General features: G+C 42.1%; 1 protein-coding gene across 1 annotated transcript; it reads right to left on the reverse strand.

Moving 5' to 3' along the window:
- Positions 1 to 7,260: 7,260 nt before the first annotated feature.
- Positions 7,261 to 14,342, reverse strand: SOX11 (SRY-box transcription factor 11). The gene is made up of 2 exons (XM_007053187.4): positions 12,138 to 14,342; positions 7,261 to 9,978 (listed from the first exon to the last, which is right to left on the reverse strand). Exon 1 carries the CDS (start codon positions 14,041 to 14,043, stop codon positions 12,841 to 12,843), a length of 1,203 nt encoding a protein of 400 aa, XP_007053249.2. The 5' UTR covers positions 14,044 to 14,342; the 3' UTR covers positions 7,261 to 9,978; positions 12,138 to 12,840.
- Between the last annotated feature and the right edge of the window lie 57,747 nt (positions 14,343 to 72,089).

Raw genomic sequence — 72,089 nt, forward strand, 5'->3', positions numbered from 1 at the left:
AGAACATTTAAGGCTGCAAAATCAAACTCTTGAAAGTTAGGGGATGTCAGAATTGGGGCTGAATGTGTGTTTGCATTATGATAGTGTTTCATTACATGATCACGTACTATTTTTTCCCACAGGACCCCTGCCTCATTCAAGATGGACCTGCTCTGGGGATGAATCAGGGCTGTGTACCTATTGTTGGTACCAGGAGACAGTGGGCCTAAGCCTGCCAATAGTTAAAGGCCCTCCCCCTTAGCCGGCAGAGAGGGGACCGGTAAATTCAGGTCATAACTGAATGTTGAGGTCCGGGGACAACAGGAACAGGAGTGAGAGTCATAGGGAAAAATCATGGGATTGAAAAGAGCTGCCAAGAAGAGAACCCACAACAGGACCCACTGCTCCTCAAAGGCATCCAAGGAGGCAGTGGACACTGCCCAATCACTTGTGTGTAGTAAAGGAAACTGTGGTCTGTAGGACCGTGCTTCACTTGTTGTAGAAGTGGAAGGTGTTCTGTGAATGAGGCAAGGAAGAGAAAGGTTAAGGCAGTTGAATTTTGCCCTGGAGTACTGGATTATATTCCTGTCTCTGCCACAGAGTTCCTGTGTGATATTAGTCAGGTCACTTAAACTTTTCACAGGTGGTGACTTATGGTGTGTTCTTAATTTTGAGTCCGTAACTTGAGATCCTGGAGTCTGATTTGCAGAAGTGCTGAATTCTTACCAATGCAACTGAAGTCAATGGGAGCTGTGCTTTGAACTGTACATAATGCTATACACTCTAAAGTGTCTCAAATGGGGAACCCAAAATTCGTGGATACTTTTGACCGTAATGTCTCTGTGCCTCAGTTCCCCATCCATAAAATAGGGATAATATCCACTCACGTCACAGGTGAGGTGTTGCTCAAATAAATTATTGTTTTCAAAGCCCTCAGATACCGTAGTGATGAAAACCACTAAAAAGTCCATAAGGAAATTAATTCTGTCTTCAATGCAGGGTTTTAATACTGTACAATAAATAAGGCGTGGGGCCACATATTGAACACTGAGGAGAAATCCAAAATATTGAAGTCAAAATATTGAAGCCATTAAGGGAGGACCATCCATTCTGTGCACTGAATTAGGTCCTGTAGAAAAAATATTATGTGATCATGGAATTAAAGACTATATCATAATGCATATGCACAAGGGGGAAAAATTAAGGTTACGTAAGCAATCTTAGTTTTGGTATGTCCTGACTTTTGAGTGCTTGACTTCACAACTTTAATAATCTTCTATTGATGTAGGGTTTTTGTGTGTAATATATATTAAGAGCTACCTTCCCACAGCCTCAGGGAATGGCTGGAAAGAGAGTCTGTGGAGCAAGGAAGTTAAGGGCTGTTAACTTTGAGGCCACAGCCTTCTTATATGACTTTATCATATGCTTTCAGCATCATTTTATTGTAAATACTTTGTATATTTTATGTAAATGATATATAAAATCACAGGTTGCAGTCTTCGATGTGTCTGAGGGTAATATACACACTTTTTTTGCACCCAAATACCATCTCTACTGTATTTTCCTAACCACTGTTGTGGTATGTGGGAATGTCCTGAATTACCGAATGCTACATAACTTAATTACCCACCTAGCCTGTAAGTGTGATTATTTCTGGCTTACATATGGCAAAACTGAGGCACAGGGAAATTAGGTGTCTTGCCCAAAATCACACTACAAATCAATTAGATTTGAATTAGAATTGCAAATAGAGCTCAAGACTCCTGGTTTACAGTTCCCTACTCTATCCAGCAGACAATGTTGTTTTCAATGTAAAAAACACTGCAATACAAAGTATGTTGTATTTTACTCAATTATCTAAGGAGAAAATTAACAAAAGTATTAGGAGGGATATTTTTAAAGGCATGAATGGGAGTTAGCTGTCCAACTCTCATTGACTTTCAGTAGAAGCTAGGTGCCTATATACCCTTTGTACCCTTGAAAATCTCTCTGTAGGGGACTTTCAAGTGAGGAGATTTGCACTGTAGTAATATCATCACATCAGCAACTTTGTTCTGACCTCTAAAAAGTTTGCGTACTAAAACTCAATGAGCAACCAAAGTGACAGTCAAATATGAAGGTTACACTATTTGTTTTGCAGAACATTTTGATGTGTTTTTATTACACTTGCATGCAGACCAAAACTGTCAAAATAGTGGGAGCGAGTATATGTAAAGCTGATTTACAGATAACTAGCCCAAAAGCAGTCCGTCTTATTTTATATCAATGACTTAAAAATGTATCTGCGGTGCACAGAGGGATGTTACAGAGGGTTAATGGCATGTACACTTAGTGTCACAGAGAAAATAAATATTTATGAGTTTGAAATATATGGATGCTGCATTATTGTGAAACTTAAGGGCACAATTGTGCTAGTATGACTAAGAGTCACACCTTTTATTCATTTTGCATTTTTGCCAGTTGTAGCAGCTTACAAAGGAGTTCTGTCTCATTCCTTATGCGCCCTCTGAAGTGCATTATATTATAATAACTGAAAAGACTGATGTTTTCTAGTTTACACACATCTCGGTAGATTTTCAAATAACTCTCATTTTCCAAGTAACTTCTGAATCACTGGAAAACACTGACTACATGTTAAATCTTATAGAGATATCAAATCTCATCTGAAAGGGGTAAGGTACTTTATCCTACCTATGGAAAATAAAAACACTGCCATTTTTAAAAATGGAGAAACTGTTGGGGATTTTTTTTTTCTTTAACTCAGAAATGGCTATAGGAATGATGCTCAAACTTTCGTAAAAAGATCACGTTGAGATAGACTCCTAACCGGAAAGCTTTCAGTCCAAAAGGTGAAACCTTCCACAAGTTATAAATAACTGAATTTGGGAGAAGAAAAGGAGTACTTGTGGCACCATAGAGACTAACAAATTTATTTGAGCATAAGCTTTCGTGAGCTACAGCTCACTTCATTGGATGCTTATGCTCAAATAAATTTGTTAGTCTCTAAGGTGCCACAAGTACTCCTTTTCTTTTTGCGAATACAGACTAACACGGCTGCTACTCTGAAAGCTGAATTTGGGAGGTTATAATGGATACTTTTTTGTGCATCAGGATGGTTACTAGAAGTAATCACTTTCATATGTACACACATACATGCGTGTGAATAATTCTCTAAGTGGTGGTGTTATCTATGTGATAAACGGCATGTATTATTGACATGTACCTTTGACTGTGTCTACCTACTGTGACTGTGTCTGCATATGCATCCATCTCTGTTGAGATAACTTCCGACATTCCAAATTTCAAAACAACATCAGTCAGTCACCAAAACCAATTTGCTGGAAGAATCTTTCTTTCTTTCCTCCCAAACCCTCTTCCATCAAGTAACACTGACCCAAGGCTCTAATCAGACAATACCTCCAAAACTGACAGTTTTAAGGTCTGATGTCTTATGACCCATCAACTCTAGAAACAAATGTATACAACTGGCTAGGAGAGACTCCTAACTTTCCAGTGGGGCACACACCACATTTGCTTCTAGCACTAGTAGGATCTCATATAAATCTTAAACTCGTAAGATTATGTATAAAAACCCTATTTTAGTAATTCTAGTGGTTTCTAAAATGCATAGAATTTTCTCACTCACAGGCCTGGACAGATGGAATCGGGTTAAGAGTTTTCAAAAGCACTCAGGGTCAGCTTATTTCTCCCATGGGAGACAAAGGAAGATTTACCACTGACATCAATGGAAACAGAGTGTGAAAATCCCATCAATGGTGATTAAAAACCTGGTCTTTACAGGCAGAGGAATATGAAAAATAGTACCAATAACCTCCCAGATTAATGTTTCCTCCCCCCCTCCTCCCCACTATGGAAATTCCCTCCCAAAGGTACCATTGGTCTGAGACCCAAGATAGGCAATATTCAGTCCTGGCCCAGAGGTAGATTTTAAGGTCTGATATCCTGTAGACCCACAAGCTAGAAAATTGCAACTTGACCACTGGAACATGGATATTTCTAGCTTTTTAATGAGATACAGGACATTGGTTTCTAGCTCTGGAAGATCCTAACATACTGGACCATAAAATTGTGACACTTTAAAATATATATAAGCTATTTTATGCTATTTTTAGAGATTTCTATGTTTGCCTTGCTTCTTGGTGCTGTACAGTGGGATTTAGAGTAACTAAGGCTTTATAGGCATAAGGATTCAAAAATTAGTCCTACGCTATCCTACAGATAGCAAGTGTGAAAAAATCGGGATGGGGATGGGAGGTTATGGGGGTCTCAATAAGACAAAGCCTCAAATATTGGGACTCTCCCTGTGAAATTGGGACATCTGGTCACTCTACCCAAAACATTGTTTTAAAACTCTGTAAAACAATTATAAAATAGCTTTTGTGTAACGTTTGTAGTATATACAGAATAAATGATGGTGTGGTGCTGTATAAAGGCTGTATTGGCACGGGTCTGGAATGACCAACATGTGCCCATGAATGCCCCTATGTCTATCCCAAATGCATACAGATGAAACCTTTATACTACACCACACTGTCTGATAACCACATGCAGATAATAAACAGCTTATTCATGGGAAGCGTGCTTTTTTTTAAAGGAATCATATCTTAAAATGCTCTCCATACTCTTGGAAAGCTAGGTAGGCATTATTATTTCTTCAGTAAGCAGCCTTAGGAAATAAGACAGCTAACCACAGTGATTTTTTTTTTTTTTCTGCTCAAGATGTCCTAATGCTCCAGAATATCTAAGGAACTCTTTTACTTGATGAATCAATTGTACAGGTAAGAGTCTGTTCTCAGGTTTGGAGGCCTTAACCTGCTCCCATTGGCTTTTCTACTGTTGACTTTATTAATTATTATTTGCATTATCATAGCTACTAGGAGTTCCAGTCATGGAACAGGACCCCATTGTTCTAGGTGTTATACAAAGAGAGAACAACAACAACAAAATAGGCACTGATCAAAGAGCTTATGATCCTTTCCTACATGCAGGAAGCTACAACCCCACCATACATCAAGATGTGAATACAACAAAGTTTTCAGGTTTATATTTACATATCCAAGTCAATCTTTGAAGATATACATATTAAACAAAAGTTAACCCGGTACAAGTCTTGTTTGTCCTTTGGTGAATGATGAAATGTGTACATGTAAGACCTTTGGAGGTTGAATTTTAGCAACAGATGGGTTGTGCTATTGTGCATTTTGAATGTTACAATATAACACAATCATTTCTATAAAACCATATTTAATATACAACAAACTCTCACCACATAAACACATTAAAACACCTTATTATAGTTCCAAGAATCAATTACAGGTTTTCATAAAAACATTTTCATATCTAGAATCTTAATACAGAATGATTTATTTCTATGCCAAAATACATTTAGACTGTAAACTGTTTGTAGAAAAAGACAAGAGAATTGGGGTTTGCTGGTATTTAATCTATCTTATTTCTTTCTTTCATGTTCTACTTTGAAACATATCTGAAATGTTTACATAAAACACTTTGTTTTTTATCCGAAGTTCTAACCAAAAAAAAAAAGAAAAAAAGAAAAAAGAGAGAGAAAGAGAGAGAGGAAGAAGAAAATTGTCTCTTCACTTCACTGTCTTTTGGATGTGCACAGAACAGCATTCACTGTCTGCACATGCTACCCTGGTCAGGACTGTGTGCCATGTTGGTTTTGAAAGAAAGACACAACATTCCCTTTTAATACAAGTATTGGGTGCTCACAGAATGAAGAATGGAGCCCCACTAATAATTGAATTGCATTTAGCAAATAAAAACTGGGGGAAAAAATCCACATAAAAACACATATGAAGATTGATCACACAATTTTATTAGAGTCTTTTGAACAATTGTATTATGTTGTTCCTTTATTTAAAAACTCTTGCAAAAAAAGACATTGGAGTGGACTGTTTTCAACCCTGAGCATTAACACTGCATATCAAGTACTGTAGTAAAGAAGCTGGTTAAGATTGTAGCACTAGCACAAAGTCACTGATATTAATCCTCTAAATGATCAGGTTTTTACAAAAAAAATACATAGTTTTCAATAAATAATGCTTAATTTTACAACTTTGATACAGCAATGTCATACACTGTTTTGACACATACTAAACTCTGCATGCTATATAGTCTACTAGAAGACAAAACTTTGCCATGCATTTTCTTTTACTAGTGCTAGAAAACACTTTGTCCTCCAGTGCATTGCCTCAAGCAGCCTTATCCTCTTCTTTCTATCTCATAGCAATAGGCCGTGCACTGGCATGCAAAACCTTAAGAAAAGGTTCCCCCCCACCATCACTCAGACTTCTAAACAAAAGTACTTTTCAGCTTTCCCCCCCAGACCTGGAGTGTCTATGAAAATGAATTTCATGTGGCCTTTGAAAAGGCTTTGAAATTACATATTTTAAAAGTGTCATGCTGAAAAACGGCTCTAAAACATTCAGTTTTCCCCACTGTGGCCATCATGCAACATCTTTGAAATGTTGTAACCATCAAATGTCCCACATTGGAAAAATAGGCCTCCATTTTAAAACAGCCCCCCCCCCCCCGAAAAAAGTATCACAGCATTTATTTAGAGACTCCAAAACTCCAACATATGTACAAGAGCAAAACCAGATAGAAATTGCAAATGAGCTAACAATGGCATATAACTCTTCTCCCTGGTATACCCAGGAGTTGAGGCAAGTTGGCTTTGGAGATACGCAGGAAGATGGAAACAAAATCAAATTGTGATAATAGAAGTTCCTGGAATAGTATTTATTATTTGATCAAATTTCTTCAGATGGTAAATCACTGTTGTTTTGATTTTCTGTGAGGTGAATGTTACTATAATGTGATACCATGATAATCAAACCAGTCTTAATTTCTGGAGGTTCACAAATCTTAGTAGCTTGATTTCCTCATGTTCATTCACCCTGCAAGATTTCACTTCACAGAAAATCCAGATATAATAGCTAAGCACAAAAAAGTTTGATTAAATAATAAGCACTGGAACCTCCATTCTCACACTTCCAGGTTGTTTGTTCATCATTGAAAACCACTCACCCCTTCTTGACCATATTGCTTTAGGGGTTTACTTTCATATAGAGAAGTCATTGCTTTGAAACTGCTGTCAATCACAATCTTCTAAGACTTTTTAAAATATTCCTATCTTTGCACTGGCATAAGTATTGGGTTTCCTAAGAGAAACTCTACCCAATGAAGGTATTACTTTTTATACATGAAACAATACAAGTTTTGTTTCCCTTTTTCGTAAGTCATTCTACACTTTCTGCACATTTGTGCTTTATATTGAATATAAAAATAGGTCTTTAAAACTCTATTTACTTTAAACTCACTAAAAAACTACTTGCTTGTGAAATTCTCTTACAAATTCACTGCATCCATGTAGAGAAGATAAAACTAATTAGGCAGTTAATTGATACAGGTAGTGTGTAAAAAAATAATAAATTTTAAAAATCACAGCCTGAAATTTGGGAAAAAAGAGAAATTGAAGGAATAAAATTGTATAGTTGAAATGTAAGGCATCTCAGTATAGGGAGTTTCTTTCTGGTCATTATCATAAGTGAAGATTAAGGGCAATTTAGAAAGAGAACTACGTTTTTCAAAAAAACAGGAAGAATTGGGACCCAATTCCGCACATCTTTCTTGAAGCAAAAAACTCTCATTAAGCTCAATGAGAATTTTTGTTAAGAAATGCAGGTATAAGCGCATACCAGGGCATCAATATGAAGATGTGGCAAGGTTAGAGAGAAAATGAATGAACTATAACAGAGTATCAAATAGCTGAAAACTACATGGCCCTGATTCTTACCTCACAGGAGTTTCACACTAGAATAACTATAGAGTTGCACTTGATTTATACTTGTGTAAGTGAAGAAGCAGGACACACAGATGCAAACCACATTCAGTAGATTCTACCTTTGGGGAAGTTTACCCTGGGTGGATGTGGATGCCTACACTTTAGACCACGAGACATTTAAAAGACATTTTAAATATGTCTTCCTGTTAAATTTGAAAAATATTGTCCTTTTAAAGGAATTAAACAATTTACTGTGAGTTAGTACTTTTACAGTTGAGAGAATAAACAGAAGACAGCAACCAAAAGGGAAAATGTCAATTGAAGTTAACTTTCCAAAAACGTTCATTTTCAAAAATCTAAAAAATACCACCACCTTTTTCTAGGTCTGATATTTAAGTGAGATCCTAAGTTGTTTTTTCCAATTGGAAAAAGCTGAGTTTCTTCTTTTGTGCCCATAAGTCTGCTTACACAAAGAAAAGTACTTTACGGAGACCAAATGAAAACAGGGGCAGCAATAAGAAAGTAAATGGGAGACACTAAGCCTGGAACATAAAGATTTCTCCAAGAGGGTAGTCAACAAGAATTCATATGCATACTTAAAAGGAAAAACTGGGAATAGGATTATTCAATTTGACCAGAAACACCCCACACATAAAATATGAGGATAACCTAGCTGATGTGATCTTTAGTGACTGTAAGACTGCTCTTACTCTCACTAAAATGAGTGGGAGTTCAGGCTTTGATTTCAACAAGGAGCAAGTTCTAGCCCTAAAAGTCTCGTGGCTTAATTAGAATACTCATTCATTTTCCTTGGGCAATATGCAAAGTTAAGCTCTCAAATGAATGAAATGTCAAACTTTTTGGGGAAAAAAAATATGTACTGTCCCCCTGTACATTGCATCGTCACTCAAAATATTAATTTTACATGTTCCCTTCCAAAAGCCAAGACTCTTTTGGCAGGGTGTTTATTTCCTTTGACTAAAGTAGACCTGTTGCTCTTTAAAATCTGCCTGACTGCTCTATACTTGGATATTTCAAATTAGTTATTCTTGATCAATATTTTGTAATGATAATTGTAAAAATTTCCTCCAAAAATTTTTGTGAGCTGAAACATAGACCTTATTACAAACTGAATCCAGCTTAGATTTGACCATCATTAATACATAACTCACTGAACATTTGCAAAACACAAATGTTCAATTACACTGCCTATCATTTTAATAAACAAGGATGCATATCAGAAAGAAGGGAGTGGAAGAAATTGTCCACACCCTCTCATGATAGCTTGAAGAATTGCTAAGAGAATTTTGGCTCAGTTTTAAAGGATTGGAATATGATCATCTAATGCTATCACCCTAGCCCATGAACATGAACTGGTTTTCAACAGTAGGACAGCTAATAGCTAGGCTGTAGAGCACTTTAGTTCTTTTTCTTTCTTTTTTTTTTTCTTTTTGCCTTAGAAGAGATAAATGTCATTTGTTTTCAGTCTAATTGCTAAGTAATTATATAGAGAACATACTAATCATTTGAGACCAAAAAAACTTAAAATTCAAGAAATTCTGTTTTATTGAGGACTATCCATTGCCAAGGGTATTTTGTGTGTTGTACTTGTTTGTTTTAAAACAGTTTTTTTTCATAAAGAATTATCACAATGCAAGACATAAATTTAGATTCCCAGATACTCTACATCTCTTTTCTGATAGCAAGGATTTAGGCCAAAAAGCTTTTATTTAGACTCATGAGTAAGTTTTTTAAATTATTATTATTATGAGAAAGAGATCAGATTATATGAATCATTTAACTACCAGATTATTTAACTAACCTAAAGTAGCTATCTCACCACTTAAATGCCTAAGAGTTGTCTTTGATTAAACATAACATGCATGCAGGTTTAAATGTTGTGTTTTATTATGCCTTACAAATATGTATGCAGGATTTTCATTTTCAGCAAGTCTGAAAGCCTGTAGCAGTGGTTGCCACCAAAATTACCAGCACAGTGAATTGTCCTTGTAAACAGCTGGATCATTTATTAGTGGATAAAAAGATAAAAGGATCGACCAATGCCTATCAGATAAAAAGTAAACTTCTTGAGAAACACACTTCCACCTTGAGTCTGTTTATTGCCATCAGCAGTTCTTTCAAAGTGTAAAACTGAAATCTGACGGCTCCTAAGGGGGAAAAAAATGCACATTTACAAAGTCTGTTCATCTGCAGCAGCCGCTCACATCCGCCCTTCCCACGCCCCAGCTCTCAGACAGGCAAAGGCAACTGCAAAGAAGAGGGAATTGGAGCAGATCCCCTGGGTTCTCCAGCTGCCGGCGGGGCGGAGGTTAGCGCCGTGGCACGGCCGAGGAGGGCGGCAGCACGCTCTGGGCAGGGCATCGGTAGCTACAGGCCCGCCCAGGCCGCTCAAAGAGAAGGGCGGCAGAGGCAGAGCTGGCTGGGGGCAGATCGCTCCGGCTCCGCGAGCTCGGGGCCAGCAGCGCCTGTGCGCGCCCGGCTCGGGCGAGGAGGGAAGCCCTGCACAGAAGGGACAGGGCAGAGATCAAAGCTGGCTGCACCTCCGCCCCTGCGGCAAACTGGAGGCCTCTGCCCGCCCCCTCTTGAACAGAGTCCCCCGGCTGCGGCCGGCCTCCCCGGCTTGGAAGCCCCGCACCCGGCCGCTGCTGCCTCCCTGCGACCCGCCTCGCCTGCCCCTGCGGAAGGGATGCACGGGGAGGCGGGAAGCAGCCGCCAGCCCAGCACCGTGATGCCCCGGCCGGCGTGGGGGGCGGAAAAAGGCGGGGAGGCTCGCGCGCCCCGCCCAGGGGGAGCCAGCCGCTCTCCGGTCCCTCCCCGCCGCTGCACCCCGACTCCTTCGCCCGGTTCCCCAGTTTAAGACTGGCGGGGCGGGGGGGGGGAGTGGGGGGTAGGAGAGAAGCTGCTAAAAATAACCAGCGCGCCCGCCTTCGCTAGCCGCACATGGCCGGACACACCCCCTCCGCGCACAGCCAGCCTGGCCCGCCGCACAGCCCAGCCCACGTGGAAGGGACCCCGGGAGCCAGCGCAGCCCCCTCCCCGAGAGCCTGAGGGAGACTCCCCCAGGCCGAGCAGGGAGCGAGCTAGCACCGGCCCCCGAGGCTGCCCTCCGGAGAGCCGAGCCCTGCCACTCGGGGGAGCGAAGCCAGCGCCATCCCCGCCTCCTACGCGCACAGATCGCAGCCTGAAAGGTGTCCTTACCCGCCCGCCCCGGAGATGGGGAGAGGGCTAGAATCCCCCCTCGGCAAAGGGCCCCTCCGCTAGCCACACTCAGCTGGGATGCCCCCCGCCCTTCGCCGAGGGGAGATGCAGCAACGACAGAAGGCAGGTAAACGGGCAGAGAAGCTAACACTCAAGCGTGCCTGGAATCACGTTCTCCGAGATGCTCCCCGCCATCTTTCTATGGGCTCCTGAGGGCCAGCCACCCCCGGGGTCCCCCCTTCTAGGGTAGCTGGCCGCGGAAAGCTGGATGGGGGAGCGGGGAGGGGGGTAAAATCAGCGATTTCACACGTTTGTGGAATAAAAAGCTGTCTTAACGCTCTCCCCCCTGGCTACATGCAGACACAGCCGCCTACAGCTCCGCGGGTGGGGCGTGGGCACAGGGCATCGCCAGCGTTACTTCTACAGACACTAATAGCGATTCGAGTTTCTATCAGTTCCAGCTGATTTATTAAAATTGTCAAGATACAGACTTTCAGCATAAAAAAAAGGCAATGATGTTGACAGTGCACAAGTCTGCTTTTGCCATCATTTGCTACAAAATATGCAGATGGTCTGTACTTTAGATTATATTGCACAAAATGAGAAACTTTTTTTAACTATGTGCCTTTTTTTGCTAAAAATCGAGAATCCAGTTTCATACCTTCCATCTGGGGCCCCATCCACATATCACAGCGTATGAGATACATAAAGTCCTACTATAGTACAGTACATATACAATCTTTTAAACTAAGATAACAGCTCTGAGGTCTATATCACCATTTTCAATAAATCTTTACCTACAAATATTGAACAAATCTGAACTATAGCTGTACAAAAAAGTTTCTTTTTTTGTTTTAAACCACAAGGCCTTTAGATGCAAGGATTATTTTTAAAATGTTAATCCTTTTAAAACCAGGACGTAACGTACCAACAAACTTGCATGCTAAAAACAGAAAAGAAAAAAAATAAAAGGGAAGAAGTGCCTGAAAAGTCTTACTGAAAAAACACAGCAAGAATGTTCCCTTTTCACTGTACAAAAATACGCCTGAAAATATATTAATTTTTAAAAAAGACTGAGGTCTGTTATGTATCAAAAATGTTTCAATACCTTTTTGTACTGAGGTCTAGGCTGTCTGGTATTCAATCAAGGAGGTATAAGGGAACAAGTTACAAAAAAAAAGTTGGCAAGTAGAAATCACATTTGTAAAACCATAGACAATTTGATCTGAAAAGTAAACTCTGATCTTAAGTCAGTTCACAGTTTTTTTTTCTTTTTGTAAGCGTTTGTACAGTCTGCATTTTTTCAAGCTCCCTGCAGCTTTGTTAAGAATCGGATGCATAGAAGACATCAGTTTTCTCCCTCCAAAAAAAGTTGCAATGGTCCCTTTCAGAAAAAAAAAATCAAATCAGAACAGTTCTTTTAAGATCTCTCGCGGGAAAAAAAAAATCCACAACCCCCTTGAGTAACAGTTGTGCTGCCAAAAGACTTCTTTGCAGACCATCTTCCAGACTTCAATCACAGACCGACAAGCTTCGAACATCGACTTCTGAATCATTTTTCCCCCAGTCCCCCATGCCTTTTTGTTGTTGTTGCGATCACCAAATTAAAAAAAAAATCATAACTCCGGGCTCGGTTTGGAACTAACTTTGAGACTTAAAAAAAAAAAAAATAGAAAAAAAGAAAAAGAAAAGAAGACATTTTATTATTTCATTTTTTACTCCCCCACTTCCATCACATCATCACCAGCATCATCTTTCCTCTCCGATTTCTCTGCTCGGTTGTTCTCACCAGCGACACGCCTTCCCGCGGCTCAGTAAGTGAAGACCAAGTCGGAAAAGTTCGCTTCCAGCCAGTCCCCTGCAATCATTTCGCTCAGCTCCGGGGTGCAGTAATCGGGGAACTCGAAGTGAGAGCCCAAGCTGCCCTCGCTGAACGAATCCAAATCTTTATCCACCAGGGACAGAGACAGGTTCCCCGAAGCGGAGCTCACCCCCAGCTCCGAGGCGGCGTGAGGGTGCTGGGAGAAATTCAAGCTCAGGTCGAACATCAGGTCGTCCGCCTCTTCGCTGCTGGAGGAGGAGGTGGAGATGGACCTGGAAGACGCCGGGGACAGGCTGGGCTGCTGCTGGGTGTTCTGCTTGGTGATGTTCTTGAAGTTGTAGTACAGTCTGTTGCTGCCGCTGCTGCCGTGCGAGGCGGCGCCGCCCCTCACCTCTTCGTACAGGCTGGCCCCCTCGGTGGACTCTGCCGAGGAGCTCAAGGTGGGACTGGCCGGGACTTTGGCTACATTATATCGCCGCTGCTGCTGCTGCTCGTCTTCCTCGTCCTCCTCCTCCTCCGCCTCTTGCTTGATCCTGAGCTGCAGCTCGTCCTCCTCCTCCTCCTCCTCCTCCTCCTCGTCCATGAAGACGCACTTGACGGTTTTGCTGCTCACTTTCAGGGTGCCGTAGACATAGTCCTCCCCCGCGTAGTCCCCGGGGTGGGTGGCTTTAGCCCCGGGCTTGGCGGGAGAGGAGGAGGAGGAGGACTTCAGCTTGCTACATTTCTTACTGGAGCTCTTGGCGCTTTTGCTGCTGCTGCTGGTGGGTGCGTTTTTCTCCGGGCTCTGGCTGGCACTGGGCTTGGCTGATGGGTCCATTTTGGGCTTTTTCCTGGGTCTGTATTTGTAGTCGGGGTAATCGGCCATGTGTTTGAGCCTCAGTCTCTCCGCCTCCCGGATGAAGGGGATCTTCTCGCTGTCCTTCAGCATTTTCCACCGCTTGCCCAGGCGCTTGGAGATCTCCGCGTTGTGCATGTCCGGAGACTGCTCCATGATTTTTCTCCTCTCGATTTTAGACCACACCATGAACGCATTCATCGGTCTCTTAATGTGCCCTGAAGCCGTTTTGCACCAGTCCGGGTCGCTCTCATCCAAAGCGACCGGGCTGCATGCCATAAACTCGCCCTCTTCGGTGTCCATCGCCTCCCTGGGCAGATTGCTTTCAGTCTCTGTACTTTCTGCTTGCTGCACCATGCCGGGCTTGGAGCGATTTCTTTGTGTGTGCCAGCCCTTTCTCTGCCCCGCCACACGAGCCCTCGGGAGTCACAAGGCGAAGCCCCGCGTGCGAGTTGCAAGGTCTCTCCTGCGCCTTTCCTTCCCCGCTCGCACACTGCCGTCTCTGCTCCCCTTGCACCAGGCACCCGCAGGACTGGGACTCTCTGCGGCTCGGCTCTTTCCCCTCCCCCCGGCGGCGGCGGCAGCAGCACCGGCAGCCGCCCGGACCCCGAGCTCTCACTAGATCACACGCCCCCTTCTGCAAAAGTTGCGGCCGGGTCCCCTCCGAACTAGTTATCAGGGTTTCATATGAGTGACATCACTCCCCCAGCCAGCCAATGGTGTAACTCGGGCTCCTCCCACTGGCTCCTCCCCTCTGCCTTTATTGAAGTCCCCCACATGCGCCACCCGCCTATCGCACCGTTTTAGTGGGGGAGGTGTGGAATTGGAAGAGGCTGGGCTGGGAGCTTAATCTTAATATACATATATTAAAAATGACTTGCATGGGTCATTTAAGATGGGTTGTATTAATGCTTTCACCATCTCCTCCTGGGCTGGCTATTAGAAAGCATAGCAATTTGTTTTGCTAGAGAATGTGGGATAGTGGATGTGAATCTGGTGCGATTATTTCCCATTGCCTAGTGCAGTCAGGCTGGGTGAGCTCATGTCCTAGGGACTGAGGTGCATCCTCCGGGCATCTGCTCTCTGTGCTTCCAAGTAACTGAAGGTGGCGCTTTAACACTACAAGCTTTTCAAAGGCATGCAGCTAGTTACTTTTTTGCAAGGCAAAGAAATCAATTTAAAGATAAAGTGCTGATTTCTCATTCTCGTGTTTGCATAGTGTCTATTTTATCCCTTCTTTCTCTTATTCTCTTCCTCCGAACCTCCCCCACAGCCAAGGCATCACCTCTTTACTCATGGTTCTCTATCTGCCTTTCTTAAACCAATAGCAGGAGAAACAGTCAACGGTTTTGCTTTTGATCAGTTAAGATCAATGACACCTATTTGAGATGTGTGGATGTTTCGGACTTCAAAATCTGGTGGCTGTGACATTTACAGGCACAAATTGACCCATGGCCACCTCTGGCATTACTCACACCTGTGATCATTTTTTTTAAATCATGAAAAATATAGCATACGTTAAACAATCTAATTGCATAAAAACAGTACTTTGCCTGTCATGAATCATTTATTTTCACTTCCTAATTTCGACTAGACCATAATGCCAATAATTAGCCTTTTTTCCCCCGGGCTGGTAGTAAACCAGAGTAAATAGGGCACTGTGTCACATGGTGATTTAAATCCACCCTTAACAAATCAGGGTGCGTAGATGGTACTTAAAACATGTTTAAGAGGAGCAAGTTTCTCCCCACCCCCCCACCCCCCGCCACCTTTCAATTTCATGGTGCTGTAAGGCTATCTACGTGTTAGCTCCAGATGCTGGGGAGATAGGAAGGTCTAAGCACCAGATACTCCCTGTAGGGAAAGAGTAGGAAGGGTGGGAAAGAGGCAGAAACATAGCTCTCCATCCTATACCTCCCCAAGCACTGTCCAGATGCAGAGAATGGAGGGAAGAGAGAGTATAGGATGGGAAAAGTAGTTTTGCAAATTACTGCCCCCATAACAAAAAGGGGCCATGTGAGAAATGTTGTCTCTGAGGCACAATGCTTCCCAGTCCTCCCCATGACGGTGCCTAATGACCCACTCTAACCCATAATAATGGTTATTGTTTATCATCTGGGTTGTATGAGGTAAAAAGGAAAATGTGAATGGTATGAGTCAGCCTATCATAAAATATTATGACTTATAGTATATATATAAAAATAGATCTTCCTAACAAGGGGGAGCAGACTCTTTAAAGCCTGGCCTACCTGAGGGATTGCCTATTTCCCTGTGTAATACTGCCACCACTGTGGTCATCAGAGGAGCCTGAGTAGAATTCCCTTCATTATAAAAGAGGGAGAGAGGGTTGCTGGGCATTCTCTGTGAAGGCTTCACGACTCTGGTTTCTCCCCACCTAGTCTGAAGTAGATTGAATTCCGTGCCCATATGGACACACTGCAAATGCCATCTGTTTGATAGGGGTTTTGGAGAGGGTGAGGGTATGCGTCCCACAATGATGAAGGGGTGGAAAGGAGTCTCTGTAGATGTCTGGCTGGCTGAGTTCCTGTGAAATGACTCCTGGCTGCTGGGATTTTATTATTAGTGATGTCACGGTGCCTAGAACCTTGGAGAAGTGTCAAAAAGGCTAACAGAATGTTAGAAACTATCAGGAAAGGGACAGAAACTAAGACAGAAAATACCAAAATGCGACTGTATAAATGCATGTGCTCCCATACCTTGAATACGGTGTCCAATTTTGGTCACCCCATCTCAAAAAAAGATGGAACTGGAAAGTTGCAAGAAGGGCAACAAAGATGATCAAGAGAGACTACAAAGATTGGGGCTGTTAAGCTTAGAAAAGAGACGAGTAAGGGGGATTATGATAGAAGGTTATAAAATCATGAATAGTGTGGAAAAAATGATTAGTGATGTGTTATTTAACTTTTCCCACAATATAAAAATGAGGGGCCACATGATGCAATTAAGAGGCAGCAGATTTAATACAAACAAAGAAATACGTTTTCATGCAGCACACAATTAACCTTTGGAACTCATTGCTGTGGGATATTGTGAAGTCCAAAAGTATAACTGGGTTCCGAAAAAGAACTGGATAAGTTCATGGAGGATAGGACCATCAATGGCTGTTAGCCAAGATCAGGGATGTAACCTCTTGCTTGGGTTGATACTAAATCTCTAACTACCAGAAGACAGAGGTGGATCACTCCAACTGCCCTGTTCTGTACACTCCCTGTGAAACTCTGGTACTGGCCACTATTGGAGACAGGATCCTGGGCTAGATGGACCATAGGTCTGACACAATATGGCCATTCTTACGTCTGTTCTTATGTTCTTTTTGTTATTTTAAATTTAAATAAATAACGTGAGTAGAGATGGTCGAAAAATGGAATTTCCATTCTGTGGGAAATTCTGAGATTTGGTCATGTTCTGAATCAGAGTGAAAAGTTTAAATCTCAGAAATTTTGTGAAATATTTTTTTGACCTTATCAAAACATCTCATTTTGCTAAGGTTCAACTTTTTCATTTCAACTTTATTATTTTGACTTTTATGCTATACCATATAATTATAACATGTATTGTAATTTATAAGAACATAAAAGTTGAAACGATAAAGTCAAAACAGAACATTTTGACCTTATCAAAATGAAATAAAGTTTTGATGAAATTGGCATGTTCCTATGAAAGTTTTTGATTTAATTCTGATGGAAATCTGTTTCAATGGAAAATTTCCAATCAGTTCTAAATGTGATTAAGAAGCCAAACAAAAATATAGGGCCTTTCATGACTGGGGTGCCATCTAGAAAACATCGCAGGATCAGGCCTTTAACTACCAGAACTTTTAATGTAGTCAAATAGCAATAACACTCCAAAATCAGAGAAGAAAAAACTTTACTGCTATCACTAGTGGAGGGGAAAAATAGGCCAGATTACTTCCTTCTTTTTACCACTGTCATTGCAACGTAAAGAAGATTATTCTGGTTGAAACATTTTTCTTGTCTGAGTTTGTCTCCTTTGTAAAGATGAATATAAATACTATAAAGGCTTCTACATAACCCCTCCTCTCTTTTTTTAAAATTTTTTTTGAGTGCCTTTGGTGTATTTTGACAACATTTAAAAATCTTTCAAACTGGTCTTTTAATTCTAAGCAGATATACTGCTCTTGCGGGCTTCTTAATGTTGATCTTCTGTCTGATTATTTTTTTTGGAGGGTGGTGCTGGAGAGATGATGAAGTTTGAAAAACAGGGCTGACGACTAATCGCGACAGGCAAGAAAGTGAGTGTCTTGCAGATTTCAGAGATCTGCTGCTGCGCAGGAAAAGGTCTCTGTAGAATGAATAAGGGGCTGGGTCTGCCCTCAGGAGTGCACCTGAGACTAAAAAACCACTACCGTAGTGATCTATGTGGAGAAGCAGACTCCCCTATGCAGGGCCGGATTAAGGCAGGGACTTTAGGGGCTGCAGCCCAGGGCATCTGCTCAAGGGGGCCCCCACAAAAATAAATCACAGGCAGTGATCTCTAACTCTGGGCCGCTAATAGTCCCGCAGTGCAGAGAGGCGCTCGGGCAGGCTGCCTGCATGCCGTGGCCCCACGCTGCTCCCGGAAGTGGCCAGCTGCTATCACATCTCTGTGGCCCCTGGTGGGGCGCAGGGAGGCAGCTCCGCATGCTGCCCCTGCCCCAAGCACTGTCCCCACAGCTCCCATTGGCCAGGCGCACACAGCACACAGAGACACGCTGCCCTCCTCCCCACCAGGGGCTGCAGAGACGTGCTAGCAGCCAGCCACTTCCAGGAGTGGCGTGGGGCCATGGCATGCAGGCAGCCTGCCTGAGCCCTGCTGCGCTGCCGGCAGCGAGCCACCTGTGGTTAAGTGCCTCCTGGCTGGAGCCTGCACCTTCCACCCACTCCTGCACCCCACCCCCTGCCACAGGGCAGAATCCACTCCTGCACCAAACTCCCTCCCAGGAAAGAGACTTGTCTACAGGGGCCCCACAAAATCTAATAGCCCTGGGTCACAGGAGAGTTAATCCGGCCCTGCCCCTATGTACTGCTCTTCTAATGGGATATCTGCCAAAATAAGAATTAAGTTTGACTCACAGATATGTCATGTCTGCTGTTGAAGAAATAGAGCTGGGTTTCTACAACCGTGGGAGGTATGAGTCAACAGTTGTTCTGATACCAAAAGCGCAGTGTGGCATGCTAGATAAAATTTGATGACAGGCTCCCTGCATTTTGTGCATATTCACCACCAACACCACCACTCTGCAAAGTTTTTGCATCTGATCAAAGTTTCATTGGCTGCAGAGCTTGGTGAGGGGATAGTCTGACCATTCTTAAGCAGTGGTCCTATACTAAATCAGGTCAGCTGCTGCTGGCTACGTGATCACAACATCACTGAAATTTTACCTGTCTGCCGCTCTGTACAGGCAGACAGGCAGCTGGGCCATATTTCAGTGAGTGGTGTTGCAACATGGGACAGGGGGTCACAAGATCACTGAAATTTGGCCCAGAGTCCCCTCCATCCAGATGAAGGGGTGGTCAGGCCAAATGGTGTTGCGACCTGCCACACAAGGAGTCTGCTCCTGTACTATGGAGTGCAGGGGAGTCTGCTGAGAATTCGATTTCTGGTGGCACTGGCTCATGCACTGTGTGGGTAAGAGAGGGGAGACTCCCTGCTTGAGGGAGACCTGGGATTTCTGTGGGAGGAGTGGGGGAGATGAATGGAGACCAGAATGGGGTCACTGCCGGAGGGAGTGTGAGCAGGGCCAAATTAACCCATAGGCTAATAAGGCTATAGCCTTAGGCCCTCCTATTTTTAGGCTCTACTGTATTGAAGTAACAGCTGAGTGATGGTAGTGGGGCCAGCGGAAATTTTTTGTCTCATTAGATATTGCTTTGTACAAATTAATCCATCAAGATTGTGAATTCAATTGATGGTGGTTGTGATTTTGTCTTTATAGGCTAAGGAAGTGTTTGTGGGCCCAAGCAATACTGAACTTTGTACACAGACGGCCTACACTGGACAACAGAAACCATGTCAAAGAAAGCAGGATGGCAGAAATTGAAGGAGGAAAAAGAAAGACGGCAAAGACAAGATGTAGTGCTGAAAGGTACTCCTCTCCTAACATTTCTTCCTCCTGCTAAATCTGGTGCTGAGGAAGTCCAAGCGAACCAGCCCAAGTGAACCTGCTGCGCCGGCACCTGATGAAAAGGTGCAGCCTCCTGTGACTTCTCTAGCTGCAGTCTCACCGCACTCCTCTGAAGACTTTCCCAGTGATAGTAATACAAAAATACCCATCTCCAATGACTCAGGACTTGTCAAGATCTCACTGCATATTGGACTTAGAAGGGCCCACAGAAATGCCAGAATCTAGATGCTGACTTTTCATTGCCGAAGCGAGAGTACATCAATCAGAATCATTATCTGAGCAAATCAATGTTTGAATAGATGAAGCCTAACAAACAGATTGGCAAGCGAGAATGGCTCATCTATTCACCTTCTAAGAAGAAAGTATACATTTTATTGCTCCCTGTTTTCTGATACCAAAAAGTGGGGAATGTTTTGCGAAGGCTTCAATGATTGGAAGAACAATACTGCATACATTACCAATCATGCAATGAGTGAGCAGCATACATTGTCAGTTAGCATGCCCTAAAGAAAGGTAGTGGCAGAATTGATACCCAAATGGAAAACCAGTTTTTGGAAGCTCGTGCTTATTGGAAGAACGTTCTCAGACATGTAGTTGAAGCCATAGTTTTTCTTGCTGAGCGCGGTCTGCCATTTCATGGCTCAGATGAGATTGTTGGATTGAAACACAACGGCAATTACCATGGTGTTCTAGAGCTAATCGCTAAGTTTGACCCTTTCTTAGCTCAGCACATCAGTGAACACATAAATCATGGAAAAGGCCATACATCATATCTATCAAAGACTATTTGTGATGAATTAATTGCACTGTCGGTAAAGAAGATACTATCAGCCATTGTAGATGAGACCAGAGATGTGGGATATATTTCAGTGTCCATCGACTCAAGACCGGATGTGTCACATGTAGATCAGCTGACTGTCATCTTGCATTATGTGCTACCCAGCGGACCAGTTGAGCATTTCATGACCTTCATAAACATCACCAGCCACACAGAGGAGAAACTTGCCTCATGCCTACTCGATTTCCTCATGGAAAAGGGGATGTCGTGACCAAAGCTATGACAATGCAAGTAATATGAGTGGCAAATATTCAGGGATGCAGGCAAAGATAACAGAGCGCAATGCTTTGGTTGATTACGTTCCATGTGCTGCACACTCACTCAATCTTGTTGACCAGTCTTCCATGACTGTTGTGTTGAAGCAGTTTCTTTTTTTGCATTTGTCCAAGAATTGTACAATCTTTTCTCTGCATCAACCAGTCGTTGGATGATTCTTAAAGATTCACTGCCAAAGGGATGCCCAGTCTCCACGTCACTCTCAGGGACACGGTGGAGTGCCAGTGCTGGAGCTGTGAATGCAGTTGTTCTGGGATACCCCAACATCCTTGAAGCACTAGAGAGCATCAAAGATGATGAATCTCAAAAATCAGCAACAAGAAAAGATGCGAAGATCCTGAGTGATGCAATGTGCAGATTGGAAACTGGTATTTTGTGTGAGGTCTGGAATGATATACTTCAGCCATTCAGCAGGTGCAGTCTAAGCTTGCAAAGTGTCCAAATTGACCTTTCCACTGCTGTAAACCTAATGAGGTGTCTTGGAAGTGTTCTTCAACAAATGCAGGATAGTTTTGATGAGTATGAAATTTAGGGGGCTGCAAGGACTGCTAACCATAAGTATAAGTCAGCCAAACACCACAAAAGACAGAAGACATGCTACGATGCAACTGCCCACTCATTCAGTGACAAGGAGGCCTTCAGAGTTAATACCTTCATCACAATCATCGACAAATTGAAGAGTTCATTAGAACATCGGATCGAGGCTTACAAAAATATTGACAAAACCTTTTGTGTACTGACAACTTTGTCACCTAACATTTCAAGTTCTGAAGTCAGTGAAGGTATCAAACGTCTATGTCAGAAGTACCCAGACGATCTCCCAGTAGATTTTACTAAAGAATTTCTTCAATGTGTTGAATTCACATCACTCTCAGATATAGAGAGAAAAGATGATGAAAGCAAATCTATTCTGATGTACCGAGTTATCACTGAATCCAATGTGATAGAATCTTTCCCAAATGTTGAAACTGCTTTACGGGTGTATTTGTCGCTAATGATCACTAACTGGAATGGAGAATGTTCCTTCTCTCTTCTAACAAGCGGCAAAAATGTCCTCCGATCCACCATGACTCAAGAGCATCTCAGTACTTTGTCCCTCTTGAGCTTTGAGAATGAAATCGTCAGATCTTTGAATTATGATGACATCATTCATGACTTTGCCACAGCTAAAGCTTGGGGGAGAAAATTGTTTGTTTGAAGAACTGAGTGTAGTGAGAGTAGAATAAACTTGTTAATTTTACATAAATAAGTAATATGTAAATATGTATGTAGATAAATGTTTGATTACTTCATGTTTTTTCCAATATGTAATTCATACTTAGGCCCTTCCTCCCATTAGCTTTAGGCCCCTCATTATCTTAATCTGGCTCTGAGTGTGAGGCGGGGATGGGAATTTGCCCCAATCAAAAAATATCTGAACTGGTGCCACTGGACATTCTTTTGTAGAATTATTGCATGGATCTGAAAATTCTGTGTCAGCTTTAAGTAAATTGAAAAAATGCATTTTTTATTTAATTAAATATTAAAATGAATAATATAATCAGGGCACTCTTTCATCTGTTGTTTATTTTAATGTTAAATTTCATATAGTTCCTTCTGGCCCCAAACTTTCAGTGTACCATAGATTTTTTCCCAAAGTTTCTTTGTAGAAGTTGTCAGGTGTGAAACTGGAACGTGTATCTGTAGTGTACGGGGACAACTGCAGATGCTGACACCCTGAAAGTTGTGGGAGATGGTTTAACTCAAAGTTTAGATTCAAACAGGAGGAGGAAAATGGGGTGATACAGTTATAGGGTCAAGGAAGGTTTGTTTTAAGATAAGGGATACAAGGACTTGTTTGGTAACAGAGAGGTGAGGCCGGAGAGTATATCACAAACACATTCTTTATTGGTCTTATCTGGAATAAACATAAGCTTCGTCAGCTGCTTGGGTCTGGTTTTCACTAGGGAAAAAAAGTATTTTCTTACCTGGTGTTAGCTAACACATGGTAACTAACACAAGGTAAAATCCTATAGAAGACAAGGCAACTGTGTTTTTAACATGAATTAGAAAGTAAGGCTCCTGCAGTGTCTTTACCTCAACCAGGTAATTTATGTGAAAACTACAAACTTCCTTGTCTTCACTAAGATATTACTTCTTGTTTGTTACCACGTCAGCTAACACAAAGATCAGACCTTTTTCCAAGTCAAGACATACCCTTAGTAGGGTACTGCCTGGTTACATGTGACTTTAAATATATTGTGCAAGTGGATGTCTGAGAGGATGAATAAAGGACTACAGAGCCTTTCACCTCCAGATTGCCTGATGGTTTGCTTTTCACAAAAGTATTGTTCTGAGAGTAAAAATATGTAGGAGCCTAGAAGTGAGTTAGAAAAATAACTGGATTCATCAAGAGTAAGAGATTAACTGAACTAAACTGAAACAGAAGAAAAATTTGATAGATAATACCAATTCGGTCTGAATCCAAAGAAACTCCATCCTCACCAAACTCTTAACTAGGATATCAAGTTTCAAGTCTACATCAATCGAATAAACGCTTATTGTCTGATTGTAATCCAAAACCCTATTCAGAATTTTTCAAATTAACTCTTGCTTTTGGCGTTCTGTAAATGATAAAACCATTTGGACCCTAAAAAGTGACTTTATGAAATTAGAATTATGAGGTTCCACATTCATTATGTCCATGTCAAAATTGCTGCTTGCAAGTAAAAGGATGGGTTTTTTGCAATTGCCAGCTTCTGAAATTTGCCCTGTGCTCTGAAAGTCAAGATGGGTTCCTTCTATCTTATGTATCCTCACCAATATTAGTGAGTCTGTAGGCCAAATGATTCCCTCAGCTACATCTGTGTAACCCCATTGATTGGAGATTATGCTTCTAGCAGCACCTGTGCAAATCCAGGGTTGGAAATGGGATTGCACAGGTGCCTCTGAGGGCATAATTTGGCATACAGAATATTTATTACTGGCTGTGATGCATAAGATGGAAGGAATCCAGTGTGACTGTCAGAGCTCTGGATGAGTTTGTGCAGCTGGTAGTTAGAAATGTACTTGCAACTGAGTTCACTGGGTAGGAAAATCAGTGAGATAATGAATTTGGAGCCCCACAAGGTCATTTTTACCAAGTGACTTTTTAGGGTAGAAGCATAATTTAGAGGAGGTATATCTTTTATCAAAAGTGGCTGAAAATGGTACTTGAAAAACTGAAGGGGAGCCCATAAAAGATTACATTACATATATTTGATATCAGAAATGATGTTATTGTTTCTAAACCTCTTTAAATGTAAACTCTTGGCAATGTTTATTTCTATAGAGTGCATGGAATACATAAATACAATAAAAGCAGAATTTTAATGCATAGTCACAAATAGCCAGAAAATTGACCTGTTTGCAAGTTACCTTACATGCAAATAAAATAAAAAACTTAAAGTTTTTTATGTTTAACTATTGTCTTGTGTTCAATGTCAAAACTTAAAACAATACAAAGAAATAAGCAAATTTCAGGATCTTTTATGCATACATTTGTGTGTGTATATATACACTGCAGCCCTTATAGGCACTGACATCCTAAAAGGTTGAGCAGGTCTCTTAGGAGAAGGTGCTGTTGTATGTTGCACCAATTCTAGGTAATCTCTGCTTAAAATGCCAATTTTGCTTCGTATTAGTGATTTAACATTGTAAAATGCTCATCAATACCCTGTCATCTCTTAGGGCATATAGGCTTCATTGCATAATATTTCCCAGTCATACATTCTGGTTAAGATGCTTATCTGGAGATTTTTTATGACTCATAAAACTTCTCCATATGAAGTCCATAATGTAAACCACAGATATTATACTGATTTTTGTTATGTCTAGAAAAAAAAATCTCCAAGAAGCTTGCTCTGGACTGGACAGCCCAAACAAGACACAAGGTAGTAACTAAAATACACAAATATCTGCACTAGGTATAGATTAAATGCTGATATATTTGTCAGAGGCACAGATATGTAAACATACTCACAGTTGAATCCACCTGGAAAGATTTGTCTTTAAGCTCTTCCCCCTTCCAAAGAGAGCAATAGAGGGCATGAATTGTGTGGCTCTCATTTTCAGTTATAAATGGATAACATTTGAACACATAACATAGAAACAGACATTATTCACCCCTTCTACATTGCACTGTGGGAGGCTGTGGGGAAGCAAACAGAGGAGGTTCTACAAGCACAGTGCCACTTTAAATTGTTGGGGAAGGCTGCTGGAAGCATTGAATAAATGCATCCTCCAGGTGCCCTGGCAATGTTCCCTCTTGGGCCTGTGCTGACCACATTTGGGATAGTGCTGGCTGGCAGGGCAGGGGTTATGGGCAGTTTGTATACTGTGGTCCCCTCCTCCGGGCAGATTTTTCATGCCTGGCAACTCTGTGCCATGGTCTGTGCTGGCAGAATCTAGATGAATCAAGCCCAACATCTGTACAGTTGCAAGGGAAATTAGTACTTCATTGCTTCATAAAACAGTACACCGCAAAACATTCCTATTAGTTATATGTATATGGAGGAAAGGTTTCATGAAGATCTTTAGAAAAATCTTTAATTCCTTATTTATTTTTTAAGTCAATGTAAATCTTTCCGCCACTTTCTCTCTCTCTAGTTCTCTCTCTCTCTCAAAAAAAAGTTTCATTGCCTAATTTTGCCATTGAAAAACAAACAGCACCCCTAAAATAACTAAATAATGTCAGCAGTCACAAGCAACCCTAAAATAACAAAAAATGTACACCACTAGAAATCCTATTTATTTTTACTCACAAAAGTAGTTCCACTGACTTCACTGGGACTCTTTAAGTGAGTAATGCAAGCATGTTGGGGGCCCTTTGAAGGAAAACATTTTACTAATGTTCTTTGTAAATCAGCTGAGATCCAATCTTATTTTCAGTATCTCCACATAAGGAATTGTAAATCAGTCCAAGCAACAAATGAAAGGTGTTCATTATGGCTTAGGATGTATTGTGTTTGGCAAAATGTTCAATCAAAACAGAAACAATAATAATTAAGAAAAGGAGCACTTGTGGCACCTTTTCTTTTTGCGGATACAGACTAACACGGCTGCTACTCTGAAACCAATAATAATTAACAACATTGACTATGTATGTCGGCCTTTGTATCTTTAAGGTGCTGTACAACAATGTTACTCAGTCCTCATCCCAGTGACTTAGGTAAGTAAGCATTATCACCATTTTACAGAGGGGGAGGCAGAGACATTGGGCCACATTCTCCTCTGCTCCAAGATCCAACAGCACAGGAGGGAGGAGGGAGCTGGATATAGTTTCTTCATTTTCAAGCTGCCCTGGGCTTGACACGATAGGTCTGCCTTGGGGCTACTCTGATTTACAACAGCAGGCGTATGTCCCTAAGGAACTATATACCAGCTGTGACTTGGTGTAACAGAGCTCTGCTCTACATCCCAACCCTCCCTCGTTACTCCCCATCACATCTCCTCTTTCCCACAATCCCCACCCCGCCTTGCCAGTAGCTTGAAGGGGGGCAGTTGGCATAATAGCCAGCTCCATCAGCCTTGTACCAGACTTCCTCTCCAAGAGGATAATTCTCAGCTTGACAGCTTTGGCCTGATTCTGATTCTTTTGCACCATTCAGATAGCATAAAGGGATCAGGACAGGAGCAGAGAATCTGATTCATAGGCTGCATAACATAATGAATGTGGTAGGACTGGGAACTGAACTCAGAATTTCCCGATTCAGTTTTGTGTTTATACTTCCAGACCACACAGCCGACAGACTTTGATAATATTTACACCTAAAAATCCCATTTATAAGGACAATTGGCTCCATTAGATTACTCCTGATTTACACCAGTGTAAAGGAGATCAGAAATGGGGCCAACATTAGTAAGAGAATATGTGAAAAGGGAACTTGGATTTTGCTGGTAAACAGCTGGGAAGGCTGGTATAATTTATTCTCTGGAAGAGGAAAATTATTTTGGATAACCATCTACCTTTATCTGAAAGAAGGAAGAACAACTGATAACAGTTTGTTCAATTTCTGTGTTATTCTGGTAATGTCTTTTAGTGACTGTGTGCATTTCTTATTATTCAGAACCACTTCATGGAGAGATTGGATTTACATTTTATCTAGACACTGCTCTTACCCAAGAATATCTTTTTCATTTCATTGCTGGCTTGAAAATCTATTATTTGCTGTTCAGCATATTGATGTTTTCATTTGCAGCAAGATAGCTGTAGCACCAGAAATAGGGATAAAATCACCAGCTTTGTCAGTTGTGCATTTTCTTGGAATATAGATAAGCCCCACCAGTTTCCCTCAACCCTGAAGTACTGTCCACACTGAGTTTGGAAGCTGTGGACACAATCCTGCTAAATACAGCATTTTTCCTGAGAGATGCTTAGTATCCTAAAACTCCCACTTGCACTCTGCACCATTCAGAACTGGGCCTGACATTAGCTCCTTTCTACACTTAAAAAGGTGCTAACATGTTTTTCCTGGTCGGCGCAGAAAGGCTGTAACCACTATAAAAGTAATTTATAAACCTTTTGAATATGGAACTCTGAATTAGCTGGAAGGGGCCAAATTCAAATCCTGCAGTCTTTATTCAGTCAGATCTCAGCATTTCCCATTTCAAATAGTTTTACATTAATGTGCACTAGGGAACTTTTAGTGAATGCCAGCAAGGTCCACACGGGCCATTTAGTGCACAAGAATGTACACTCCTCTGGTGCAGACTAACACACCATGTAGACAAATCCGGGGAGATGAGAACTTCCTTAACCACATTAATCCGACTGGGGAATTTATCTTCAATCTAATGATGAGACCTTCTTTGGGAAATGGAATTTGTTCATGTGGGAAATTTTTGACATTACTCTGATTCATAGATTTGTGGAGTTTAAAGCCAGAAAGGACCATTAGATCATCTAATCTGACCTCCTGTATGTCACAGGCCATTAAATTGCACCCAGTTACCCCTGTATTGAGCTCAATAACATGTGTTTGTTCTATGTTTATACAGCACTTAGCACAAAAGGCTTCTTGTCCATGACTGAGGCTCCTGGGTGCTATAGGGTTGCCAACTTTCTAATTCCAGACATCTGAACACCCTTATCCCGCCCACTGCCCTGCTCATTCCCTGAGGCCCCGCCCCTGCACCGCCCCTTCCTGGGGCCCCGCCTCCACTCATTTCACACACACCCCTTCATTGCTTGCTCTCACCCACCCTCGCTAATGTGCTCATTTTCACTGCAAAGCCCAAACAGGCATATTTATTGTTTTGACAGAGGTATTATGCTAATTTCAGGTTTTATTTATTACAAGACACCGAAGCTGCCAGCAAAATAGTCAAAAAGGGTCATTTAAAAAAATGAAATTTCACAAAGGTTTTCATGATTCTTTCCCTCCCCTCTCCCATTTTTCGTAACCAGCTCCATGTTTTTTGTTCACTAAAGTTATTGTAATTTTATGTGTGGAATTAGGACCACACATTATCACAGCTGCAATGGGTCCTTTAAAGGCCCACTTCTGAAGCCCGAATACAAATCCATAGAACACAACCACAGAAATGCATACTTGTCCATATACCTATATAAATAAATCTGTAGAAACTGACTCCCACACCTACATGCAGATACGCACGTGTATTCATGTGTACACGTCTAGCATGCACTAACACATATACTTCTACATTATTTATTATTACAATTGTTGCTTAGTCCCGAGAGACCTCAACTAAGATCAGGGCTCCAGGGTGGTAGGTGCTGGACATACACATAAAAAGAGAGTCTGCAACAAAGAGTTTATGATGTAGCTAGACAAAGGTGGGGAGAAATGTGTGATACATTGGCTCTTCTGCAATTACTAGACAACAACATTCACTTTTTAAGAAAGAATACATTTCTTTTAGAGTTCCCTTCTCTTTTAAAAACTTGTTATGAAATGAATACACACATAGTTTATGTCACCAAATTTTTTGTGCACAAGCCAGCAAAAGGAATAAAAGTCAAAGAGTTAGGCTGCAAATTTTATTCACACAGCTATATACACATGCAGCAATACATGCACCTCCCTACACAAAGACACACAGTCTCTTACACACATACAGTGCATGCATGCACACACTTGCCTACACATAGACACCCAGCAGGGAAGGGAGGAGGGTGGTCTGGAGGGGAAAAGATGTGGGGGTGGGGTGGGGGAGAGAGGATGGGGAGGGAAAGAGGCCAAGGACGAGAGCAGAGTGAGGCACAAGGCTACAGGTGCATGAGGATGTGGGGGGCACAGGGGTGTATAGGGACATAATGGGAGTGCAGCAGTGTATGGAGAAGAATGGGGAGCAGGGCTGTGGGGGTGAGGGACATGGGGGTGGAGAGGATGGGTGGGATGGGTAGGTGTGGGGGACAGGATGGGATGGGGGGACTGGGGTGCTGGACAGGGAGTGATGCAGTGAGGGGAATGGGGGTGCAGCCTCGAACATACCTCAAACTCCTGGGTACTGGCGATGGGGCGACAGACCGTGGCTCACCGCAGGGCACACACCACAGTTCGAGCCCAGCCACAGCAGGAGCGTGAGGAGGAGAAGAGGGCCGGCAGCAGCGGGTGAGGCGTGTGCCACGACCCCTCAACAGCAGCCTGCTAGCTGCGCTAGTTCATCCCCTGCTCTGACCAGGCCAATGGGAACTGCACCTGCGGGTGGGGGGGCATAGCAGCATGTGGACCCCCCCGAGACCTCTCCTAAGCCTAGGAGCCGGACATGCCAGCTGCTTCCCGGTCAGCCAGGATCCCTTTTTGACCAGGTATTTCCGTTGAAAACCGGACCCTAGGGTGCTACTGTAGTACAAATGATAATTAATAATTTCAAAGTTAGTTTCCACTCCAAATTGGAATAGGAAGTTGAAATGTTGAAAATTTTCAAGACCCAAAATATTCTGAAAAGTTTTGAATTGGAAATGTCAAAATGAAAAATATAGCTATAAACTGAAATGATTCAGTGCCTCAGAGGAACATATTTCATTTTAAATTGACATTTTGTAACAAATAAACATTTCTTGTTTTGAAATGTTGATTCAAAATTAGAGTTTTTGTTTAGATTCTCATAATTGGAGAATTGGAAATGTTAGTAGAACTCAATCTTTTCCCATACAAAAGTTAGCTTTTTATTATTTTTTATTTATTTTCTATTAAAAACCCCAATAAAAACTCAAAAGATAAATGATTTACAGATTGAATATGTTTCTGAATATCACACAGGTCATGGGATCTCCAGCAGAATATGCAGTTATGGCAAGAAAATTTTGATATTGACAAAATCACCTATTCTGATTGGAATTTTATCTGTGCAGAAAATGTAGATCAGCTGTACTAATGATGCACTCTAAACGTCAACATTAACTATTTAATTGCTGATCATTTTAGAGAATGGACAGGGAGGAGGTTGGGAATGAAACTCATGAAGGTTTGGAATTAGGAATTGCTGCAGGAAAGGAAATAGAGAGAAAAGGAGGAAAGGCACAAACAGGAAAGGAGAGAAACATAGAAAGGGTGATAGGGACTAAAGGGAAACTGCAGGAATAGTGGTGAATTTAAACATGAGCATATTATTCCACAGTGATGCTGAATGTTGACAATAAGGTATTGAACAAATAATACATAATGATAATAAGTAAACTTTATTTACTACACAAAGGTCAAATTCTATCCTTGATCTTTCTGCCAACCTCCTACTGTCATCAATGATAGATTTGGTGTGGACTGAGGGGACTATGAAGAGACAAACTTATATCCTTCCCCAAGGAATGACGTGCTCACTTTTGAATGAGCTCCCGGTCTGGGGACTTGAGGAAAAATAAATAGAAAGAAAGAAAGAAAATTTGAAGCACAGGAAAAAGTACTGAGCTGCCATAAACTGCCAGTCTGACCCCTGCTCTTAACATGAGGTTTCTTAGCAGTAATAAAAATTAGCTATGTTTCAAAATTTTGAAATGTATGATGGGTCCAACTGCACTGTCCATTCCCATTTACACAATGTACAGGCATCAGGTACTTTTTCCACAATATTCCACAGCAATGTTCTCTTCTGGTTTAATCTGCTAGTGAAATGCTTAAACAAATAGTTCCAAGAAAAGATGTTTTCGGGGCAACTCTGGTGTCATCCAAGTGCACGAGATAAGGTTAGTGATTACTCTTCTTTTTTATCTGTCACACAAATATAAAAGGAAATAGTTAAAGCCTCAGTGAAGTTTTTATTCAAATTTACACAAAGACAGCTATGTCAGGGTATTCCTGCCCCATACTGGGCTAGAAGTGGTTAACCCCATACTATGGACTGAGGAGGCCACGCCCCCTCTCTCCTGCTGGGCATGATCCAGCTGGAACCACAGTATAAAAGGGAGCAGCTCAGCTCAGTCTGCCCTGACTTGGGAGGAGAAAGGATATATGTTCCAGGCTCCCGCTTGGAACCCCAGACCGCAGAGGCTAGGCACGCCGAGACCCAGGCAAATACCCAGCTGTCCATAAGGGGAAGGAGTCGCTGGGAACTTAGCCTGCTGACTACCCCAGAACACCTGTGGACTACGGAGCAAGAAGACAGAATAGGAAGTAGCCCAGGGGAGCCAGACATTGATCCAGTTGTGGTACTGGGAACAGAGTCAGCTTGTTTCAGAAGGATCCCTGCTGACCCAGTGATGGATACTCTCACCTCTGATAGGCCCTGGGCTTGGACCCGGTGGAATAGGGTGGGCCCAGTCCCCCTACCCTGGCCTCCAACCCACCCCTGGATAGCAGCCCACCCCTCTCTGGCTGCTAGGCCATATTACCTGGTGCAGAAGGGTGGTCCCATTGACTGTGGCCGCTGGGCCCAATTGCCATGCACGGAACAGCGGACCCATGGACTGTGGCTGCTGGGCCCTACTGCCCAGTGCAGAAAGGTGGTCTTATTGATTCTGGCTGCTGGGCTCCACCGCCCTGCACGAAAGGGCGGTTCTAGTGACTCTGGCCGCTGGGCCCTACTGCCCAGCGCAGAAGGGTGGTCCTGTTCACTCTGGCTGCTGAGCCCCACCGCTCTATGTGGAAGGACGGTCATATTGACTCTGGCTGCTGGGCCTTACTGCCCTAAGCTACAGCGTCACCTCATAGATGGAGGCCACTAGGCCGTGCTGCCCTGAATCTAAGGACAGCCCCTCTTACTCTGATCATTAAGTCATACCGCCCTGAGGAGAAGGGTAGTTATTTGGATGTGGCTGCAGGGTCATAACGCCCTGCGACAACAAGATAGAATCCTAGGGTTAGAGGGACTGTATGGATCATCTAGTCTAACCCCAAACTAGTTAGACTAAATAGTGTGTTAAAAGGTATCTGTTCTTCATTGAAACAACACATATAAGTATCTATCACAACAAAGTACAACTCATGTCTCTTTAAAAAAAACCCAACCTTCCTTCTTTCTGTACTTCTCAACAGTAACAGCACTGAGACGTGCAGCCCTAAAACACAATTTCCTACAGTATGTCACATAGCTGCTGAAATGTAATGATTTTCAGGGCTAGCAGAAAAGAGCAGCTGCCCTCCAGGCTGTGTTCCATAAATGCTCCCCAGCACCCAGGAGGAAGTGGTATAAGTTCAATTCAGTTAAGCTAATTCAAACATTTGCCGCTTTGTAAATGGACCATAAGCACGCGCTCTCACACACACACACACACACACACACATATTAATATTTGAAGGATTCCAACAAAACAACTACACATACCTAAAAACTCATAAACATTTTAAGGTTTCTCTTGTATCACTTATATTTTGAGTAACTGTAACAGGGCCCTACTAACAACGAGTTTGCTTTTAAGCACTGTACCCAAGATACCAGAAATCCCAGTTTATAAATAGATATTATTCCTTGCATGTAGAGCGGAAATTTCATGGAGACTAGAATATTGGAGGGGAAAGAAAATGCTGTTACTAAAGCTTTTTGTAAAGACAAAGCAGCTTTTCCAACCCGTGGGTGAACTTTCTAAAAAAAAATCGTAATTAGAGGCAGCACTATTTCATTAAACGTGAACACATTTATGGATTTTCAGTTTGGATTATTCTTATTTTGTTTCAAAACCTGCCTTCAATTTAAAGCTACAATAGCAAACCTACCATGCCAAAGCCCTCTTTAATACTAATGATTGCTTAGTGCCTAAGATTCACGGTTATTCTTCACAACCATCATCAAAATTTACAACTGACTTTATTACTACATCATGTCATAAATCAAAAGGATATGCAGCCAGGCTTATTATAGGAGAGTGTTTGCACTATATACTGGAGTTAAGTGACTGGCGGCATTTTTATCTTAAAATATGTATTTTAAGGGGTTTAATCTTTGCCTTGTAAACAAGACTGAGATGATTTTCCTCCCAATTTGCTCAACACTTGGCCTGATGTGCTTTTTTACTGACACAAGTATGAAATACAATAGAGAGTTAATGGTGTAAGACACCTACTGTACTCATACAACTAAATACCAGCTTTGATTTGTAAATAGGAATCTGGCACCAGATTCATCCATAATCCCTTGTGGTACTACGAGGGCGGAAATACTAGGTACTAAAGAGTTCTAATAAGCACAGTACATTTTTGTTAGCAATATCTCAGAAAGGTTTTCAAATTCATAGAATGTGTGCATGGATGGGCAGCAGCTACATTAACCTGATATCAAGTTAATGATCTAGAATCAAAGAGTGCACTTAGGGAAGAAACAGGCCTCATTTACATATCATGAAAGGCCATTCAAGGTCTCGCAAAATTGGATTTGGTGTCTACAATTGGCACTGTAGCCAAATGGCAAATCACAAGAGCTCCAAAGCAGTAATCAAAAGTCAACTTTCATTTATGACTTTCATGTCAAAAATCCACTTTTATAGGGTGCCTGTGTATGAATTTACACAAACCATAAAATCTCTAAAGGAGCCATAAATGTCTAATGGGTAAATAATGTGTGTTATCAGAAAAGTATGCAAACCAAAATAAATATTTGACCGACAGTCATTGTAGTCTGCTGTGTCAACTGTCAGATTTTCATGATACATATTTTTTAGCTACGTTATATTTAAATAATGTTAGCACTGATACTCAAATGAGAAAAATGAAATTTAAGATTGTCACTCTGTCCTTAACTCACTCTGTTTTGCTCATCTTGTAGCATATATTGTTCTTATTAATATGCAGTAATTTCATATATCTGCCCTGCAACATTTAAAGACACTGGGGTAATTTAAAGGTGGATGTCTAAATTAATCACTGTTGAAAGCAGACACAATTCCATTAATTTTGTTCAGTTATACCCACTTGTGCCAGCAATTAATTTGGCCCATTGTAAGTTAAGGAAGGAATTTCACCCTTTTGAATTTCCTAGCTTTTTTAAAATTTATTCTTCACCACATTTTGAATTTAAATGCCCACACTTATTATTTAAAGAGAAAACAAAAGCCCGTTAGCCAGCCAGGAAAGAGAATTTTCAGGTGTCCTACTGCTTGAGCATTAAGGCTACTTAGCTGACAACACTCTGCGGAACTCAGCAAGGGCCCATTGGACCAATGATCTCCTCCCCTACAAATAAAAAGAAAAGGAGTACTCGTGGCACCTTAGAGACATTTATTTGAGCATAAGGTTTCATGAGCTACAGCTCACTTCATCGGATGCATATGGTATTCAAAAGGAATAAACAGAGGAAGGAAGGAGCACCCCCTCCCACCACACTCAACTACCATCTACATATAGAAAATGTTTGATGGGGGCTGTAACTTCTTGATCTTAACATTGGGAGTCCATCATGATCTCTAGTGTTAAAGGGCACAAGATCACCCTCAACCACATAGTCTTTCCATCTTCACAACATAATTCTTCCAGGTCACTGGGTGGGGGCTCGAGCCAGTTTTGCATTGTGTTATTGAAAAGGAACCCCTAGATACTGAACCTGGCCCTTGTTGCTGCCAACTCTGACAGGCAGAAGGGTTACACAAATATAGTTGTAAATCTTCTTTTTCATTGTTTGACAAGCTTTAATAAGCACTGTCTTAGGCCGTATCCCTCTCCTCTTCATGGATCCATGGGATTTGAATGGCCATATCAGGAATGAAGAGGGGACACAGAATAGAGAGAAGCAGTGTGTGAGAAGCAGGGAACTGTGGACGTGAATACCTCTTGAGCAGCTCTGTAACTCTTCTGTGCAGAACTGAGCACTCATCTAATTGTTGACATTATATACCATAACCTGGACAGCTCAGTCTGCTCTGCAGCCAGTATATGTGGCCTTCTGGGGCTTTGCATCCTACATGTTCACATGTATTTCCTTTTGAATAGGACCTGATCTGCACTTCTAAGTCTAGTAGCTAGATAACCGTTTCCCATACAGATGATACCTTTTTTGCTGTTGGATTGGACTGAATCAACAAAGAGATCATATTGATGCAGGTTCTTTCAAAGCATTCACATTTTTTCTACACTTATTTTGTCAGCTGCTTGGCAATCTAAATGGAATTACTAACGATTCTCTATTTCTATTTAGTTTAAAATGGAAACTTTCCCTATAGATTGTTTCTCATACACTTTATTTAGGTGAGTGTATACAACTAAAATATATTCTATATTGTTGTATTAAAGCATAGTTCTGTAAAATTGGTATGTTAATTACAAGCACCTGAAACACCTTATAAGGATTCAGGCAGAGTTGCCATATATTTTCAGTAAAATATTTTATTTTTGACGTTGTGTGTCTAACTTAGATTGTTAATTTTAGAATCAGTCCTGTACCTGGCTATACTGTTGTTGTTCCATGCTTGCTGATTAAGTGACTCAGAACAGAAACAGTCATTCCAGACTCCATTTACATTCCAGTGTCGAGACAAATAATAGACAGATCTCATTAAATTTAGGAAGTGAACATCATAGGAGATCTGTTTGCCTTTCATACTGTATAATCCTTGAATTCATTGTTGCATCTAGCAAATCAGTTATTAAAATGCCATTAAATGACCTTTTCAAATGCCCTTTTTTTCTCTTAAGGAATTGCATTTAGTACAGCCTAATAATTTGTTAATGTTTACACAGAGACAAGGTGGGTGAGCTAATATCTTTTTCAAGGAGCATAAACAACACCACGTGACCACAAACTCTGAATGACGAATAGCTATTGTGTTCAGCTCACCAACCATTCAGCAACTGAAAATTCTTAAGTCAAACTATTTAGCAAATAACAGTTTCAGAAACTCAGAATAGTTTATGAATGGTTCACACACCCTATGAAAAGTCTACATTCAGCTGATATTGGTTCAGAAAATACTATTCGACCAGCTCTCCTTTTTGTTTTTCTTTTTTAAAAAACACACCATCTGCTGAATTTTGAGAGGATGGTTTCCCCCCTATTTTAGATCACTTTATGTGATTTCTAGGTGGGTGGATCTATCTGAAATTTACTGAGCAGGGGACAGATGAGTGCCTACCCAAAAACAGAAGGTGAAATCCTAGCCCCATTGAAATCAATGGCAAAACTCCCATTGAGTTCAGGAAAGCCAGGATTTCAGCCAGAAACTCCAGTCGCTTAACTAAAACAACCTTTTTTATTTTAAGCATTAATACTAGGGATGGACCAACCTTTCTGGGAAAAATGAAAGCTCCCGCCCTTCTGAATTTTTCCCCATTTCTGGAACCATAACCATTTGGCCTAGATTCACCTGTGTCCTCTAGCTGCTTTGTGCTGCTCCAGTAGGGTGACCAGATGTCCCGATTTTATAGGGACAGTCCCGATTTTGGGGTCTTTTTCTTATATAGGCTCCTATTACCCCCCACCCCCTTTCCTGATTTTTCACACTTGCTGTCTGGACACCCTATGCTCCAATGAGGCTAAGTAGCTGCAAACTTAACTTACCCTAAAGCAGTGCAGAGCATATCAGTGACTGACCCTTTCCTTTTGCAGAGGTTCTGAAGTGTTTGGAATCTTATTTTTTCATTTATAATTTATTCTCACAGTGTTTCTTGCTGCAATTTGGAGTGGAAGTGCGAGCGACCAATTCCCAATCATGCTCCAGCTATGCTTCTGGCACTGACCTGGAAAAGTCACTTCAGCTCTCTGTGTTTCTGCTTCTGCTACCCCATTGTCTCTCCTAGCTGTTTAACTTGTAAGATCTCTGGGAGAGGGACTTCCTCTTGCCATGTGTTTGTAAAGTATGCCACAATGGAAGTCTCTAGGTCCTACTGTAATATAAATCATAAATACTGTTAAAAGGAAAAGATCTTATAAGGTTTTCTGGCCAACTGTGGAGATTCAGGAGGTTTGGATAAACCTTCAGATGCTTATCTGAACTGAACCCAAACTCTGAAATGGGGAGGCTTTTCTATCACTGATTCATAATTAGAGTTGGTCAGATTTTTTTCCCCAGCAAGAAATCAAAAAGTGAAAAATTTCAGCTGAAAATCAACCCCCCAAAATTTTGACTGGGAAATGCCATCGTGGTGCCCCATTGGAATTGGAATTTAGGTGTTTCATGTCCCCACTCTCCTTTATGGGCTGAGCTGTGTCCCTGAACCGACTATATGTCCCATGATCTTCCCCTCTTGTTGAGTGGTTCTGGTGCATCAGGAGAGTTCTTGGTCACGGAGCACTGCATGAAATATAGTTCAGTTCAGTTTATGGGTATTTAGCTTTTCAATACGATGCTGACATTTTCTGAAGAAACAGCCTTTTGTGAAAAGTTTTAGTCAAAAAATGAATTTTCCATCAAAAAACAGTTTTGATGGAAATTTTTTGACCAGCATTGTAATAATATTGTCCCAATATTCAAATGGTCAAGGAGGATTTGGACTTCTGGACTTATTTCCTTTTTGTGAAAGAAATGAGTGGGCAGACATAGGCACATGATATTCGTCACTAATCTATTTTTATTATCACATGCACATACTCTTTGAACAGGGATGGACATAAAATCATAGAATCAGTAAAGCTTTCCCTTCACTGGCTTGGGACCATTTTCAGAACTCCAGCAAAAACACATTTGATGTCTTCTTTTGCCCAACAGCACATTCTGGGCCAGATCCTCAGCTAACGTAAGTTGCCATAGCTCCAGTGACTGAGAGGCTTCAACACAACTGCATTAGTTTACACTGTCTGAGAATCTGGCACTCTTCTCTGTCCAAATTGTCCAGAACGCTATTTCCAATCCTATGGTCCAAATTCAAAGCTGTGCCTAAGGGGGTCTCAGATGGTGTCCTTTGTGCCTTTCAGCCTGCTATGCATGTAGATTACACTGATTTACTCCCCCTCAGACTCACAGCCACTTACAGACATAGACGTAAAAGCCTTTATGCGTCACTTGTGACTCTGGCCTTGTGTGGCTGTGTGTGTTACTGTATTTGAAACATCAAAATGTCTTTGTTAGATCATGTTCCTCAGCTGTGCTGTGCCTTTCAGGCCAAGCCCTGTGTGGGAGTGAACAGTGCCGGTGCCAGCCCATTGGGAGCCTTAAGCAGGAATATCCCTCCCCCACCAAAAAAAAACAGGCATTTTCTTATAAGAAAAAGTGAATAGGAAGCCTCCTTGAGCTGCTCAGAGCCCTAAGCAATTGCTTAGTCTGTGTATGGTGGACAGCACCAGCTCTGGGAGCGAGTAAGAATACTCATCGCCACTGGGGAAAGTCTGGGGGAAATTTGTTTCAGGGAGGCAGAATTCCTCCTGATGCTTCCTGGCATGAAAGGGGTTGTGCACAATGCTGCATCCCTTTCTGGGGTGGGGAAGAGTATTTCCACCTGATCTGTTGGCTGATGCATGGGAGAGATCACCTCTCCTCATCCCATTGGGGTATTTTGTGCCCCAGGAGCTGCACAAAGAGTAATCTGTGTGGACCTTGCATAGCATTTTTCTGATGAGTGAGAGAATGAGGAGAGGGAAAACCACCAGGGAAACGTGTGTGGTACATACCAACAGAGAGGAAAGCAAAAAGGACCTAAATAAATAAATAAATAAATAAATAAAATAAAAAAGCAAAGGAAGGAAAAGAATTGGAGGGAGAGAGGGAGATAGAATATGGACAGGAAAAAAAAGTCAAGACAGTGGCAATTATGCTGAAATATGATGCCTTTCATCTCATGAGATCCCCATAAATTTGACACATTCTCATGATATTTCACCCAAATCCTGACCAAAACTTAGGTTCCTTCTGGTTTGGAATCTGATCAGGAATTAAGACCATATGGCTGGATAGGGATCCAGAGCTTCAAATTTGAAACCCCTTGAAATACAAAGGGATCTAGACACACTTTTGGCTCATTCCTAATAGCACCAGCACAGCTGTGCTCAGGGACCTCTCACAACAAAAGACAAATGCCAGATTGTTTGATCCAGATCTCTTTTAAGTTGGTACTGAGATGGGGCGGCCAATCTTATTTGCACATGTGACCTAAAGACAATATATACAAAGGAGGTACCATACAAAATACAGTTCCTGACTTTCAGATATTAGACATTGGACTTATTTTTAAAATATGCCAAAATACCATAATGTGCGCTTTAATTATTATTGAAAATATTATTTATTATTTTAGGGAGCTGCTTGTAGATTTTAGAAAAAATACAAGTATTTGCAACCACTAACATTCTTTTTATTTTTAGGAATGCATATATATATATATATTCACATAAGATATTTAAGATATATATATATTAAAATAATTTGTTTCCAAGCTTAGAATTTGTATTCCAAAGGCAGTTGAGAAGGAATTTTTGCATTCAGGTTATACATTCTGGAAATTAAGGGTTCATAATAGGGAAATGCTGAGAAACCCTTATTTATAGCAGTGCCAGCAGATGCTGCAATAATGAACACTGGCCTTTAAGCTGTCCTCATTCTGGTATTCAGATCATTCATACCAATTTTAATTATGAGCCATGTAATGCAGTGTAATGTGCAGCTTCTCTGCCACACAATCATAACATACATTTTTCATATACATATGTCTTTTCTTGTACTAGGGCTCTGTAATTGAAAACACTTTATCAGCTCGAGAGTTAATGACATTAGTGGGGCGGGGGGTTAGGTGCACAACTCCCAGTGATAATGGGAGTTTTACTGTGCTGAAAATGTATTACTAAATGTCTACTAAAGATAAGAACAAAATATATTTGTGGCATGAACTTCAGATAATATTTTACCTGTTCTTTGAGAAGGTAAGCAAAACAAACACTTCACATTTGCCATAGCCAAGTCAGCAGTAATTTACAAAGGGAGGAGGGAAAAAAGAACAACCTTGACTTACTCTGCTTACACTGATAGAGCTAAATGGTAGAGACAAGGTAGGTGAGATAATGTCTTTTATTGGGCCAACTTCTGTTGGTGACAGACCCACCTTGTCTGTTTAATATTCTGAGACCAATGTGGCTACAACAACACTGCATAGGGCTAAATTATGCTATCTAGACAGAGCCAAGAGCAAAGGATGAGACATAGCCACAACTTCCAGGGGAACGATTGTGAGTAAGGGGTCTGTGGTAGTGCAGCTTCTTCCTTCATATGTTCTCAGCCTGCTGTCAGCTCGTGTGGAGGAAGTGGCACCATGATCCTAGCTCCTCCCTGTCCCCTTCATGGTAATGTGTGTCCTCAGAGGCACATGAAGGGAGCACTGCCTGCATCTCCTCTATTGCAGGGCCTCTGACTCTGAAAATCTACTTGCAGGCTTAATATGCCCTTCAAGTATTTTCTCTGGTCCATAGTTCTGTGAAAGGCATGTTCCATCTAGGTACTGAATGACCTCCATCATCACAGTATTGGAACAACTTTATTTGAAATGTACTAACATGGAAAATGGCACCGAGTAACTGGCACAGGGACATGAAACATACCTATTAATGTAAGCCCTCATCTGAAATAACATTCTCTCAAATTCACAGAAAGTACCTGATATGTTTTCTCTGGAATTATAAAATTGTCAAAAGGATCCCAATGTAGGGATTTATGCATGGAAGGATGGTTAGCTTTAAGGTGACATTTGCTTCTCTAAATCTATCTATACAACAGTGAGACAATAGACCCCTGTTAAAGATCCAATGTATTAAATGCCTAATAGGTAGAAAAAAGAGAAAATATATTACAATGACATATTTGGAGCATGCTAAAAAGGAACCTCATTCTAGGTCAACCACTGGACAAATCCTGAAGTGCTTAGTCAGGCTAAGTTCCATTGGTGGCTACGCAGCTCAGATTCCCGTTACCCTCACACCTGAGCACACTGAACAAGAGAGGTGACAAGATTTGTCACCAATCTTTCACCGATGGAGACACTAGGCCTGATTTATCATTTCCTGAGGCTCCTTTATGACACCTAGGCTGGTGCAAAGGGGCCACATGGTAGGCATGAGTCCATCCCAGACAATACCCCTGCAAAGGGGACTCCTATGCTCAATCACAGAACTGTCTCCAGGAGCTCTGTGCCAAATACTGGGTGCACAGGCATTTTGGGGTGGGGGTGAGACCAAATGGGAGGAGTATGTCAGGGAGGGGAGGAGGTATGGCCAGGACACACCTACACCCTAACAATTCTGTGCCCCTGCTAAGCTTCATAGGAGCTAATGAAGCAGGAGTGCAAATGTGGGAAGCACTCAGGCTGCTCTGGCCTGTGCTGGGAAGTGAAATGCCCCTGCAGCTCCTGAATGAGTGATATAAACTGCCTCCCATCCTGCCCGCATTGGCACTTGCCAATGTCTCTGCTAGCTAGGTCTCTTGCTGTCACTTCCCAGCATGTTATCCATAAAGAGCCCTCACCTGCATTCAGTTTAGTCAACCTCCAGGGCATGGCATAAATAAGATTTGGCTGCTCAAACATCTAACTGACTACTCATATGGTGAGGATAAGACGTACATTTTTGTGCAGACAGGTATGGATCATTTAACATAAGAACATAAGAATGGCTATGCTGGGTCACACCAAAGGTCTATCTAGCCCAGTATCCTGTCTTCCGACAGTGGCCAGTGCCAGGAGCCCCATTGGGAATGAACAGCACAGGTAATCATCAAGTGATCCATCCCCTATCACCCATTCCTAGCTTCTGGAAAACAGAGGCTAGGGACATCCTCCCTGCCCATCCTGGCTAATAGCCATTGATGGACCTATCCTCCATGAACATATCTAGTTCTTTTTAGAACCCTGTTATAATCATGGCCTTCACAACATCCTCTGGCAAGGAATTCCACAGGTGGACTATGTGTTGTGTGAAGAAATACTTCCTTTTGTTTGTTTTAAACCTGCTGCCTATTAATTTCATTGGGTTATCCCTAGTTCTTGTATTCTGAGAAGCAGTAAATAACACTTCCTTATTTACTTTCTCCGCACCCGGCATGATTTTATAGACATTTGGTGACACACTTGGATGTTCTGTGTGTTTGTTTTAATTTAAAAGTGTCCAGGTGATGCAGCAATGGATGCCAAACATTTATGTATACATAAATAAAATAACTCCCTGCACCACCACTTAAATCAGGAGTCCAGAATTCTATTCCATGCTTGTGATATTTAGCTGGTTGGCAACATTTAGTCACTTTCTGGACCAGCATTTCCCTCTTTTTGGTCATGAAACTTATTTTCTTTCGCTGCCCTGTGAAGATCCTGGGTGTGTCTCTTGTTCCATTGCCCAACACAGAACAGGAACACTGTGAATAGAGGAAGCTGAAGCAGCTTCAAGCTCTGTACCATGGAACTGTCCAGACTTTGAGACCTTTAGCCGAAAACTTGTGCACTTTGGACTAAGGTTGTGTCCTGGGGAGTAAATAATTCTCTCCATCGGGCCTGGGAGGCCACGTGGAGAGCAGCCAGCTGATACTCAAAGAGGCAAATCCACTGTCCTGCCCTACACATTCCCACAGAGGAAGGATAGTGCAGTGATTAAGGTGCTGGCTTGGGACTGGGGAGACCTGGGCTCAAATCCTTGTCCTACCACAGTCTTCCTTTGTGACTGTTGGCACATCACTTGGTCTCTGTGTGCTTCAGTTCCCATCTGTAAAATGGGGATAGTAGCACTTTGTGTGTTGTAAGGAGAAATACATTAAAGACTGTGATGTGGTCAGATACCATTAGGGGCCATAGGTGCCTCAGCTACATCTGTGACGCACATGGAGGCCCACCAAGAGCTGTCTCTGTGATACTCAATGGCTGTGCACCCTTTCAGCAAACTCTCCAGATCACAGTGGAGTTGTATTAGGACTGCTTCAGAAGTGTTTCTGTGATTGTGGAGGGGACAAAATGCTGATAGAAGCTGCCTGTTTCTTACTGAATACAGCACAAACACTGACACAGTCTGTTTTCATGGTCCAAAAAGGTTCTCCCGGTGCTCACATTTGAGATTTGTACTCATGGGAAGTTGCATATTTAGGATGTTCTTTCTGCTAAATACTATTCACATCGAACCTTCCACATAGAGGATATGCACAAATTAGAAGAGACATAAATATCATTGGGAGAATGTGAAAGGGGATATAAATCCTCCACTGGTGACAAAGGGGTTAAAGAGCTTCTGTGGGCAAGGTTGGCCCCGTTCTCTGGCTGTGTCAGTCATGTTGGGGACGGAATAAAGGTTTAAAAACAGGAAGTTCCAGTCTGTTGTGGTATAGTGTTGGGAAGAAGTAGATAGTGGTGTCCAAGAGATACTTCTAGAAGGCTTCAGGGAAACTTCCCTTGAGAAGGTCATACTGATCCTACAATGAGATAGTAAACTCTGGCATACTGGTGGACAGGATAGGTTTGGCAAATTCCACGATGAGCTGTTAATTGGTAGATACTGATATCCTTGACCTCTCCTGGGGTTAGGCAATTAGGGAACTGTGCAGAAAGTACTTGAGGAGTGGGAGCCAGGAACCCAACGCCCTCCAAATGCAGTCAGGCTATTGGGTCCTGAGACTCTTGTTTATATAGATGGGGGTGCCTTCAGGTTTTGTAGTGCCCAGGCAGCAGGGGGTGCTTGTCAGTAACCTGAGAACTGTAACAGAGGCTAAGCCCAGTTGTGGCTTTGCAGGCTTATAGGGCCATCAGAATGGTAACATTTTTTTAAAATCTCACTGGTGTATAATCCCCAACTCTAAGCTTCAAGTTTAATACCCTTTCTTTGTCAACCTGCTCTTCTTGCATTGCATGGAGATTTGGGTTTCGTATTGCGGGATTGTCATGAAGATAATGGGCTACTAGCATTTTTTTTTAAATATGGAAAGATCTTAGAAGCTTTCTTAAAAAAAACAACAACAAAAAACAAGCACTTGTATGGAGTTTGCAGTGGGAGAAAAAAGAAAGCAGTAAATCAAAGTTTGGGCCTATATCCACTTTTTAGTTTCTCTTTAGGTAGTGCTATATCAGCTGTTAAAGTGGGGATGAAAAAGAGACCCTATCACACTATGTAAATATCTTGAAAGAAAGAATGTCAATGAGACTAAAGAATAGGGGGATTTATTTACTGAGACATAATGGTTTTACTATTTGACTTTAAAGGGCAAATAATGATATTTTTTCCTACCAGTTTGAAAGAAATGTTGTCCTAATATACATAAATATACTGAACCTCCATGGAACAAAGACTATTTCAGAGAGATGCAAAGACCTGTTCACTGGCCATAAATCCAACTAGGATGAATCTAAAATGTGAGGGTGATGGATCTTTGAAGCAGACATTTAAACAATCGTGTCTGGGCTACTTAAACATGAAGATGATTAACCCCCCCCTCCAATGATGCCTTGTTTAAAACTCACATTTGACTAAATAGGCACAAAGACTATTGTCAAGACTGACTTTTCGTGAAAACAAGTTTTCTTGGTTTTCATTTGTGCATTATTTTCTTTCAAGCTCTTACACGGACACTTAAGAAATCTTCTCGAAAACATATTAGAGAGCCAATAAATGACCCCATTCAGTTTTATTTTGTCAGGAAAATTATCATCCTTTTTTTATTTGTTAAGCCCCATCAGCATGAATGGACTGATGAGCAGGGCTGCAGTAAGCAGTTCACCACTGATTCAAGCTGTGGAGAGCCGGCCCCCCCAGCCTCCCCACTGGGAAAGGTCACCAACTCACTGCCATTCCATCGCTTAGTCAGGGGAGGAAAACATAGGCTCAGAGCCGCCAGCATTGATATATATGTTTGACACAGTTGTTTTAACTGAGTGAGACCAGCAGCCAAGGTAAGAAAAAGGCTGCGAGCCCTGATCTAAATTGGTGTGTTTAAGTGTTTTCTTTTTGTGGATTTTGCCATCCGTTTTTATAAAGCTTGTCTTAAACTGGTGATCTTGCAGGGGTTTGTTCCCCCCTTGTTTTAAAAAAATCCCCACACACAAAAAAACAAAAGAACTTCTCGCCAGGTGGATTTTATTTTTTTTAAAGCTCTTCCAGTTCTACTGATTACCTGAATTTAAATGATTGACACTATCCTTTTAATGTTAAAAAACAAGGATATTGCATACATTAAGCAGAAGCAATTAGCATACTTCTGTAACCACTTGCCTTTTTCATTGCTCAGTCCTTGCATATGCATGTTTGCAAGCCTTGAGGCAACAGAAGGTTTGTCAGGAAGAGTAATGAAGAGGAAAGGAAATTGAAAGCAAATGACAAAATTGGGGGCGAGGGGAAGTACTGAGCAGAGGGATAAAATCAGAAAAGGTTTACAGCGAGGATATGCAGAGGTAATGTCATTAGAATGACAACATGTAAGCTACTTTGGTTTGTTGTGGTTTCTCTCAGCCTCTTGCAGGAGGTAGATTTAATGGAGTAACATCAACACCCTTTATTTCAAACAAACCAGTCCCTGAAGCGCAGTTCAAATTCTTCTAACTTCCCTTCTCTGATGTTTAGTAGAAAATAGACTCAGTTTAGTCTGGACATTCTTGTTGCTAACTCCAGAATCAACACAAAAGTCTTTTATAAGGGAGGCTGTAAGTGCATGGGGCCCTAAACAAGGTTGTGGTATTTCCATCGTAAAGTTTAGTCAAGTTCATGACACTAAACAGTACCACAACTAAGGAGAAACCCTTATCAGAAGGTCTCTGCACAAACACAAAAGCATTTGCTCTCAAGAGTCACTCATGATTTTCAGTCAATTGTGTGTACAAAGCATGTGTTATCGTTTTCTCTGTTTAGCAAATATAATAGCTAAAATAGACTGGTTTGTTTACCATGTGCAGGGATTAAACTTTTCTTTCTCTTGGGACCTAATTTAAAGGTCTGTTTTTCATTCTGTTCTCCATTTACTCATGTTTTGAATAGTAAATTGAAGAAATTCATGAAATGTCTGATTGTGAATTAAAATCCTCCCTTCATCACTACACTGCTCTTGCAGTGATGAATAGGAAACCTAAGTTTGGGGATAAATTCAGGGTTTTTGCTCTGCTATTGTGGAGGTGGAAAACATCACTGGGGTAATTCACTCAGTCCCACCTTGCTAATGCAACACTCTCTTGCAGCTGATCACTCTCAGAGGAGGCTATTTACTCACTCTTGTATGGAAAAGATATGAGACAAAAAACAAGAGAAAATGAAAATTACAGTTACAACTCCCTCAGCTCTCCCCATCTTACCCCTCCTCCCCTCTCCCGCTCCCCCCCCTCAAAAAAGAGGTTCTTCAGTGACTCCTATTTAGTTTCATTGATGGATTTTATGTGAATGCAATGCAAAGAGACTTAAATATGGCATAGGCCAGGTGCCAGCCTTATGCAGGGCCCTCAATCTTTATACTCTCTGAGACTGCCAACAAAGTGGGCAAGTGAGTCCCATTGGTGGTGGTAGTTTTTGTGAAGTGGTGTCACAACCCAGAAACCATGCTCCTCAATTCAGGTTTCTTAACAACTCCCCACAGTCAAGACAAGAGTCAAAAATAACTGAAAGGACAATTTGCTCCTTAGAATGGAAACTGAAATGTTTAGTAAAATTATAGCTTCTGGAGAAGAGAGGATGACTTAGATTTACAAAGGTCAGTGCTGGATCATCTCACCATTCTCAGAGCAAAATGAAACTTTGGCAAGCTACATACTCAGTGTGTGAAGACAGAAATCTGTATTATCAAGTGTGAAGATTCAGTGTGCCTAAGGGGTGTAGAATTACATATGCCTTACCTGAGGTGCCATTCCAGAAATTCTTAGGAAACAGTAGGGGATCAATACCACTTGCTACACTAATTGACATTAATTATTACTGACTTCTGAATTCTTTAAAAATGTTTCTTCAAGAAAATTTGTTCCATTGTGCCTGGTATTTACTGTAACTGAGTCCTGTGACATTTTGTGATTGTTGTACAAGCACTTTAGACAGATATGAGTTTTGGAAACAAGAGGGGGATGTTTTCATAGGCTGCATTAAAAAGGGAAAAGCTAAGACTGACAAGTATGTACTAAATATTAATACTTTGTGCTACTATTGTACCTTTCACCTGACGACTTCAAAATAACTTGTAAACATGAATGAATGAAGTGCAGAAATATTCCTTGTGAAGTAGGTTATATGGAGACCACTTCACCCAGCACTGGAATGCCACCACTTCCTGGGGTGGGAAGTAGCTTCTATATCACAGTACGCAGAAGCACAGCATGGTATTTTAAAGAGGGAAGAAGAACACTCCCAAATTGAAACGTCAGAGGAATTTAGGTGAACGGAATATGAATTACATAAATTTGGTGTTAACACTCTAATTCTTGCAAAATGCCAGGAAGTCTTTAATGACAAGTGGCCAGCCCCAAGGCAGTGATCCCAGGACAAGTGGATCAAAGGAAGTCCTGATTAAAACTATATTTAATGAAGTGTAATAATATACGTGAAACTCAGGGCTTGGCTAAACTTGTGAGTTAGAGTGCATTAAAGGAGCACCGGGCGCACTAGCTCACTACCCGTCCACATTGGCAAGGCACGTAGAGCACTCTGACTCTGCGGCTGGTCTGCTCCTGGTACTCCACCTCAGCAAGGGAATAATGTTTTGTGCACCCCCACTGGAGCGTCGCGGCGCCACTGTGGACGCCCTGGTCTGTTAGTGTGCTCTGATCAGCCTCCAGAAGTGTCCCACAATGCCCATTCTAGCCACTCTGGTCATCACTTTGAACTCTACTGCCCTTCCCTCAGGTGACCAACCGTCAGACCCGCCCTTTAAATTCTCTGGGAATTTTGAAAATCTTCTTCCTGTTTGCTCAGCCAGGCATGGAGTCCTCTCAGCAAATCTTTCCAGGTGACCATGCCTCCATGCGCCGGGCAATCTCCAGTATGGAGCAATGGCGAGGTGCTGGACCTCATCATTGTTTGCGGGGAGGAAGCTGTCCAATCCCAGCTGTGCTCCAGCTGAAGGAATTACGATACCTTCAGGCAGATATCAGGGGACATGATGGAAAGGGGCCACGACTGGGACACATTGCCATGCAGGGTTAAAGTGAAGGAGCTGCGGAATGCCTACCACAAAGCCTGCGAGGCAAACCACCGCTCTGATGCTGCCCCTGAGACCTGCTGTTTCTACAAAAAGCTGGATGCGATACTTGGGAGCGACCCCACCTCCACTCCAAGTACCACCATGACACTTCAGAGCCCAGTTCAACAAGGCAGGAGGAGGAGGAGCAAAGTGGGAGCAAGTATCCTGAGGTGGAGGAAGACACCCTGGAATCCCTAGATGCATGCAGCCAGGAGCTGTTCTCAAGCCAGTCATGGTGGCCGGCGCTTGGGGAAGGACAAACACCAGAGGAGGTTCCTGGTAAGAGGCTTTTATTTTGGGAAGGAAGTTATTTGGTTAGGGCTGAATGCATGCCTAGATGCAGAATAGGGCATTCATGTGCTCTCTCACATCGCGGTAATTGGCCTCAGTGATCTCTTCAAAGATCTCATTCAGAACCTGGGCAATGTGCTTGCGCAGGTTTCTCGGGAGAGCCATTGTGGTCCTTGTGCTAGTAAGGCTAACTTGTCCACACCACGGTGCCGTGAGGGGTGGGAAGACCATTGCTGCACACAGGCAAGCTGCATATGGGCCAGGGTGAAAGCCGCATTACAGTAGAAGACCCTCCCTTGCTTCCCAGGTCACCCTCAGCAGCAAGATATCTTCCAGGACAAACCCCTGTGGAAAATGTGGGGACAGTGTTCAGTACAGGGGTCCCCTGCCTCTGTTGGCTCTCCCCAAGGCACAGAGACCCAGAGGACAGTACAGCTGTGAAACAAATCAGTCACACTTGACCCTGTGCTTACTCACCATTTCGGGGCTCCCGTGGGTTATGTGCGTTCACTTTGGGATGGGCAAATTATGCTATTGTGTAGACTGTGCTTGCCCTTAGATTTGGGGGAATCATTGCTCTGTCTGGTGTGATCAATGCTGCCTCTGTTAAGTGGTGCATTTTGCCTTTAAAGATGCAACCTTGAGATCTCAGCCGTCTGTGTTATCACCGGCCAAAAGACTCCAAAGAATCAAAAAGAGGCCACATAGAAGCAAGGAAGACATGTTGCATGAAGTAATGCAGCATTCGAGTAGTGAAAATCAAAAAGCGAAGGAGTGGCAGGACAGTGAAAGGAGGATCCGCAAGCAGAATGAGGAGGGCCGGCACTAAAGCCCGGTGCTCTGGCAGCAAAGCATGGATCGGCTGATAAGCATAATGGAGCGCCAAGCGTACTCTATCCAGGCACTCGTAGCCATGCAGGCGGAGCACTACTGCGCCCGCCTTCCCCACAGCCCTTGTCCCAAAACTCTTTCCCTTGTGCCCCCATATCACCTCCAACCCATTTTCCCCAACATCCGGGTTCTTACCACCAGCAGCTGCTTCCAACATGTGTAGCTTCACCACCCAGCTCTGAAAACTACAACCCTTACCCACTGCACTCAACCCCCATCACCATGCAGTATAACCATCCTGAAGTGCAGCATTCATTGCACAGCACTCCAGATAGGAAGGCTGAGTATGATAACAGGACATACACAAATCTGTGATTATACCATTCCCCACCCCACCCCCTTGCCCTTTCTGTTTCCCAAGCAGTTGTTTCTTTTCAATAAATGAATTTTCTTTTCAATAAATGGATTTTTTTGGCTTTGAAAACATTCTTTATTTTTGCATGAAGTAAAAGATACCTTAGCCCAAGAAACAAACAGGCACTGCAAGTCAGCGTAGCAAACACAGATTCCTACTAACATTGGAACCGCTGCACTTCACTCCCATGCAAGACACCAGACATTACTGGTGGCTTTCAGCCTCAAATTGCTCCCTCAAGGCATCCCTAATCCTTGCAGCCCCACGCTGGGCCCCTCTAATAGCTCTGCTCTCTGGCTGTTCAAATTCAACCTCCCAGTGTTGACCCTCTGAGTTCCATGCCTGAGTGAATCATTCACCCTTCCCTTCACAAATGTTATGGAGGGTACAGCATGTGGATATAATTGCGGGGATGTGGTCATCGGCCAGGTCCAGTTTCCCATACAGAGAGCACCAGTGGCCCTTTAAATGGTCAAAAGCACACTCCACAGTCATTCTGCACCAGCTCAGCCTGTTGTTGAACTGCTCCTTGCTGCTGTCAGGGCTCCCTGTGTAGGGTTTCATGAGCCACAGCATTAAAGGGTAAGCAGGGTCTCCAAGGATCACAATCGGCATTTCGACTTCCTCTACAGTGATCTTCTGGTCTGGGAAAAAAGTCCCGGCTTGCAGCTTCCTGAACAGGCCAGCATTGTGAAAGATGGGTGCATCATGCACCTTTCCAGGCCAGCCTGCGTTAATGTAAATGAAACATCCATGGTGATCTACAAGCACCTGGAAAACCATAGAGAAATACGCCTTCCAATTAACGTACTCAGAGGCTAGGTGGGCTGGTTCTAGAATTGGAATGTGTGTGCTATCTTTCACCCCTCTGCAGTTAGGGAAACCCATTTGCACAAAGCCACCCACAATGTCATGCACTTTACCCAGAGTCATGGTTCTTCCGAGCAGGATGAGATTAATGGCCCTGCAAACTTACATCAACACGATTCCAATGGTAGACTTTCCCACTCCAAACTGGTTAGCGACTGATCTGTAGCTGTCTGGAGTTGCCAGGTTCCAGACTGCAATAGCCACCAGCTTCTCCACCGTCCGGGCAGCTCTCAATCTTGTGTCCTTGTGCCGCAAGGTGGGGGCGAGCTCCTCACACAGTCCCATTAAAGGTGCTTTTCTCATCCGAAAGTTCTGCAGCCACTGCTCGTCATCCCAGACTTGGATGACGATGTGATCCCACCATTCAGTGCTTGTTTCCCGAGCCCAAAAGAGGCATTCCACGGTGGTGAGTGTTAGGGGGCTTATTCCTTCACCCACTTCCTTCCCTGGTCCTTCTCACATGAACAGAGAGCAACAATACCTGAAGTCCAAAGGTGCAAACAATTCGATGTTTATTGGGGTGAACTTCCAGCAAGCATGATTCCAGTTTCCTTCCTTAGTGTCCCCCTTCCCAGCTCTGACACCACAGAGGCTTACCTGTGTCCCTGTTCCCATTTCCCCCTTTAGCCAAACATGATTCCAATTTCCCCACCCACATTCCCTGTTCCCATTTCCCACACCACACACACACACACACACTCACTTCCTGATTGACTGCAGACTATATAGTAAAACTTGAGTTCTGCTTAGCTGTACCTTAACCAATCATTTTCCTGAAATTTAACTAACCAATCCTAACATATTGTAACATGATTATGTAACCAATTATCTCCCACCACCTTAATTAGTTTACACCCAGCAAAATTAATTATACAGCAGACAGGAACAATCACAGAACCAGACAGAGATTATACAGACAAACAATAGCAAAGTCTAGAACTATAATGACAAGACAATACAGAAGTGAGGATTTCACATCCCAGCTATTGATAAGTGAGTTCTTGCCAGACAGGATGCTATCAAACTAAGTTTCCTTTTACATCTTCTAGGCACTTCCCTTTCTCTGGAGGCGATAGGCATTATCAGGACAGGATTGTATTCCTAACAGCCCAATAGCAACTTCTTTCAATGTGACTAATTTGAAATGTGAGGAGGTGACTGGTCGCTTCCCAGCTTATGGCTGCCTCTGTTGCTTAGCCAAAGGCCTTAGCCTAAGCACAGGGCCTCAGACTGTCACAGTAAGAGAAGGACCTTACACTGGCAGACGGTGATTTTGATTCTTTCTTTCTTTTATACCTCTATAACTAGCTAAGTGATAAGAATACACCTAAATTCTTAGAGTATAGGCCTTTACAGACAGGCCTGAATATCTATATCCTAACACTCCACCCCCTTTTTTTTTTCTCCTTTTAGGATCCTCCTGCCCAGGTATCCCTGGAAAAGCATAGGACATATGGCAACACATTTCCTGATAGGGCCAGGCATCAAGGTGGAAGGTGTTGATATTCCATTTGTCCCACTGCCCCTTGTATAGTATAGTGCCCTGCACCTTCTCTCGTACGGGCATACCACACCTATTCCAATTAGTGATCCAGACTTCCCATTAGAGTGGGCCCAAGAAGGTTGGGTCCAGGTTGTCTAGTACACTGCAGGGTTTGGAGGACTTATTACATTACTTATAGGTTATCTCCATAGGCAATGTAACACAAGTACAGTTAACAATACAAAATCCACAGCAACACCGAGTCCTGACCACTGTAGTATGGTCCAACATCCGAGACACCCCCAAAACACTGCCCCTCCTCCTTCGACAGGGTCATGATCTTATGTGTCCAGTTGCTGGCAGTTGCAACAAGCTGCCCCTGCCAGTTTTGCATGCTTTTGTCCATATCATAAGTCCATTGAATGTTCACAGAGAAATAGGATATTGTCCAAACCAGCTTGACCACTTGGTATGGAATCAGGCAGTAGGCCCTGATTTGATTATTCACAGCAATAAGATTCACAGATCCATTTGTGCACCAAAGTCCAGATAGCAGCGTATAGATGGTGTAGTTTGGTTATGGGCTGGTGTAATTGTGCCCCCAGTAATATGCACATTCCCAGCAAAACACCTTATACATAGAACACCCAATTGTCCACCCCTTGCATAGGCCATTGATTCTGCTCCTCCATAGTCATAGGAGAAGGGCACATCCAAACATCTTCTGTTGATTTACACTATTTTACACACTCCTCCATTGATTCCCAGTGAGCTCCTCCCCTTCTCATTATTTCCATAGGGCTTGTGGGGACCACCTTAGTTGCCATTCCATTTCCAGGTACCATGGTAGCTATTACACAGGTGCTGGCCTCCTAGTTGAGCATTTTGCATTCCCATACACATCTCCCCCTCCCCCCCCCCGCCCCCACAGGTCAGCCTTTTGAAGCTATCCCCCACCCATGTCATGAGGTTTTCTGTTCATTAAAACACAACAGTGCTAGCAACAAGACAAACACCACAGACAAACACAAAACACAGATCCATGGTATTGTGGATTATTTTTCCTGCTGGTGCCAGGTTGCTTGTAGAGTGTCTGAAAAACAAAAGAAACAATTTCCACCCCCCATGGTGGGGACAGATTATTGCTTAATAATAACACCACCACTTTGTTTTACAAATTTCCTTGCTAATTGCAGTAAAAACAGAATAATTACCTCCAGGCTGTCCTTATTTTGTTCTATAGTCAGGCTAGTGAATTATCCCACTCACTGGTCATTTATGAAATTCATGAGGTGGTGTACCTCAGTTTCCCCTCTTGTACAACAGACCAAGTTTGCAGTAGTTTCTCTGCTGTACAAAGTTTTAAGTTTATTCTCAGGTAATAGCTGAGACACAGCTTCAGATCTTAGCACTGTACACATACACACACACACCTTAAGGTTAACCTGTCCCCCTTATTTTCAGGCTTGACTTGTTTTTTCAGCTCCCTTTCCTGGAGGGCCATAATCTGAGTCTTCTAGTAGCTTGTTTGCTGACCAGATGTATTCGTTATTTGCAGCTCCTTTGTGCCCATCATCTAGGTAATTTGCATTTACCCAGAGGCTTACTAGCTTGCTTTTGGATCCAAAGCTATTAGCAGCTCACAGACCCTCTTGAAAGGGAAACATTCCACTTCCACTAGAGTTCTGATTACTTTCCACTTTCATCCCCTGCTCCAAAACACAGAGATCTGAAAAAGAAAGCACAACCTATTGTGGCCCCTTTTGGAGCCCTAATAGGATTTTAATTAAGTATCATGTTTTGTTTGCATTTCTTTTACCCCTTCTCCAATATACACTGCACACGTCCTGGGAAAATGCACATTCCTTCCATAGTTTAACCTCCATAACATTATATTAGCCATATTAATTTTACACAAGGTGAAACTGCCTTCCCCATGCCCACAAAGTTTTCATACACACCCATTTTCCCTCAGAACAGCAGTAAAGGCTTCTGGGGACGGAAGCATAGTGGTGCTAGTAGCCACTCTACCTGACCCCCTTGGATAATTTAATTACCAAGCTTCCATCCAATGTGACTGCACAGAGTTGCACATACAGTTACATTTATATAACTGGGTTTTATCATTAAACAAAAAGTTCCTTCTTGTAACACCACAAATGTTACTCTTTTAACATCTTCACAACCATTACCTTTTACCATTTCCACAACTCCCAAATGTTTACTTTCCTCCAAACCCTGTATTATCAATTTTTGCAAAAGCTATTTGTAACTTTTCATTCACTTCTTTAAATCACTTACTCCTACATTTAGTTCTTTAAGATAGTGCAATTTGTCTGTAACAACTTAGCCACCAAATACAATTATTGCCACACAGCTGCCTTCACCTGTGCTGTCTTTACCTTGAGACTGCTCAAAGAGGCAGTAAAACATTTGTCTCCATGGGTGCCCATGGATCTTTTACTCCAAAAGTTCCAGTGGAATACAGCAGACCTCCATCATACTTTGTCCAAAATAACCAAAAACATCTCACATAAGTATCCAAAGTACCCTCCATTAAAACTTCAGAAAAACAAAAGAGTGTGGAAAGGCAGGGGGAAAGAGATGGAAAGAAACCAATTAAGCCCGTCAGGTCAGTTTAAAGTATAGGCTACCAGCAGCAAATTAAGTAAACCGAGAAAAAGAAGAAGGAAAAGAAGAAAAGGATATAGTTAGCTCTGAGCCAAGATTAGGCTCCCTGGGTTGAAACAGTTGGGAACCTTTATCCCCAGGTTCTCATTCTGGCTCTGGGAGAAGAGTGGGGGTTGTTACCTGCTCCTGCAAACCCTGCCATTTTGCACTTTGAAACTTTTTTTTTCTTCCCCTTCTTTCTCTCCACTCCCCCAGGACCAAGTCCCAGCTCCAGTCTCTAAAGGTAGTCTGTTAACTCTGCTTTTGACTTTAAACCCTGTTGTGCCAAATCATCTTTAACCACCCCTAAAGAATTTACAACCCTTCAGCAGCCCTTGCTGAAGCAGCACCAAACTTGAAAGATTACTGGCAGCTTCCCATAATGCTTCCCTTACTTCAAACCTCTCACAAGCAGACTGAAGTACCTCCTTTCCCTGGGAGGCATTCAGTCCCCATGGGCAGGGACCTTCTTCCACTGCCCATATACCAAGGAGGATGGGCTCCTCAGCCACCCCCATTCCCTCTGGGTCCCCTAACAGTACTTCCTCCATTTCCTTTTTTAATCTCATCCCAGGTTGACCCCTGCACCTGCTATGGGCCCTGATTCTTCCTAATCCATTTATCCAAAAAATCCTTTACCCTGGCTTGCCAGAACCCGCAACTACCATCACGAGAGTTCGCTATACCCCCTCCAAGCAGCTGTGCGGACTGTTGGGGAGGGGGACTTACAGGTTGCCACTCACCTATCCAATGCAATGCATCCGAATGAGTCACTGGCACCAAGATGTTAGGGGGCTTATTCCTTCACCCACTTCCTTCCCTGTTCCTTCTCACATGAACAGAGAGCAACAATACCCGAAGTCCAAAGGTGCAAACAATTCGATGTTTATTGGGGTGAACTTCCAGGAAGCATGATTCCAGTTTCCTTCCTTAGTGTCCCCCTTCCCAGCTCTGACACCACAGAGGCTTACCTGTGTCCCTGTTCCCATTTCCCCCTTTAGCCAAACATGATTCCAATTTCCCCACCCACATTCCCTGTTCCCATTTCCCACACCACACACACACTCACTTCCTGATTGACTGCAGACTATATAGTAAAACTTGAGTTCTGCTTAGCTGTACCTTAACCAATCATTTTCCTGAAATTTAACTAACCAATCCTAACATATTGTAACATGATTATGTAACCAATTATATCCCACACCTTAATTAGTTTACACCCAGCAAAATTAATTATACAGCAGACAGGAACAATCACAGAACCAGACAGAGATTATACAGACAAACAATAGCAAAGTCTAGAACTATAATGACAAGACAATACAGAAGTGAGGATTTCACATCCCAGCTATTGATAAATGAGTTCTTGCCAGACAGGATGCTATCAAACTAAGTTTCCTTTTACATCTTCTAGGCACTTCCCTTTCTCTGGAGGCGATAGGCATTATCAGGACAGGATTGTATTCCTAACAGCCCAATAGCACCTTCTTTCAATGTGCCTAGTTTGAAATGTGAGGATGTGACTGGTCGCTTCCCAGCTTATGGCTGCCTCTGCTGCTTAGCCAAAAACCTTAGCCTAAGAACAGGGCCTCAGACTGTCACAGTAAGAGAAGGACCTTACACTGGCAGACGGTGATTTTGATTCTTTCTTTTATACCTCTATAACTAGCTAAATGATAAGAATACACCTAAATTCTTAGAGTATAGGCCTTTACAGACAGGCCTGAATATCTATATCCTAACAGTGAGCATGTCCATGAATGCCACAAGCAAACTCATGTCATATGCATTACTCGAGTCGATATCATATTCGGAGCCCTCACTGTCAGTTTGGATCATAAGGAATAACTCGACTGCCGAACATGACGTGCAGGTGAGACTTGTCAGCATATTCCTCAGCAGTTCGGGCTCCAGTCCCGCAGGCTGAAAGGGAAGACAGAGCACGCAGTACAAAAAACGTTGAAAGATGGCGCCAAATGTGGACGGAAGCACAGGGATTGCTGGGATGGGAACCAATGCATCACGGGGCATTGGGACAGGACTCAGAATGCCCTGCCCCTCCCCCGCCCCCTTCCCACAAGCCACAGCGCCAGAATGGAAAGAGATGCTCTGTGCGATAGCTGCCCATATTGCACCACTCCCAACGCCACTGCAAGTGCCGCAAATGTCGCCACGCTAGTGCGCTGTCAGCTGTCAGTGTGGACAGACTGCAGCGCTTTCCCTACTGCGCTCTCCGAAGGTGGGTTTAACTCAAAGCACTCTACATCTGCAAATGTAGCCATGCCCTCAGTGCCACCCTCTCAGTGCTTGCCTAAGTGGGGAAATTGACTGGAAGAGCTCCCCCTGTGGACACTATTTTAGAATGAAGATCACTTTATTCCAGAATAGAGTGTTCGCACGGGGAGCTATTCTGCAATGTTGGGAGCATCCCGATGAGAGGATGGTGTTGAGAGGAGGGATTTAGAGCATAAACTCTGGCAAGTCAAGTGTAAAAGTATAATTAAGCAGGCCAAAAAATAATTTGAAGATCAATCAGTTTCAGTGCTTTTTGCTAACAGCAATTTTTTTTAAGTACATCAGAAGCAGGAAGCCTGCCAAGCAATCAGTGGGGCCACTGGAAAATCAAGGTGTTCAAGGAGCACTCAAGGAAGAGAAGGCCATTGCAGAGAAGCTAAACAAAGTCTTTGCATTCACCTTCACTGCAGCAGATGTAAGGGAGATTCCCACACCTGAGTCATTCTTTTAAAGTGACAAATCTGAGGAACTGTCCCAGACTGAGGTGTCAGTAGAGGTGGGTTTGGAACAAATTGATACATTAAACAGTAATAAGTCACCAGGACCAGATGGTATTCACCCCAGAGTTCTGAAGGAACTCAGATATGAAATTGCAGAACTACTATGATACATAATCTATCACCTAAATCAGCCTCTGTACCAGATGACTGGAGGATAGCTAATGCGATGCTGATTTTTAAAAGAGGCTCCAAAGGTGATCCTGGCTGGTAAGCCTAACTTCAGTATCAGGCAAATTGGTCAAAACTCTATAAAAACTGAATTATCAGAAACATAGATGAACAGAATGTGTTGGGAAAGAGTCAACATAGTTTTGTAAAGAGAAATCATGCCTCACTGATCTATTTTAATTCTCCAAGGGTATCAACAAGCATGTGAAAAAAGGTGATCCAGTGGATATGATGTACTTGGACTTTCAGAAAGCTTTTGACAAAGTCCCTCACCAAAGGCTCTTAAGCAAAGTAAAGAGTCATGGGATATGAGGGAAGGTCCCTCATGGATCAGCAACTGGTTAAAAAATAGGAAACAAAGGGTAGGAATAAACAGTCCGTTTTCACAATAGAAAGTGGTACTTAGCAGGGTCCCCCAAGGGTCTGCACTGGGATCAGTGCCATTCAATACATTCACAAATGATCTGGAAAAGAGGCTGAAGAGTGAAGTTGCAAAGTTTACAGATGATCCTAAATTACTTAAGAAAGTTAAATCCAAAACTGACTGGGAACAGTTACAAAGAGATCTCACAAAACTGTGAGACTGGGCAATGAAATGGCAGATGAAATTCAATGTTGGTAGTATATGCACATTGAAAAACATAATCCCAGCTATACATACAAAGTGATGGGGTTTAAATTATCTGTTACCATTCAAGAAAGAGACCCTGGAGTCACAGTTCTCTGAAAACATCTCTTCACTGTGCAGCAGCAGTCAAAAAAAGCTAACAGAATGTTAGGAACCATTAGGAAAGGGATAGGTAATAAAGCAGTAAATATCATAATGCCACTATATAAATCTATGATATTACTACATCTTGAATACTGAGTGCAGTTTTGGTTGCCACACCTGAAAAAAGATATATTAGAATTAGAAAAGGTTAAAAGCCGAGCAAGAAAAATGATTAGGTGTATGGAACAGCTTCCAAACGAGGAGAGATTAAAAAACGTAGGATTGTTCATTTTAGAACGGAGATGACTAAGTAGGAGATATGATAGAGGGCTAAAATCATGAATGATGTGGAGAAAATGAATAGGGAAGTGTTATTTACCTCTTCACATAACACAAGAACCAAGGATCATCCAGTGAAATTAATTGGCAGCACATTTAAAATATACATAAAGAAGTACTTCTTTACACTATGCACAGTCAACCTGTGGAACTCACTGCTTGCGAAGGCCAAAAGTATAACTGGCCTTCGCAAGCATGCCCTGGTAATGATTTCCAAGACAGAATTAGATATGTGTATGGATGATAGGTCATCAATGGCTATTTGACAAGATTATAAGGGATGCAACAGCATGCATATTTGAACTCTTATTTGAAATGCTGCCAGAAGCTGGGACTGGATGACAGGGAATGGATCACTTGATAATTGTCCTATTCTGTTCATTCCTTCTGACGCATCTAGCACTGAAGACAGAATACTGAGTTAGATGGACCATTAGTCTGACCTTGTATGGCCTGGCCATTCTTATAGTGTTCTGTTCTTAATAGTTATTCAGGTCAATTTCCCCCTGTAGACAAGTCCCCATGGGCTGTAGGATAGGCCAATGCAAATATTGTATTCAATGTAGCCATTTGACTTCTATTGACTAAGAATGGAAAGGAGAAAACTCTGCATGTGACTTTGGATGTTGCAGGGTCTTTTCTTCACTCCAACAGCAGGAATTTATGGTTTCATGTCTTACTTTTGGTGACTGTTAAAAGAAAAATACTAAAACAATAACTGAGAGCTGGATATCTAGATGGATAACATGCTCAATAGGGATGTAATGATAATCTTGTCACTGCAAGGTCTCCAGGGCAGGGACCCTTTTACTATGTTTGTACAATACCTAATACAACAGAACTTCTATTGGGTCTTGTAGTACAAATGCAGAATGATAACTTCTGAACCTAATACAGTTTCAAAGGCAATAGATAAATATTTTACATATTAGTGAAAGGTGTAATATGGGGTGTAATATGACAACCATTTAACAGAGTGTAAGCTGTTTGAATGACCCAGAAGAGTAAACATTCATAGTCAGCAATGTCTTCTCCTCAAAGGTTAGTGTTTATAATAAGAAAACACATAAAATAATATTGTCAGAAAGTAAATAGGAAAAACTCCCCTATTTGGCCTTCAATCTCAATTTACAAGCTCTGGACATAGAGCCTCACCTTTCTGAAGGCATTCTTGCTAAGTAGCCACTGTGACAGGCCTTCCCTACAGCACATGTGCAAGGCAAGGTGGGGGAAACGGAGTTTAAATTCAATGCTTTGTTTACTGGGGACCTGGGAGGGCCCCATGCATCCTGGAAACATGCTGTACATCAAGTGAATTTTCCATTTGAAACTACAGATGAATTTGAGCTAAATAGAAACTTTGATCCTGTAAATTCTTGCACAGAGATCAGCAGAGAATACAAGCATGGGCACAGGCTATGTGTACATGCAAGTAAGGTTTTGCACTAGGAACGATATTTTTAAAGCAATTTGAGCCCCTGAAGATGCAAATAGGTAACTAATGGGATTTTCAAAAGCACTCAGGAAACTAACATGTTAGGCCCCTTCCCCACCTGATGTCTGTCTTGTCTCACCTAGATTGTAAGCTCTTTGGAGTAACTCTATGTTTGAAGAGTGCTTACACAATGGGGCCCCATTCTTGGTTGGCCCTTAAGCACTATCATAGGAAACATGATTAACATCAGTCATAACCCTGATTGAAACCAATGAAAGTTGGGAGTGTAGGTGCTTTTGAAAATCCCTTTAGATACCTGTTTGTATATTTAGATACTTAATTACCTTTATAAACGTGACCCTAGGTATAGTCCTCCCCCACTGAGCTGAATCAAGTCACACCCCTTACCTGCACCCTCCCCTACCGTTAAAAGTGCAGGGTGAAAAAGGAATGTGTATGCAGACAGCATGTATGTCTGAGGGGAGACTGACTTAAATAGAATCCTCAGCATTCAGATGAGTCACTGAGTTACATGCTTCTGGTTTTGGCCTTATTCCTGGTACTGGGAAGATATAACTTGGCAGCCAGGCCTCTTATTAATGCAGGATCATGTTCCTCTGCATTGCCTGTCTTGCTGATCACTTTACATGCTTCACACCTACACTGTGCAGGACCAGCCTAAGAATGTAATTACCTTAGTTGGAAACCAGAGCTAGCCCCTTCAATCTTTGGAAGACTGCCATGGGATCTTTAACAAGCACCAGAAGCCAGGGATCTCCATTTTATGACTCCTCCAAAAAACAGTAATGCAAGCAGTATATTACCTCCTATTTTCATTCAGGCAGACTGACTCAAAAGGTCTGATTCTCATTTACCCAAAGTGATTCACTCGAAGGCCCCTTTTCACTGGCAGAGCAGTGTCATGGGGTTTTAATGTAAATAAGCTTCAGGGCGAAAGAGAAGAGCACCCAAATTACTACACTGCTTCCTGTACTATACATAGGTATAGTAGTTCTGCTGGTCCGCAAATATCTGGAGGGTCTAAACACCAAGGAGAGAGGAATTGATTTGGTTGGACCAAAGGGATATTACTAGCAGTAAAGATGGAGGGGGGCAGCCAGGCCAAATTTCAGTGAGTGGCACTGCAACCTGGTGCACTGGATAGCAACACCACTCATATTTGGCCCAGCCACCGCTCTGTCCAGCTAGAGGGTCGGCCAGGTGAAACGGTGCTGTGACCTGGCCCACAGGGAGTCTGTTTCCATATAGTGGAGTTTAGGGTAGTCCAACAAAAACTCAACTCCTGGTGGCACTGGTTCATATGCTGTGTGGGTAAGAGAGAGGGGAGACTTACTGGCTGAGGAGACCCAGGGTCCTTGTGTGCGGCAAGGGGAGATTCTGGTGGGGGAGGGAAGGTATGAGCTGGGACAAGAATGGGGTCCCTACTGAGGGAGGGCCATGTCCCGAATTTCTCACCCCCCCAAAAAATAGATTTGGTGCCACAGACCCCTGGGGAGGGAGGAGTATTCTGCGCTGCAGAAGGAGTGCAGCAATCACTGCTCAATGTTCAATCTACATACTGTTCAATCAGTATGTTCAATCTACATACTGGGGAGTTCCAGGAGGAATTCCTTCTGGGACTGTCTAATGGCCCCATCCTGAAAGGTGAACTGTATTTAAATAGCACAATGGATTCCTGGTGTGCTCTGCATGCTCACAAAAATGCAAATGCAAAATGCACAAAACAGGTACTTTTACATGATAATGGTTACTTTCCTGCATATACAATTATCTGTGTGTCAATTGTAAACACTCTTGGTGTTTGCTTCATTCAGGCATCTAAACTGAGACCAAGAGATCATTTCCAGTCTGTTTCCAGCTGATTAGCAAATGGGAAAACAATTTTCTGGAAAAACATAATTGGAAATTTGTTAATTTTTCAGGTATTTTTCTGCGTTTTCTTGCCAAATACTTTTGAAACATTTCAAAATTTCATTTCTGCCTTTCTCTCCCACACCTTCTTCCCTCCCCGCTGCCCCTTTGCCACTGAGTAAAATACTCACTGTAGCAGTGAAGTACAGAGGGTGGAAATGTTTTACTGAAAAATGTCTTTTCAACCCAAAATTTTTGGTTTTCAAAAATTGAAAATTTTGATTGAGAAGTGAATTTTTTGTTTAGTTGAAAAAACAACCAAAAAAACCACAAAAAACCCCACAAAAAACAACTTGTGTGCAATTTAAAAAATCCTGCAAAAATGGCATTTTTAACAGCTCTGCCAAGTGATTTGACCCATGTTTTGTTAATTTTATAATAATTTTAAAATGATACACATATTAATTATTTCAGAAAGGTGGTCAAGAAATCTAATATCCACTTGCTCCCTATTCCAGTAGGGATGTATGGTTGATGTTATGTTAATTGAAAAAAGGAATGCTGTAACATTATTTAAAGCAGGGTCTGATGATATGTGGGATGCAAGGATGTTGTGAGACCCAAATGGAAAGAGTTGTATGTTTTTAAGTTAATTATATGCTGAATGCCCCTCTTGGCTTAGTTATTAGGGGCATTCAGAACATAATTACAATCTTGATAGCTTGTTATTTTAGTGTTTGCAGGTCACATTAGGGATAATACACTTTTACAATCATCTGCAATTAGTATAGTGAATTGGATTTCAAGACTGCCTTCAGTAATTCCCTGCTACATTTATCTATTTTCAGACACAAAGTTTGGTTACTATGAAAAGAAAATATAATCTTTGCCATTTGCACTGATATGGGGAGAAATGGTTTTAAAATATATTTTTTTCTTTAAGTGATACTTTAAAATGTAATCTTTTGGTCGCCTCAGGGCTAAGAAGTTTAGTTTGAAAATTCATCTCTCAGGATGTCCCAGCATTTCCTTATTCACTTCTTCCAGCATCCAGAAAATCATAGCACTTTTATACCCTCCTGGTGTAGCTGCCAACTTCAAACTAAGGACCACCTTCTGCCAATGCAATCCAGTAACTTCAGTGGTAAAGTCAAGGCAGAATTTGGCCTTACTGGACCAGTGTCCAGATATAGATTCATAGATCCTAAGGCCAGTTGGGACCACTGTGATTCTCTATTATAACACAGGCCATGGAACTTCCCTCCAAAATTCTTCTAGCATATCTTGTAAGAAACATGGAATCTTGACTTTAAAATGGCCAGTGATGAAGAATCCACCATAACCCTTGATAAATTGTTGCAATGGTTAATTGCTCTCACTGTTAAAGATTTACACCTTATTTCCGTTTTGTCTAGCTTCAACTTTCAGCTATTGGATTATGTTATACCTTTCTTTACTAGACTGAAGAGCAAATTATCAAATATTTGTTCCCAATATAGGTACTTATAGACGGTAATCAAGTCACACCTTATCCTTCTCTTTGTTAAGCTATGTAGATTGAGCTCCTTCAGTCTATGACAATAAAAGCATATTTTTAAACCATTTAATTATTCTCATGGCTCTTCTCCAAACCCTCTCCAGTTTTATCAACATCCTTCTTGTATTGTGGACACCAGAACTGGACCCAGTATTCCAGCAGTGATGGCACCAGTGCCAAATACAAAGGTAGAACAACCTTTCTACTTCTCCTCAAGATTCCCCTGTTTATGCATCCAACAATTGCATTAGCTCATGTTCAGCTGATGTTCCACCCCCAAATCTTTTCCAGAGTCCTTGCTTCCCAGGATACAATCCTCCATCCTGTAAATATGGCCTACATTATCTGTTCCTTACATTTAGCTATATTAAAATGCATTATTTGCTTGAACTCAACTTACCAAGCCATCCAGATCACTCTTTATCAATGACCTGTCCTCTTCATTATTTTCCATGTCCCCAGTTTTCCACATCCTGCAAACTTTCAGTGAGCATGTTTTGTTTTCTTCCAGGTCATTGGTAAAAATATTTGCATAGGGCTAAGAGCTGATCCCTGTGCAACTTCACTAGACATAAACCTGCTCAATGATTATTACATTGACTGTGAAGAGTTACAAAGGGATCTCACACTGGGTGACTAGGCAACAAAGTCACAGATGAAATTCAGTGTTGATAAGTGCAAAGTAATACACATTGGAAAACATAATGCCAACTATAAATAAAAAATGATGGTGTCTAAATTTGCTGTTACCACTCAAAGATCTTGGGGTCATTCTGGATAATTCTCTGAAAACAACTTCTCAATGTGAAGTGACAATCAAAAATGCTAACAGAATGTTAGGAACCATTAGGAAAGAGATAGGTAGTAAGACAGAAAATATCATAATGCCACTATATAAATTTATGGTACGCCCACACCTTGAATATTGTATGCAGTTCTGGTCGCCCCATTTAAAAAAAAAAGATATATTAGAATTAGAAAAAAATACATAGAAGGGTAAGAAAAATTATTAGGAGTATGGAACAGCTTCCATATGAGGAGAGATTAAACAGACTGACTGTTCATCTTAGAAAAGAGATGACTAAGTGGGGATATGATAGAGGTCTATAAAATCATGAATGGTGTGGAGAAAGTGAATAAGGAAGTGTTATTTTCTCCTCATAACACAAGAACTAGGGGTCATCAAATGAAATTAATAGGCAGCAGGTTTAAAAACAAACATAAGGAAGTACTTCTTCACACAACGCGCAGTCAAACTGTAGAACAAATTACTGCGGGAAGTTGTGAAGACCAGAAGTATTGCTGGGTTCAAAAAAGAATTAGATAAATTCATGGAGGATAGGTCCAATAGTGGCTATTAGCCAAGATAGTTAGGGACAGAACCCCACACTGTTGGTGTCCCTAAATGTCTGATTGCCAAAAGTTGGCATTGGGCAACAGGGGATAGATCACTCAATAAATTGCCCTGTTCTGTTTATTCCCTCTGCAGCACTTGACTACTGTTGGAAGACAGGATACTGGGCTAGATGGACCATTGGTCTGACTCAGTATGGCCATTGTCAGGTTCTTACAGACTACCAATTAGCTAGCTTTTAATCCATTTAATATATGCCATCTTAATTTTATGTTCTAGGATTTTTTAAATCAAAATGTCATGCAGTTCCAAGTCCAATGCCTTACAGAAGTCTAAGCATTATATCAACACTATTATCTTTATCAACCAAACTTGTAATCTCATATAATATATGTGGAATTTACATTGGGATGTTTCTGCATAGATTCCATGTACATGTATCTTCAGGTGAAAAAATGTTAAATTTTGAAGTTTTCTATTTTGCATGGTTATTATTGTTTCAATTTGTATTACTGTTGCTCCTTGGAGTCCCAGTTATGGAGTGTACAAGCCTCACTCTGGGCAGGAAGGTGTTAAGGAGTTGCTGTGGGGTAGAGTAGCTCTGCCCTGCCACACTGCCAGGGCGTTTCGGGCATGGAAGATGGTCCTTAAAAGAGGTGAGCACAGGGCAGGGTATGGTATGGCACCAAGGTGGGTCATGCAACTGTTACTTGCCAAGGCCGCCTCAGAGGAAAGTGGGCCATACCCTGAATGGCCATTTTGGACACTTATGAAATGACTTGCTGGAGAGTGCTAAATGAGCCATATAGCCCCACAGAGCTTACAGTTTATGAGTGAGACAAGAGCTAACAGATGGAGACAGACAGAGGGGAGTAATGAGACAATAGTGGTCAGCAAGATAGGTACACTAGCAGCCTAACCATGGTCAATATTTTGTAGGAATCATGGCAAAGAAGAGTTTGGAGAAGGATATTGAAGGAGGATAATGACTATGTAGCTTTGTGGATGTTTATGGGGAGCTCCTTCCAAGTGTAAGGGGCAGTATGTGTGAGAGAGTACAAAGGTGCTTATTTTTAAACTTATCAAGTGAGCAATGGATGCTGGCATCATGGGGAGGCAGGAGACAACCTCTTGATAGTGAATGAGAGATGAGAGATATGGTGGGGGATAGGCCATTAATGGCCTTCGAAGTGAGGGCAAATAGCTTACATTTGATGTGGTAGGGAAGGGAGTCAGTGGAAGGATGTAACGAGGTGGCATGGTCAAAGCAACAGGCTAGGTAAATGATCTTTGCAGCAGTATTCTTAGTGGATATGACTAGGGCAAGATTGCAACTGCCAAGGCCAGAGAGAAGGACATTACAGTAATTGAGATGTGAGATGATAAGAGCTTGGATGAGAGGTTAGCTGTGTGGATGAATAGGCAAGGCCATATCTTAGAGATATTATGCAGAAAGACTCTGCAAGATTTAAACATAGCCTGGATGTGAGGACATAGAAGAATTGAAGCTAGTGTCAGGTTACAGGCCTGAATGACAGGCAGGGATGGTGGTGAGAAAGGAGGAAGGGTTCTCTTATTGTTTTGGTACAACTGTTTTCCCCACTGTTTGGGGACCACAAGGTGAAACTGAGTGGTTTGGGCTGAATTTCACTTCTGTGATACTAAGTTCATTCAAATCTGAAATTCAAACTGAAAATATGATGTTTTAAAAATATGTTTGCAGCATTTTAAAACTGAAAAGTTTATCTAACTCCTTTTCAAAAATAGACATTTACCAAAAACCATTTTAATCTGAAAATTGTTTTTTAGTAATCATACACTTTGATAATGATCTTGATTTAAAAAAAGAGATGAAAATATCAAATGTGTCATAGAAAATCTTTCAAAAAATTGAAAATTTTAAGAATGTCACTTTTATTTTTTTAACAAAGTCTCTTTTATAAAGTTGGTTTTGTGAAGAATAAAATGTTTTAGTAAAAAAACATTTTGACCGGCTCTAATCTGGCACTAGTAGAAAGTCATACTAAACACCACTTCCTTGAGAAACACTGGCATTAGCACTGCTATGGTAAATTGACAGATTTCAGAATAACAGCCGTGTTAGTCTGTATTCGCAAAAAGAAAAGGAGTACTTGTGTCACCTTAGAGACTAACCAATTTATTTGAGCATGAAATAAATAAATTGGTTAGTCTCTAAGGTGCCACAAGTACTCCTTTTCTTTTTGCTATGGTAAAGTATCTTGAAACAGTTCTACCATAAGGCATGTCTCCAGCCTTGTAATTTTGCTTTAGTCCCACTCAGGCCAGTGACTGTGGTCAGTCACCATTTCAAAGTCTCTGTACAAATAGGGTTGCAGTTTCTGTACTTTTACCTTTGGACAATGTATTCCTTCTCCAAAGTGGCACAGGCTTCTTCCCTAGGAAGTAATTTTCCATTGATGTTCCTCCTACTTTTATTCAGATGCTGGAGAACTGCTCCAAAATTGATTTGAATAGTCTGAGGGAAGTAAAAGGGACTGGCAGCTTTCAGAGACCATTTGTGGAAGGGAAGTGGAGAAGAAAAAAGACATCAAAGCTCTGATCCTGCTAGATGCTGAGTGATTCTCATTCATAGAAGTTCAGTCTGTCTATCTAAGTATTTAGATGGTCCTGTGATGGGGTATATAAATCCTTAGCGGGCTTGTGTGGGGTTAATGGGTGCCCGAGAACCCAGTTAGTCCACTTTGCTGTACCTGGAGGGTGTGTTGGGTGCAAAGTAGTATCAGACCCCACTGCGGAGGAGCTCAGTGGTTTCCATAAGGGAAGGAGCTCAGAGCAGTGGAGAAAGGAGACCTGGAGATGAGGAGGCCCTGTACCCACTTCTAAGGAGAAGGCCCAGAGGAGAGGCAGGGTAGAACTTCTCCAGAGTGGAGAGGCTAAATGTTGGGGAGGAAGAGCAGAATAAGCTGCAGGAGCTAGGATTAACTTCTGTGATGGGCCATTAGAGAGGTGGATAGGACTTGAGGGATATGGCCCTGTAGGTTGGTGACCTGACAACAGGACAAAGGACAAAAGGGAATTGGAAGAGAGACTGAAACCTCAAATGCATAGGGGTGGGAGTGAGTTGGTGTTATCATATTGTTTGTCACACACTGAAGAGACTGGGACTGAGGTAGGATCACAGATGGGTCAGAAGACTTCTTTGTTTACTACTTGTGTTTTTAATACTGGTTAAAGACATTATTTAGAATGCCAAGGACATGGATGCCCCAGAAGGGGTGTGTAAACCACACATCTTTTGGGTGCGGTGTTCTGTCCCATCTAGTGGCACCGAGACCACCTAGAGAGAGAGAGATTAATGAGTCAGCTCTACGGCCTTAGCTAACAGGCATATGGCTTTTAGCTCATGCAGTAGAGGCTTATGCACTAAGCTCCTGAGGTCCCAAGTTCAATTCTGCCTGCCAACGACTGGTGGAACTGCAGAAGGACCAGATCAGAGGGCCAAGTACTCCCTTACATGAGACTGATGACTGTGACATAAGAAAGTGCTCTGGGATCATGATGAGGTCCATTGCAGGCCCCCATTATGAAAGTATATGAGACCTGACCTTCGTAAATTAATTTACCCTCATGTCATTCGTGTGAGGTAGGGAAATACTATTGTCCCCAGATTACAAATGAGGAACAGAAGCCTGGATTCACAAAAAAGGCTTATGTGCCTAACTGCCATTTTAGGCATCTAAATTCCAGAATCAGGCCCCACTGGGATTCACAAAGCACTTGCTCAGCAGCCCCGAACCCTGTAGGCACCTAAAAATCACTCGGTGCCTACGTTTTTGGAGTAAAAGTTCCCTGGCTGGATGTTTATATTTCTGCCTCTGAGCATGTGCAGTGCAGCCCTACACCAGGCATCTAGATGTTTAAGCCTCAGTGTGATGCATGAACCAAGGGAAAATAGGTATATCTCTACCTAACCCACCTGTGGGGCCCATTCCAGTAGGCATATTCAGACCTCACCTACTGGATCAGGCCTTTACACAAAATGGAAGGAGGGAGGGGAGGGACAGAAGTGGAACTAGTCTTGGCAGAATTCTATTTTTATTTTTTTCATAATTTTGACAGATTTTTAAGCATTTATTTTTCTTGATTTACACGGTATTTAATAACATGGCAGACACTGAGATTCCAAAAGTTCAAAGATTTAAAACTGTTGAAACAATTTGCCAAAATAATATGTCAAATATACACAGAAAATAACCTTAAATCAAACTCTAATTTCTCAAATGGCATTTTTCTTATTTTACCTGTCTGTAAATTCCAATTATTATTGACGGGAATATTTTTCTATCAGTTTGTGTATATATGGTGAAATCAATTATCAGAGGGATAGCTGTGTTAGTCTGTATCCACAAAGCCAACAAGGAGTCTGGTGGCACCTTAAAGATTAACAGATTTATTAAGGCATAAGCTTTCATGGGTAAAAAAACCCCACTTCTTCAGATGCATGGAGTGAAAATTACAGTTACAGGCATAAATATACTGGCACATGAAGAGAAGGGAGTTACTTTACAAGTGGAGAACCAGTGCTGACAAGGCCAATTCAGTCAGGGTGGATGTGGTCCACGCCCAATAATTGATGAGGAGGTGTCAATACCAAGAGAGGGAAAATTGCTTTTGTAGTGAGCCAGCCACTCCCAGTCCCTATTCAAGCCCAAATGGTGTTAAGTTTGCAAATGAATTGTAGCGCTGCAGTTTCTCTTTGAAGTCTGTTTTTAAAGTTTTTTTGTTGAAGTATGGCTGCTTTTAAATCTGTTATAGAATGTCCAGGGAGACTGAAGTGTTCTCCTACTGGCTTTTGTATGTTACCATTCCTGATGTCTTATTTGTGTCCATTTATTCTTTTACGTAGAGACTGTCCGGTGTGGCCAATGTACATGGCAGAGGGGCATTGCTGGCACATGATGGCATATATCTCATTCATAGATGTGCAGGTGAATGAGCCCCTGATGGTGTGGCTGGGTCCTATGATGGTGTCGCTAGAGTAGATATGGGGACAGAGTAGACAACGGGGTTTGTTTCAGGGATTGGTTCCTGGGTTAGTGTTTCTGTGGTGTGGTGTGTAGTTGCTGGTGAGTATTTGCTTCAGTTTGGGGGGCTGTCTGTAAGCAAGGCCTGGCCTGTCTCCCAAGATCTGTGAGAGTGAGGGATCGTTTTCCAGGACAGGTTGTAGATTGTTGATGATATGCTGGAGAGGTTTTAGCTGGAGGCTGTGCGCAATGGCCAGTGGCGTTCTGTTATTTTCCTTGTTGGGCCTGTCCTGTAGAAGGGGACTTCTGGGTACCCGTCTCACTCTGTCAATCTTTCGTCACTTCCCCAGGTGGGTATTGTAGTTTTAAGAATGCTTAATAAAGATCTTGTAAGTGTTTGTCTCTGTCTGAGGGATTGGAGAAAATAAATAAATCTGTTAGTCTTTAAGGTGCCACTGGACTCCTCGTTGTTTTGGTGAAATCAATGTTTACTGACAAATCTAATCCCTCCAAGCCTACTCATAACTTTTATTCCAGTGGTTAGGGTAATCACCTGGGATGTGGGAGACCCCTGGTTCAAGTCCCCCTTCCACCGAGAGGGTAAGGAATTTGAACAGGGATCTGCCACTTCTCAGTTGAGTGCCCAAACCACTTGGCTGTGGGATATTCTGATGGGGAGGGGGCACTTTCTCAGTCTCCTCTTGGAGCCGTTGCACTCTGGATTAACTCATGAAAGAATTATAGAAATGTAAGGCTTGAAGGGACCTTGAGAAGTCATCAAGTCCAGCCCCATGCATTGAAGCACAACCGAGTAAACCTAAACCATCCTTGACAGGCATTTGTTCAAACTGTTTTTAAAAACTTCCAATGATGGAGAATCCACAGCCTCCCTTGAAGCCTATTCCAGATCTTAATTTATATTTCCTAATATTTTACCTAATGTCCACTGCTGCAGATTAAACCCCTTATTTCTTGTTCTACCATCAGTAGACACAGAGAACAGTTGATACCATCTTCTTTAAAATAGCTCTTAACAAAGTTGAAGACTTATCTGGTCTCCAATCAGTCTTCTTTTCTCAAGACTAACTGCCCATTTTTAACCTTTCCTCAGAGGTCAGGTTTTCTGAAACTTTTATCATTTTTGTTGCTCTCTTCTGTATTCTCTAATTTGTCCACATCTTTCCTAAAGTGTGGCACCCAAAGTCGGACACAGTATTCAAGCTGAGCCACACCAGTACCAAGTAGAGTGGGACAATTACCTTCCTTGTCTTACATATGTCACTCCTGTTAACAAACCTATAATGCAACACTCACCTCTTGAGTGCCTCTGAAAGGCTGGGTGTGGTATCACGGTCCTCTTCTCACTCCTAATGCCCCTCGCAGACTGCTGATCAACTTTGGAGGGTATTCAGTGGCTTGGCCCTCCAGCCATGTCAAAAAATCCAAATGAACCCCTTCTGGGGTATTAAAGAGTCCAGCAAAACAACAGTCTCTTTGCTCTTGCTAGGGTCTTCAGCCCAGCTCTGGGCCCTTTACATTTAGCCCAGTGTTCAGGCTCCCAAATAAGTTCTGTCCCCTTTTGGAATTTACATCACTTTACCTATGGCAGCAGGGGAACCCAGGCCCACCCACTATTCCGAGTTCCAGTCCAGGGATCCTATAAACAGCAGCCACATGCTGCTTATTTCAATCCCTCACTGCTATTTCCCTGGACCTCTTCTGACCAGGCGTGCAGGCCCTTTTGTCTACAGCCCTATCTCCAGTCCAGTGTCCTCAGGTTCCTCTCTCTGCAACCCCAGCTGTGTAATGTAAACAGGCCTCTCAGAGTAGAGTTATTGTGTTATAATTTGAAATACATCTCAGGGTCACCCCATCCCAAAACCACCAACCAACATTTAGTAATGGTCTGACGGTGATGGTGTAATTT

The sequence above is a fragment of the Chelonia mydas genome, chromosome 3 (assembly GCF_015237465.2).
Source record: "Chelonia mydas isolate rCheMyd1 chromosome 3, rCheMyd1.pri.v2, whole genome shotgun sequence".
Taxonomy (NCBI): domain Eukaryota; kingdom Metazoa; phylum Chordata; order Testudines; family Cheloniidae; genus Chelonia; species Chelonia mydas.

Coding starts and splice junctions, on each gene's coding strand:
- SOX11 (XM_007053187.4), bottom strand. CDS start 14,043: ATGGTGCAGCAAGCAGAAAGTACAGAGACTGAAAGCAATCTGCCCAGG.